The 72089-nt window shown below is 36.6% G+C and overlaps 2 protein-coding genes across 2 annotated transcripts; both read right to left on the bottom strand.

Moving 5' to 3' along the window:
* Positions 1–1071: 1071 nt before the first annotated feature.
* Positions 1072–50472, bottom strand: LOC145984533 (uncharacterized). The gene is made up of 5 exons (XM_083118186.1): positions 50398–50472; positions 45926–46030; positions 31074–31167; positions 23688–24077; positions 1072–2682 (listed from the first exon to the last, which is right to left on the bottom strand). The coding sequence occupies exons 2-4, from the start codon at positions 46022–46024 to the stop codon at positions 23701–23703; spliced, it is 570 nt and encodes a 189-aa protein (XP_082974312.1). The 5' UTR covers positions 46025–46030; positions 50398–50472; the 3' UTR covers positions 1072–2682; positions 23688–23700.
* LOC145983699 (uncharacterized) lies at positions 14885–15415 on the bottom strand. Its single transcript, XM_083116754.1, has one exon. It carries the CDS (start codon positions 15413–15415, stop codon positions 14885–14887), a length of 531 nt encoding a protein of 176 aa, XP_082972880.1.
* Positions 50473–72089: the final 21617 nt, after the last annotated feature.

Here is a 72089-nt window from a genome sequence, read left to right on the forward strand (position 1 = left end):
AAATCCAACCTGGTAATTTGTATTTGCACTTGTTACATGCATCAACATAGTGAAAACATGCACGGTTTCATGTTGGCTGTCCAAATTATTACATGCATACACCACAGTTTTGGTGGGCAAGAATTTTGGAAAAGAGTGCACATTATATATGAATAAATATGATATATTTCTGAATATGCATTTGGGGAAGGGGGAGGAATACCCTTCATCACTGACAAACTTTCATAGCTGCGAGCATGAAGGTGAACATTTTTATTAATGTTGCACTCATTTCAGGGCCTCCCTCAAAATGCTGTAATGCAGTTGCCTTGTAAAAGTGGGGTCAGTGTTCAATTCCCAGTGCAGATACATTGCACAGTTCTATAAATTTCACTTTAAACTGCAGGTATAGTACCGATTAGCCTGTGACAGCATAAAGCAGATTAAAAAGAAACTTGGCTTGTTTCAATTTTATGAATCCTCAAGAAAACAATTTTGTATGCTGTGTCCCATGTGACATTTATTCATTTCATGTCTCAAAGATGCAATGTAGCATAAAAACATCATGGTTGTAGAAATGGTACTGAAGTTAACCCTTCATCATAGAGTTACGCAGACTATGAAGATTTCAGTATCTAGGTGTTCCATTTCTTTTGCACGGTTGTACATTTATTTTCTGAGTTTCCACATTGCTAGTGAGCAAATAAAAAGAACATTTTTTCATGTATACATGATCCATTGAATAACATATTTGGTACTCACAAAGAAACATTCAGGCACTTTGTCAACTGCTCAACAAAGAATGCGGCGAGAATAAAAAAAACACATTTTCATTCACAAAAAATTTATTGATATTTTCAATAAAACAATATATGAATACATGAATATTCAATGAATATATGACATGTAATAATATGTCATAGGCTGATATTTAAAGAACACTACATAAATATGTTTTCATAAAAATTCTATTCTGAAGGCACTGTAATTGAGGTATTCACCGCTAGATAAGTGGATTTCAATTGAGCAAAAGAAACTAACCTGAGTTATGGAACTGCCACATTTATTTTCAATAATACCTCATGACACAGAAAAAAAAATGATAGGAAAACAAATAAAAGATAAAAATAAGTAGTTAAAGTTTACATGAAAAATACAACTTATAATGCACACAATACAGAGAAACTCAAAATATACTTTTACACTAAATAATTATGTAGCTTTCACATGATTACATGATGGTTTCATTCATGGATGAATCATCACAACTTAATTTACATTGTGTGCCACATCAATGTATATATTTATGACTGATATAATGAAATTCCATGATTTCAATACTGACTCAACCAGAAAAAAAAATCAACACTCAGTCGTTTCAACTTCACACAGATTATCACATAGGTTTTGATTGTTTAATTCAAATATTACAGAGTAAAAATTCTTCACAAATTGGTGATAATATATGGTTATAATTAGGGCTAAGCCAATACCGATACATCAGTATTGGTATCAGAAAGTATCAGTTGGAATTTAATCATCAATACTGGCTGATATTTTGCAGAGTCTGGAATGTTTCACGGACTCCAGAAATGCAGTGCAAAACTTTCATGGAAATTTCTTGAAATTATGCAAATATGCTTGCTCCATTTGCAACAATGCTGTGGGACTAAAAAGATTGTGATGTACAACCATAAATATTTTAAGGCATAACTCTGGCAGATTAATATGATATAGTATCAATGAAAGATTTGTATATTCAAATTGATAAATATTCTTAACTACTTTGAATTACTACAAATTTCAAGTATCGGTATTGGTATCAGCTAAGCCCAAATTATAGCAAAAGCTATGAAAAACATCAGGTGAAAATGTCACATTGTGGAACATGCAAAAAAAAAAAAAGTATGTTTATAATCTTAAAAAGAAAGAAGAAATAACTGGTTGTAAAGGCTAGATTTGTGTAAACAATCTCAAATACACATATCAAAGAAATAGTTTCTATTTTAAATTTCAGTTACATAACATACAAGTTGCAGAGGAGCAAATATAATGAAAAGGTTATTGACACAGAACCATAAAAGACAGTGGAACCTAAATTATGTGTTTTTCTATGGAGCCAGGGAGGCAAAATTTAAAATGTGAGAAAATGTAAAATCTGAGAAAATTTCATAACAGTTCATGCCATCATGAAGATGGAATGTATAATGTGGGAAAAATGTAAAATCCTGGAAAGAAATATTGAATTTCTATTGTTCTGTAACATTAAAGTGACATTATTCTGTAACATTAAAGTGACTTTATTATTAAATTTATTATTTGAAACAGGTGATAACAAAACTAAAATATTAAAGAATTACAACAATATTGACAAACACTATATTCATATTATAGAAAAAGTATTAAAGAAATAAAAAAAAACATGTTGAAGTAACTAATATTAAACTTTAGTTGTTTGAGATCAAATGATGTCAAGTTATTATAAACTGACACAATTGCACAAAAAATGAAAAGCACTGGACAATATCAGCTATGCTGTGCTACAGACATAACTTTTCAGGGGTTTCTAAAATTTTAATTAAGTAACAACACATGTTGATCCCAGTTGCAGAGAAATATATCACAGATTTTTCTTGCAGCTTTATAATATCATTCACTGCTGGTTTTGTGTGGCACATTCTTAAGCCAGTACATTGTTCTCTCCTAAAAAAAAAGGAAAATCTTTATTAAGGTTCAATTAATGTTAAAATATACAAACCAAGTTTCCCTTTTTCATTTAACATCAGAGCCACATTCAGATCTAAAACGCTTTTCCCTCCCATTACACATTTTAATCACAAAATTTCTTTAAGTATCTTTAAGTGTATCAGACTCAGTCACAAAATGTGACTTTTACAATTTACAAAAAGTTCAAATAGCTGTCAGCCCTGTGGTGAGACATGCAGAAGAACATGCCTATGTATGTCTGAACAAGTTTCAGCTATTGCATATACAATATCCAGTTGACACTAGTTGCTGTGTTTTCTTTCATTTAATTTACTTTGCTTTTCTGCCACTTTATGCATACCACAAAGATGAGGATGAGTGATGATATAATGGAATTGATGAGGGAACACTCACAAAGAACACCCATGTCCAGTCTAGGCTTCGAACCCCGAACTCCCAGCATCATAGTATGCAGTGCTAACCCCTCCACCATGGAGGTTGGTGAATGACCACAGAAATATGAGACAATGTGGCTTTGGATAGATGATTAATCATACAATTAATGACAGAGGAAGAGGTACACAGTAAGGCAGATTTAAAAAATTCAACATTTATGTGAATCATGATGGATGAAAAGAAACCGCAGAAGTTTAAAATTACAACTGATTTTTCTGCAAGTGAGCATGTGCTCAAAACTTCTTGGCTGTGAAATCACTCATCAAACTATCAAACTGCACAAGCCACTCTGTTCACCTCCCTTAACCCTTAAGACGTCAGGGCCGATTTTCCCAGTTTTGCATAAACTCTAGGAGCATTTTCAAGCAGGAAATTTGAAATTTGCCAAGATTTGAATATTATTATTTTATCTTGGAACTACAACTGATAGAGTTACAAATGATATCTCGTTCCTTTTTAGTAAAGAGTACACTATAACCCTATAATAAAGAAATAAAAAAAATCCTTTATTAATTACAAAAAAAGAAGAAGTAAAAAAATCTGAATTTTTCTCCCACATTTGAACATCATTGTGTCCCCACGTAGGCAATTCCAGAACGTGAGGGTTCAAAACAGTACCTGCCTATTTCCCAAAATGTATTCCATTATCGATGCAAGAATTATGCACATGCTGCTGATACTTTCAGAGAAAGAGATACCTTCTTCGGTGGGAAATTTAAAATTCGGCAAGATTGTTAATAAAAATGTACCTTGGTAACTGCAAACGCTAGAGTTACGAATTATAGCATATCGTACCCAAGGTATTGGGTAAGAAGTGTCAAGTCTTAACATAGCACAGAAAAAAGGAATGCTGAATAAGTAATCAGGCAAAGGTCAGGTGATTGACTGGAAGGCGTATGTGGCATGAGACTTGGAGGGGAGAGAGAATGGACAGTTGGCGAGTGGATGGGATAGAGCAAGGAAGTTGGGAGGGACCATTATTGGACAGTGGTGCATGAGGAGAGTGAAATCTGACTGGAAGGACAGATGTGTGTCAATTACCATTATTGAGAGGACAAACTATGGAATAACCTTCATCTATTTGTGAGGCAAGTATTATCCTCTTCTTATCAATATCCATATCGGTTCAGTCATGGAGAGTACAGAAGCTCAATTACTGTACGTGTCAATTCTTGTGCCATAACTTTGGATGTAACCTCTTGCATACATTATACTTTAGGCTAAGTGAGTGATAACCATCTGAAAGATGATGAATAACTACACCAGCCAATACAATCTAAAGGTTCTTGGTTCGATCCCAAATGCAGCATGGGAGTTGCGTTATGATAGCTTGTTCTTCTCAGCACTGTGAAATCAAAGCCTATGGTCGAAAACCCGATTTGCATTTACCAAATAGAAGATTTTTTTTTTTCCACAAAATTTTGAACTCTTGTCAGGCTGCCACATGGGCAAGAGGATTCAAGTAGAAGACAAAAGATTTAAAAAAATATTCCTTACACAATTTGAACATTTTCGCACATCAACGTAGGCAATGCCAGGATATGAGGGTTAAAAAAGATACTTGCATATTGCCTGATATGTATTACATTCTCATGGCAAGAATTGTACACTGGCTGCTGATATTGTTTGGAGAAAAATATCCTAATGTAAAAGCCATGCTCGTGTTCAGTGGGAAATTATAATTTCCTCAAGGTCTACAAATTATATATATATATATATATATATATATATTGAGTTGAAAGTGCCTATCACATCCACCCGTGCCATACCCGACGTCACGTTACAATATATAAATATATCCTGGTATCGTTACGGCAACCACTACACTTTGCGATCGTTATTCTTAGAACTCTAGTTTTATATGAACCCAAGACTAGTAGTCTTAATATGAACCATCCAATCTTATTTTTCTCTGTCTTCAGTAAAATTTCGGTGATGTAACAGAAGTTAGAGGAAATGTTTGTGTGTGCCTCTATGTGACACGCTGTTTCATGGGTGTCGCCAGAAATATTTGCAGGGGGGGTCAGGCAAATGATAAAAATTGAATAGTATATTTACCATGGTTATAAATGTTATTATACAATAATAAATATTATAAACTAACAAAAATAAATTTTATTCAAAATAATAATAATAATTATTATTATTATTATTTCAAATAAAATTTATTTTTGTTATTATATAAATGTGGAGACTCGATCCACCAAACAAGTGAATACCAGCACAACTACTTTCCATTATTTATTTTGCATTTTATGCAGTTAGTATCTGAAATGCTTTTTGATATTAACGTTTGCACATCTCTTTCAAGAACAGGCTTTAAATGTTATGGGGAATTTTTTTCATGAAGTTTGTTGTGTGACCTCAAACCTACAACTGTAATTATAAGAATTTTGAAAACTGTGGAAACATTTGTTCCTTGGATGGAATGGTAGAATATAACCTTGTTCCTGTTTTTTCACTCAATGTTTTCAATCCAATGCATTTTTACTTAGATTATTCTGTTGAAATACTAACTAAATGAACTTTATTTCTGTTCTCAACAATAAATAAATAAAGTTTGTTAAACTTTAGGGTTTCTTGTATTTTCAAAAGAAGGATGTCTGTTTCTAGAGGCGCTCCACCGACACGTTTCAATTGCCATGCGCTGTTTGCATGTTTGATTGTCTATTTTTTTTTTCAATGATTCTATTCATATTGCTTTCAGCAGCTATAAACTGATACTTTATGCTAAAAGTTGCAATAGCTTTACATGTGAGGTTTTTTTTTTTTTTATATTTGAAAGGTCGTATATCACGACATCCATCTCCAACATGACTGCTGCATTGCATTTTTAATAAAATAAGAAACCAATCAGTAGGCTTGTATTAGTAGTATCTGATTAAGTGAAAAATTTTAAAAATCCAAAAATATGAGATGCATTTTTTTAAAAGAATCTGATTCAAAATAATAAATTTTACCAGCAGCCGCAGACTGAGTCACAATTGGAATTAATGTACATCCGTTTTACACATACCACTTATGAGGAAGACTTAGAATTGAATTATGCAAACACTGGAATTGTTTCCTATCTGCAGGATATATATATTATTGTACCTATAAGTACCAAGCATACATATTGAGCATGTACTCTTCGCAACATCTTAATTGACCGCCCTGAAAAAATTCAAAGTCTTGAATTCATAAATTTGGTAACATAGCGCCTCAGAGTCCACAAATACTATCCAGCTTAACAACAGTTTTTCTTTCTAAACTAAAACGCTGTTGTGAATTTCTTTCATTCTTTCACATTCCATCAAGTTAGAATTCCTAAACCAGTAATATAGTACACAATTAAACAAAAATCGTAAATTGGAAATAGAAATGTTGATTTTTTTAAGACTATTTGTTCTGAAATAGAAAATAGCGTAATTTATGTGCAGTTGGAAACACTGAACTCTTCTCCACCACCTGGAGAGAATTGAAATCACATATAAATGCAATGAAGCAAATTTCTCTCGATTTTAGGCAAAATTACAGTAAAGATGAATTGCACAATACTGGACGATTCTACAAAGTGCGTCCTTTCCCTGATCTGTGGCGAAACATGGTTCGGAACTCCGGCAAAATGTTATTTCAACTTAGATCAACTTGTTTTACAGGCTTTCACGTTAGCAATCCCTTGGAGCAGTTGGTTAAGCGGTCATCTCGTTTTTCTTTTTCGGCAAGAATGAAACATCGTAGGTTCAAATCTCACCCACTCCTGATTCTTTTTTCTTTATTGTTATTTACGTAGTACAAAGTGTTGTAATAATGTAATATAAGATGACATTAAATCACTGTAAATATTTATGTGATGCATACCTCTGAAATGTTTCTACTCATCTGCTTGATTTTTCAGTGATTGGCAGGATTTTTGGCAAAGACCTTCCTTTTCATTTAGCTGTCAAAAGCTATGTTAACACACATTAAGAATTAATATATCATAAATACATGTTCTTAAACAGCATGTTGTAATCAAGGTGTCCCCGTTTTAATATCAGGTGGAGGCTCATTGCACAGTGGTTCGGATCCCACTTTAAACTGTAGATCCAGTCCCGATTAGCTTTACTGTGCATAAAGTTCACTTAAAACACCAAATCAACCAATACATCTCCTCTCAGAGTGGGCCTTCTACGATACTGTAGTCGGCCAGCATCCAAAAATACAGTTCTGCTTCGCGTACACCAGAGTATAATTTCATTTAATATTGTGACTAATTTTACTTTAAAACCACAGACTAAAGCGATAATAGTGTCCAGAAAAAGAACCTCAAAGTAGTCTTCACACAAAGTATTTTAATCCATTGCCAAACATTTCAGTTAAGAATGATATTATGCTTTTCCATTGACCGTATTTTCGATTCATAGTGAATTTGTTAAAAGGACCAAGTCAAGAAACCTAAATATGTAAGTTTTACTAGTAAATGCATTTAAAATGCAAGAAACAACAGGGGAGGAGAAAAATAAACCTCAAAAATATAAGTAAAAAATGCAACAAAAACTGTTAAGAATACTGACAAATAAACTAAACAAAAAAGGCTGAAAAATGCAAAAGAATTGTAAAATAGAAAGAGTTTTCAGGTTCTAACTGAAGGGAAAATGACATGATATCAGGTTTGGCATTGTTTTTAAGGGTCAGAAAAGAAGTTGATTTTTCCTCAACTTCCGGACCCTAATTACTAATTATGACCATTGAAAAAGTTGGAGGGAGGGAGTCTGCTTACTTAAATTTTTCTTGATGAGGGATCGTATCGTCCCATATCTCCACTTTCTAATACAGAAAAAAATCAAGTTCATATTTCGAAAATGACTTGCAGTTTTCCACCACGAAAATATGTTTTCATAGTTTGAAGTTCGTTAGTATTATCTTGCAGGGTTTCAATTCTTTTATTTTCACACATATTTTATATTTCATACGTTGAATATCCCTTTCCTCTCTCTTTTCATACAGTCTTTGGAAAAAAGCTGAAGTTTCTTGGCAACCAGGTTCTGGTTCAAATTACTCCTTTTCGCTCTCCTGTTCCTACTTTAAACAAATAACAAAAGACTTCGTAACTAAACAATTCAAAACACCAATAGACATGTTCATCATCTTTCCCTTTCATCGTTTCTCGATTTTTTCTGGATTCCTTTCCTCATGAAATTTGCCATGAGGAAATTATAGAAATGACATTATGTGTGAATTTGTTTCTTCAAACTGGTAGCTAATCATAACATGACCTACCTGGAGGAAAGGTAGCATGCTTGATTCTCACAAGGGAGGTTGTAGGTTTGATTCTACACCTAGGCAGGATTTTTATCAGGAGTTTATCGTTGGATGTAAAGTTTATCCACCATGCTAAGAAGTTAACATTGGTCTCTGTAATTCACGAGGTGAAAGGAAATAGTAAGAGAAACTTGTTTCGATGATAGTAGGAAGTCACATGCCACGTGGAATGCGCAGAATCAAGTTACGTAGAGCTAAGTCTGTAATGGTGGTATCGAATATTGCAAAGTTAGTGGGGAAAGTTTGTTATATCTGATACTCGTAATTTCTGTTCAAAGAAGACAAACATTTTAGATACAAAGGCAGTGACGAATTAACAATCATTATGAGGTTTTAATTTTTTTGTTTTTCACTCACTATATAAATACTTATTAGTATTTTCTTATCGAATCGGCCTCTGTCGCAATAACCATTTACTTATGTTAATTGGCGATTTACTATTATTTTTAGACGCATGGTAAGATGGTGGTGAGGGAATTGACAACAGTCATTATGAAGGAACGGACATAAAATTACCAATCTTAGCAATTTGAACTCATTAAACGGTCTCCTTCATTACAGTAATGCACTACATCACTACTTAACATAACTGTATATGTTTGTTTTAGTATATCGAAATCAAATAATCAATATTTTAGGTGTCAGAAAAGAACAAACAATACATAACTTAAATAACATTACATATTGCATCCTGAATACATATATGTGATTTGTGAATTAATCATGATGTGTGTGTTAACACAACATATGAACAATAACTAAAAAAAAAGTTTTAACTTTAAAAACTGGAAATCTCCAACTTCTAAGGGGAAAAATGAGCAGAAGGGACATCCCTCAAGTGTGCATCGGGTTCATTTTTTAAATATTCTAATATCAACGGTCTCTGTTAAAAAAAAAGAAGAAAAAATGAGGAGAGGGTGGATTTGAACCTGTGACCTTTCACGCTTGATGAGAAATAAGGAAAAGCAGGGTGTAACCAACTGCTCTACGTTAACTTTATGATGTAATACCCTTATAAACATGTTGACGTTTATGAAGACTCCCACCTTCCTGTGTTCCAAGCACATTTTCTCGACAAGTCTTGAAAAATATTATTTTTTGAGAACTGTTCGATATTGTAATAGCTTGATACTGCAAGCTATTGTAAATAAAATGTCGCATCAACTCCTCACAAATTTGCTTCTTTGTGCACAAACATGATAGCGATATCCTCCAGGTGGAGATAAACTGTATTCAGTGTTTCAAACCCCTCTAATTTCAAGTTGAGCAAGCAGAATCGTAAAAATTCCTCAAGGTTCTTTTTCTACTTTATTATTTCTGTTTGATTGTGTATTATAATAGCGGTCTATAGTTTCTAAGTTCATGGAAAGTGCGAAATTGAAAACCTCTCACTGCAGCGTTTTTCGTCTAGTGGAAGGACCAACTCAAAGTTGGCTACTCTCACTTGGAGCCGAAGTGCAATGTTGCTAAGGTTACGAATTCGGGACTTAGAATTCTTTCGGGGTGGTCAAATAAGATGTTGCGAAGTGTACACTATTTTTTCATGTTTCTAAAGAAATAAGTTAACCTATTTAGCCTACTCAATGAACCTCTGTATATTTTTATAAATGTTACTGTTTTATGATGCGCTTTCATTGGTTTATTTTCAGTTTCCTATTTTAGCAATTTGAAATATTAATTTTGAGAAAAGGTTACTATTGTCACAAATGTGATTTTATTCTTGTAATTTTGCATTGCCTTTCTCTCACTTTTGGCTAATCACAACAACGATGATATAGTGAAACTGATTATTTGACACTCACAAAGAACACTCATGCCCAGGCCGGGATTTAATCTCTGGACCGCTGGCATCGTAGCCTGCTCTCTGCGATGGAGGTAGACTATTATTTTTACATGGTAAAAGGCATTGCAAATATCAGGTTTTGGCCTGAGAAATGCTTCAAGAACATAAGTGAAATTCTTGCTTCCGCATAACTTCTTATGCTTGTCTTTAGTTACAAGTGGAAATGAGCAAGCACTGTGTACAATTAAAAATATTTAAATTGGAAAAGATGACGATATACGTTTCATCAACATAACAAATTATTTACACAGTGTAACTTGTTCAATCAAGGTTTTTGATATTGCTTTAATAAACATTATTCGATTAAATATACCTATACCAAAAACAATATATGCTGCCTATGTGCATATATATGTTTTACATATTGTTTGTTTCTTGTAAAATGTAAATGTTACCTATCAATTATGACAAGTCATTACATTAATTATACATATATCCCAACAATCCTTTGCAGTGTTCATGGAAGTGTGCACATTACTGTACTTATTCAACTATACACTGGCTTAAAATTTAATCATCAAACTATGAGACAACAAGTGACTTTTTTCAGAATATCCTATTTATTACCCTTTGTTCACTTCACTTTCGCACACAAATATAAACAAAGAATACTGGGGGTAACTCTATGCAATACTTAGTATATTGCAAAGATTATTTCTGAACATTCCGAGTAGTTTGGAATTAGTGAAAATCAACCATACATTGTGTTGTTTCCAGAAGAGAAGATGAAAAATGTTTTTACTTTCCTTCTGTTATTTTCATCAATCAATCCCTGAATTACTTACATAACTGAAAGTTGAATAATAACTGAAGTGTACTTGTATGCACTGCTTATGGTTATTTTGGTTGGCATCTTACATCAAATTACTAGTTGTCAGCTTGCAATCAAGGGAGCAGTCCTAAGTTCAATATGCGGTGGAGGCACTTACTGGTTCGAATCTCATTTTAACGTGTAATTCCAGTCCCGATTACCCTCTATGTATGTGCATAAAGAGGACTTATACAAACTTTGGGTACTTGAAATTTCATGGATAAAAATTTTCAATTTCCTCAACCAACTTAAAAGTATTTTACAAGTGGCAAATGCTTTAAAATTAATGTCTTATTAGGAAGGTTTCAAACACACAGGCCACAAACACACCAGATCGTGTTTCCTTCAAACGAAGCAAATAAAAGGGGGATTCTCGTGCCCTCAATCAACATGGCAACTGATGATGAAGCATTCGATGTATCTGTATGTGCAAATTATTTTATACATTTTGGTGACATAAGAACCTCTTGTATTTAAGCGTGAGCAGAGTTTTAATTTCCTCGCCATGACTGCTAGCGCCACTCCCCTGCACCATCTCTTGTGTCGTGTACAGCCAAGAACATCACAAACCAGCTTCCACAGAAATTATTACATTATCGTAACGACCGGTGAAAAAAAATGTTGAATTTTGGGTTCGGGGACATTTTTTCGATCACCCTGCAAGGCTACCAGATTTAGTTGAGACAGTCCATTTTTAAATCCTTGTACTGACGTTTTATTAACTGCATTTGTAAAGCTAAATTGTTTCGGTTTATTGTCTAACTCATATTTATATATGTTCTTTATTTTAATAATTATTTCTAATACATATCATTTACATAATAAATAGATTATCTTCTAAATATAAAGTTATCATGGCTGTTCAATGGTGTTGTATTACAAGTAAATTAAAGGCAATTTGAAAACATTATTACTTTGCGGAATGCATACGACTATTACTTCTGTGAGCACACTACTGTTCACAGTTGCTGCACGCATCTTATAAATGACAACAAAACGTGCGTGGCTTTTTAATTTTAACAACGTTGAAATCAGGACATGTTCTATAATTTTACAAGATTAAGCATACTTAGTATTCGTTGGGGTTAGTAGAGAAGATACAAAGCACAAACTACAAGCAGAGTCTGCTTCTAGCAAAAACCTATATAAAATCGGTGCTGTCAAACAATAATGTTAAATCACACACTGCCGGTGTGCTGAAGACAATGGTGGTTTTGCATGTGCGCAGATTGTTTGTTGCAAACCTCTTCTAGCAAGATCAAATTTCAGGGGCCCTTGTTGTTTTGTCGCAAAGATTTGCAACGTAACTAGAGTCAAATGTTTTGTCTGGTGTGCGGCTGCCATAATAGCCTCATGTTAACCTACCCTGTGAAGTTTTGCAACAAAAAATACTCATCGCATCGTGCAATGGCATATGCAGGATATTTTCTTTTCGGGAGGGGATGGAATTGTAAAAGTGGAAAATACATAATTAGTTTCTAGGTGGACAGTATATACTACATTTTACTCTTAAAAATGGCAATCGGCGATCACTTTAAAGGGGAATTGCATTTACTACTCTGTTTCTTTCCCTAATTATTCACTGCTTTTATTTTCAAATATTGATTTTCTCAAAATTAATGGAGGGTTGTAGCCCCAACAGACCCCTCTCTGCATTTGCCATGGCGTCATGTCAGATTGTATCTGGTGTGCGGCTGGCCTTATCAAACAAAGTCTCTGTTCATTCTGCATAACGTTTTCCTCGACTGAAAGATGGGCATTTTGACAAAACAAAAAAAAAAGTAATAAACATTTTCTTAGAATTGAAACGATTATTTGCAATGTTGCTATTCGTTTCCTGAAGTAAGTTTTGGTCTCTCTCGCATGTTTCAATAGAATCGTGGAAGGTGATGAAGGTAACAAATATAGTTTACGTTTTGTAGAAAGCGATGTGAGCACAATACATTCTCCAAAGTTGCTAAGATGATCAACTTTAGATGATTTTCTTTTAGATGAAAACAGCCACGGCATTAATTTACGGTAAGAATCTCCACATCTGTTTGGTGACTCAGGAGAAATGGAAAAAAGTTGTCAGGACAATAGACTCCAAATCAAACAATGGACTTGTAGAATATGAAATGCGCATGACAGTTGTGACACCCTGTAAATTCCTACTACTACTATCATTATTATGCGATGAGACAAGTAGAAGTATAAATTACTAAATGAAAATTTGTTTACTGGGATTTTAGAAACGAGAAACAAATGAAAATTAAATTAATATATTTGGAAGAAGATAATATATTGAAGCTTAAGAGGAAATTATTTATTTATTACATGTAGAACAGAGGGAAATGATTTGAAATGTGAAGTAAGTTCATGTGTGAAATTCATAGTGCCAACTGATTTATTATCAGATAATAAAAACTAAATTAAAATTAATTACACATCAATGTAATCTGAATCTTTGCCACTTCTGTTGCTACATCTACAAATGTAACTTTGCCATTACTATGCTTCTGAGATGTATGTCTTGTGAGATTAATACAGAGAGCGTAAAACAAATCTCAACATGTTTCATGACCTCTTCCATATCATCTTGATTTCTGCAAAGGCAACATAAAATAGCCTGAAACATAACACCTTGAGTTTCTGATGTAAATATATTTTATGGTGTAACAATTAGACGAAGTTTGTAATCTCAGCATGAATTGTATTCAAATCAATGTGCAAGAGTCAACCATACACATTATATCCGAGAACACTTTGGCAAAGTGGGTAGGTCACAAATCCACTAGCCGATTATTGTATTTTAATGAACATAAACAAAAATTTCCAAGATATGACTATCGATGTTGTGCTACTTAATGTTGTAAATGGTAGCATTCATTTCCTAAAGAATTTGCAATAACAATTTCGACTTTTTTTCTACAAAATTAAACAAGTTATTGACTTGAGAGCCTTCTGGTTCCTTAAGTATTAAATACTTGTTTGTTCTATGGCCCTCTTAGATGGAATGTTCTGCTAACTCTGATTTTTCTGGATGAAAATTCTTGATGTAGCTGGTATGTTCTTTGCAGAGTTGTTCGATTGTCCTCCCTGTTTGTCCAATGTAGACTTTAACGCAGATACAGATGATACGGTAAACTCTGGGTGTCTTCTGTCATAGATCGTCTTTAGGATTTCAAAGTCAGCTTCTGACTTTCTGTGATAGTTTATGAATCATCATAATGTTGTGCTTTGAAAGAATGTGGCTGATGACTGGGGAGGTTACCAGTGTATGGGATGATGGCTATCTCTCTTCTCTTCTCTTCTTGGTTGTCTGGGGGTTCTGGGTTTGTTGGTTGGTTGTTCTTGTTGTGCATTACTCACTCTAGTGTCTTGCGTCGTCGCCTTGTATTCAAGGGGTCCCGGGTTCGATACCCGGTGGAGGCACATGGCACAGTGGTTCGGATCCCACTTTAAACCGTAGGTCCAGTCCCGATTAGCCTTACTGTGCATAAAGTGGACTTAAAACACAAACTCAAAACCAAACACTCTAGTGTCTTGATGATGCCTTCACTGCATCAATTCTGTCTGAAACTTGTGCGCAAGTGTCTTATTTCCTCATGAAGGTGTTCTGTGTCACTGATGGAGATGAAACAACGTAGAGAGTATGGTTGACCACTGCGCTGGATGGTGAAAACTGTTGTGGTTAAGGTATAGGTCAGTGTGAGTAGGCTTCCTGTGTATGCTGTATCCTAAGGTCCAATCCAGTTTGCATGTGACGAGGTTGTCCAGGAACGGAAGGTCTCTGTTTCCATGGTGAATTTGAGGTTCGGGTGCTAGTTATCGAGACGATCCAGGATCGTCTGTAGTGCTGCTTCACTGTGTGGCCAGATGACAAAGGTGTCGTCTACATATCTGTAAAATTCGGTAGGTTTCTGTGAAGCTGAATTGAGTGCCTCATGTTCGAAGTTCTCCATGAAGAAATTGACTTTTGCAGGCAAAATCAGGGATCTAATTGCCACCGTGTCAGTCTGTTCAAAGTACCTGCTCTTGTAGCTGAAGTAGGCTGAAGTCGGGGTATGTTTGAAGAAGCTGATGATGTCTGGTGTGAAGTGTTGCTCTAACAGTTTCAAGGAATCATGAAGATGCACTCTGGTGAAGAGCGATACTACGTCAAAGGTAACTAGAAGGTCGCCCAGAGAAGTTCTGATATTCTGCAGGGTCTTGAAGTCTGACGAGTTCTTGAATATGGTGTTGGCACTTGCCATCTGAGGTTGAAGTTGAGCCATTAGGAATTTGTCCAGTCTGCAGGTAGGACATCCAATGGCACTGACAATAGGTCTCAATGGTACAGCAGCTTTGTGCATTTTGGGAAGGCTATACAGTTTTGGAGGTACTGTTCCACTGGGTGTTAACCTGTCCTGGGTTTCTTTTGGCAGTGTCAACACAATGCTCCAACCACCTATACCCCCTCACCCCAGTTACACACTATTCTTATTTTAAGTTCAGGTAAAATGTGAATTGTCAGTTTGGACAATTTAAAAAAGGACTGATCAATGCTTAGTTTTGTTGAGAAAGTCAATTATCCCCAAACATGCCATTCATTTTTTAACTTTCCTGATTGCATCATTTACATATGAAAGAGAGACAGAATATACAAGTGTTTTCAGAAAGTGAAGATACAAAGACTATAATGTATTCATGGAATTTTTCTTTATGTATATATTTTTTATTTATTTAGAAAGCTTTTAAAACAGAAAAAAAGTGTTCCACATACATACAGTATGTGCAGAAGAGTTAATAAAGAGGAGGAAATAAACCTTCTTCAGTGAGATGTTAGAGCAAATATTATATATATCATGAGAAATGCACACTTGAGTGTCACATACACAACACTTTCCAGATGCAAAAAAATGTGATAAATATCATGCCATTCTTGTTATGGTTGCAGACATTTCAGTTATGGGAACTAAATATACACTGATGATGCAGTTGATATCCTTAGTCTTGTACAGTGTCTCTCCAAAGTTTTAGGACAACGACATTTTAAACTAGGCAACCCAATTTACACAAGCCGTTGGTGGGTTGCGTGCAGAGTCAGGCTCAATTTCAGGGTTGCCACATGCATAATAGATATTTATAAAATACGCGAAAGAAATATAAACAAGTATTATTGTATAAAATTATTAAAAATATCACTATTATATCGCAAATGACAAAATTCTTTCTGAAAGAAAAAAATAGGTTTTCTAGTATTTAATCGCTGATGAGTCTACAGTAAGGTAAGAGGTGAGAGGAAACGAAAGGTTACAAAGGAGAGGAGAAAGAGAAAGCGAAAGGAGAAGAGGAAAAGTAGAGGAGAGAAGAAAGATAGGATAGACGAGGAGAGGAGATGTAGTGAGGAGAATGGAAAAAGATTCGAGGGGAGATGAGGAAAAAAGAACAAAGAAGAGGAAAACGAGTGGAGAGGAGAGGAGAGGAGGAGACTAGAAGAGGGAAGTGGAGAGTAGAGTAAAGGAGAGAAAAAGAGAAGAACTAACAAAGAGAGAATAGTGCAGTGGAGTCGGAAATCTAAGACAGGAAAGGAGATAAGAGGAGTGGAGAAGAGTGGGATGGAGATAAGATGGGAGAAAAGTAGGGAAGGCGATATGAGATAAAAGCAGAACGGAAAGAGGGGAGAGAAGACGGAGAAGGAACTGGAAAGAAGAGGTAGTTGCAGAAAATATCGTCTGAGCGTCAAGAATGGATGCATTGGTCAAATTATCGACATGAAACATTCAATAACATTTTGAAATATATTGGACAATATATTAGATCGGTGCGAAATACCTTTTGGCTGAGTTCAGAGCGAATTAAAATCTTCCATGTAAGATCTTTGATTTTACCTGCCATTACACCACTAAAAAAATGAACGTAATTTTTAATATTTATAAGAATTATTCAATTTTTCTCCACTTCTCGGTTCGTTGAAATGGAGATTTTGTAATTCAACATTTCCCCTACCCCCATTTTTAATTCCAAACTGAATCATTCCGTTTCACACGGCGTGGACAATGAACACAATGGGATATGTCTAAAACTTACGAAAATTTTCTGCCACCGGAAGGGTTTGAACCTACGACCATCAGATTGACAATCCTGAATGGTAGCCACTACCCTACAAGCTTCAGCTCCTTAAACCAGGTAGAAGAACCACTACACCATGCCTTTACCTTCGAATCAAACAACATTTTTTTTAAAGTATTCTGTCCCTCCAATATTGTAAATGTCGTTTGGTATACGTGTAGTTGAACTTTTACTTTAATTTTGATTTGTTTCTTGTAGTATAACCAATATCTTCGAGAAATAATTTTCGAAGTGATTAAAAACGAGAATATTGGTAGTTGTGAAAATGCGAGTTATTTCTTCTACCTTATTATTGTGATTAGACATTACGTACTAATGGAAAATATCTAGAGGCTTGAACATTACAGGACGATGTTCTTTTCCTGTGATACTGTAACAGACAAAATGCTTGTTTACTGATGCAAGTCTTGTGTCCAGAACAGTCTTATGAAATGTATTTGCTGTTGCGTAAGATAACACGAAATAATTACACCGTGTGCGAACTACCAAATCTGTGCAACGTTATACGTAAACAGTAAACAGGCGGAAAATGTTATTCATAAAATAACTTCACATTTGACAGTGTTAGTCAAGAGAGACTCGTGGGACACTGTGCTAAGGTGCTGGACTAAATCCTCCTAATTTTTCTTCCTCGAAGAACAACAATTTCTAAGGAAGAGCAACATGATGATCTTTCTTATTTCTTTTAAATGCTTACACTTTCCTTTAATTGGGTTAAAAATAAATAAGAATATGGCTTGCATTTCTGTCATTGACGTAGACCAGAGAGACAGACAGACAGACAGACAGACATTACAAAATAGTTCAAATACTGCGAGCGCCATTAAAAAGTTATGATAATTCTATGTTGCGTACTTAGAATTATTCATACAATAAAGAACATGTCTAATTGTAAGTTAACAAAAAAACAATAATAAAGAGACATTTTCGCATCACGATTGCAGTTCGAAAAAGTCGGGACAGGGATTGAAAATAACGCACTGTCCTGACTAAATCGGTGAATCGGACGTCTGGTAGCCTTGCATCAATGATTATAAAACTAAAACCACCCAACATTGCAGCTTGAAGACTTTTGCGCAAGAAACAGATTCATTTATACGAAAGCAAAATTGAAATTTTTACACATTTCAAAAATCGAAGATGTTATTTTCGTACTTATTTATTTATATGTACACATTTAAATATTTAAGGGTTCGAGGGAGAAGCATGGCCCACATGGCCCCTCCCCTAGGTACTGACCTTACGTAGACAGTGGAAGAGAAATTTTGGAGAACCTTTCTATTAAATTTAGTATTTACATTCACCTTATGCTCAGATAGGTTAAACCGTTTATTGACAATCGTGAACTTTTCGTTTAATAGATAATATTTGGTTTTAAACGACGGGAGAACATTGGTCGAATTTCCTTTCTTGCTCGTTTGAGAGAATATGTACTTCTACAATAGCAATCGCGTTCGGAAACCGTGAAAAATATGACTTTCGTTTTCAAAGGCAGACAAGCTTGGTAGTCTAGCTTGCTCGCGATCGAAGTGACTCACTCACGCTATTCAAGGCCGCTTCTTATCGCAAAACAGTGCGTCCATGCACAGTGTCTGCACCGAGCACGTTACAAGTGACCAGAGTCGAATTTTAAAGAGAATCTGAAGAATGGTAGATTTCATCAGAGGCAGCTAGGAAGGCACCAGCTCAACATGCAATAGTTTAAGTGATAATTCCTGACAAACAAAAAACCGTATTGAATAATTATTGGGATAGTAATAAGTGTATCCGCTCCTTTTTAACAATGTAAGCTCGAAGACAATCTGTATTCCATTTATTTATATTGGCAACTTGGTCAACCGGAGGTTATTTTATCGCCTTCGATAATCGAATTGTCTGATCGATTATTTTTTGTTTACCCAGGAACGTGCCCCATAGGAGATTTCCGAGACCGGGTTACGCTACTCACTCGTAGCTCCCCAATTTCTTCACGATGGTGGGTTGCCACCGGTCCCATACACAGGCCGAGAACCTAGAGAGTGAGCATAGGCGGACTCGAATCCATGCCGTCCTGCAGTCGGAGGTCACGGAGGAGGACTTTTCTTATTTTACCTTTGGCTAATCGCGACGATGAGGATGAATAATGAATAGAAAAATAAAGAAGGTCACGCACAAAGTAGAGGACGATCTTCAACCTCTTAGGTGACGAGTTCAAGCCCTAAATATGAGGATTTCAACTTTAGACGACCTCGATTTCAAAATTATAAACAAAATGCCTACTTACACTAAACTTCTCATCAAGGCCAAAATAGTTTGTAACTATGAAACTACCCCTGAATACAAATTGACATTTTTTTTCCATGTGAGTAAGAATTAAATGTGTGGCATACAGACATAGATGATACCTTTTGAGAAACAATTAACTGTACCCTGTCCCAGCATCTCCGGTGCAAAGCCGCGCATAGCGGAAGAGAAGTGGAGAGAGGGGATCGAGTGGACAGAGCGAATCAGTGCATGCTGCTGGGCAGGCTGGTAACTGCAGTGGCTTTCCTCCCTCCACGCAATCCCATTCCTCTCACGTGTTCATCGCTGCTCAGATACTTGTTTTCGTTCACCTGCTCCAGAGATAAGTGGGACAGAGTGTAGTTCGCATACATGTAGCAAGTAAAGAAACTTATCCCAGAATGAAAATTCCACATAGTTTTAAAACGTTTGTTTAAGCAATGAATAACTGGAAACGGAACACACATAATTCCCTTGCTAAAATCTAGTGGTCGAAAATTAATTTCAAGACATTTCATATCTATTCACCATATTCCAAGTTATAAGGAACTATTTCGTACATGTTCATGAAACCCTTATAAAATTACAAATAAAATATATTCACAAGCTTAGATATACTAATACGAAGAAAGAAATTCAGAGTTAAATTTCAAATGCATGTGTATAAAGTAATTCTAGAAGTACAGAGCTATATCTGAGTATTTAACTTCTTTTTTGCAGATAACGTTTACAATATTGAGGCGACAGAATAATTAGGAACAGCAGCTCCAAGAAAACAAAGGGCGTAGTGTATTGGTTAGTTTTGAAAGCATTACGATCCCACGTTCGATCCTCCATACTAGACGTTCCTTGAAAAAGAATGCCTTCCATTAAACAAGTGCATGGTAACATTATTTGTAATAGCAGTATATAGTGGCTACATTGGTCTGCATATGGAATTTATAAAAAAAAATAAACAAATAAATGAATTGACACACGTTCAACGGGATATTTTTATATATAAAATCATGAATTATGATACTCTAACGATAATTGTGTACTGCTTCAAAGACATTGACAAATATTAATGAAATCACTATTTATATGTGTGACAATTCAGGACACGCTAATTTTACCCCTTTTCCCACTTGAGTTCAATGCAAGGATGTGTAAAAATTTCAATTTTGCTCTTGTATAAATGAATCTGTTTCCTGCGCAAAAGTCTTCAAGCTGCAATATTGGGTGGTTTTAGTTTTATGATCATTGATGCAAGGCTACCAGACGTCCGATTCACCGATTTAGTCAGGACAGTGCATTATTTTCAATCCCTGTCCCGACTTTTTCGAACTGCAATCGTGATGCGAAAATGTCTCTTTATTATTGTTTTTTTGTTAACTCACAATTAGACATGTTCTTTATTGTATGAATAATTCTAAGTACGCAACATAGAATTATCATGACTTTTTAATGGCGCTCGCAGTATTTGAACTATTTTGTAATATCTGTCTGTCTTTCTCTCTGGTCTATGTCAATGACAGAAATGCAAGCAATATTCTTATTTATTTTTAACCCAATTAAAGGAAAGTGTAAGCATTTAAAAGAAATAAGAAAGATCATCATGTTGCTCTTCCTTAGAAATTGTTGTTCTTCGAGGAAGAAAAATTAGGAGGATTTAGTCCAGCACCTTAGCACAGTGTCCCACGAGTCTCAATTGACTAACACTGTCAAATGTGAAGTTATTTTATGAATAACATTTTCCGCCTGTTTACTGTTTACGTATAACGTTGCACAGATTTGGTAGTTCGCACACGGTGTAATTATTTCGTGTTATCTTACGCAACAGCAAATACATTTCATAAGACTGTTCTGGACACAAGACTTGCATCAGTAAACAAGCATTTTGTCTGTTACAGTATCACAGGAAAAGAACATCGTCCTGTAATGTTCAAGCCTCTAGATATTTTCCATTAGTACGTAATGTCTAATCACAATAATAAGGTAGAAGAAAAAACTCGCATTTTCACAACTACCAATATTCTCGTTTTTAATCACTTCGAAAATTATTTCTCGAAGATATCGGTTATACAAGAAAGCAAATCAAAATTAAAGTAAAAGTTCAACTACACGTATACCAAACTACATTTACAATATTGGAGGGACAGAATACTTTTAAAAAAATGTTGTTTGATTCGAAGGTAAAGGCGTGGTGTAGTGGTTCTTCTACCTGGTTTAAGGAACTGAAGCTTGTAGGGTAGTGGCTACCGTTCAGGATTGTCAATCTGATGGTCGTAGGTTCAAACCCTTCCGGTGGCAGAAAATTTTCGTAAGTTTTAGACATATCCCATTGTGTTCATTGTCCACGCCGTGTGAAACGGAATGATTCAGTTTGGAATTAACGATGGGGGTAGGGGGAATATTGAATTACAAAATCTCCATTTCAACGAACCGAGAAGTGGAGAAAAATTGAATAATTCTTATAAATATTAAAAATTACGTTCATTTTTTTAGTGGTGTAATCGCAGGTAAAATTAAAGATCTTACATGGAAGATTTTAATTCCTTCTGAACTCAGCCAAAAGGTATTTCGCACCGATCTAATATATTCTCCAATATATTTCAAAATGTTATTGAATGTTTCATGTCGATAATTTGACCAATGCATCCATTCTTGACGCTCAGACGATATTTTCTGCAACTACCTCTTCTTTCCAGTTCCTTCTCCGTCTTCTCTCGCTTTTTATCTCCATCCCACTCTTCTCCACTCCTCTTATCTCCTTTCCTGTCTTAGATTTCCGACTCCACTGCACTATTCTCTCTTTGTTAGTTCTTCTCTTTTTCTCTCCTTTACTCTACTCTCCACTTCCCTCTTCTCGCCTCCTCCTCTCCTCTCCACTAGTTTTCCTCTTCTTTGTTCTTTTTTCCTCATCTCCCCTCGAATCTTTTTCCATTCTCCTCACTACATCTCCTCTCCTCGTCTATCCTATCTTTCTTCTCTCCTCTACTTTTCCTCTTCTCCTTTCGCTTTCTCTTTCTCCTCTCCTTTGTAACCTTTCGTTTCCTCTCACCTCTTACCTTACTGTAGACTCATCAGCGATTAAATACTAGAAAACCTATTTTTTTCTTTCAGAAAGAATTTTGTCATTTGCGATATAATAGTGATATTTTTAATAATTTTATACAATAATACTTGTTTATATTTCTTTCGCGTATTTTATAAATATCTATTATGCATGTGGCAACCCTGAAATTGAGCCTGACTCTGCACGCAACCCACCAACGGCTTGTGTAAATTGGGTTGCCTAGTTTAAAATGTCGTTGTCCTAAAACTTTTGAGAGACACTGTACATGCATGTAATTAACAAAGCTTTTTGTGGTACTTGTTAGTTAACATATAAAACCAAAAAAGAGAAGTCAAAAAGTTGCAAGCTCTAATGTGTGGCTCACGAATATGGATCATGAATATTCCATATATGAGAGGTATGGTAAGAACAGAAGACTGTTATAAATTGTAATACAATTTTGTAAGGATAATTATTATAGTTTTTTAAACTATTTATCACAGGCACAGCACTTACTGTTGTGAGTAGTTGTTAGAACTCATTTAATATACAAATAAACATACAGTTTTAAAAGAAATTCCTGTACTTATATAACTACTACAGCTTAACCAAAAACATACAACAAAAACGTAACTACTATAACTGTTTCATATCATGTATGAATACCCAAAGTTATGTTCTGGCCAATGACTGTTTAGACTTCTTGTATTCTCTTACATATAAACACTATTAGTCACATGTTACATGTGTGTGTTAGGCATAAATTAAGTTTATGAGAGTAAAATTCTAAGCAAGTTAGAGACCGATTTTAAAAAAAATCCTTGTGACCAATAACTACATAATAGTTCCCCCTATTAGTTCAGGGAATGGTGGCTTCCACAAAAGTAACAGTGGTAACGTGTGACCAAATGATATTCAATGTACCTTGAAAAAGAGAATGTGTAATTTTTGAAAATGTTTGAGAGCTCCAGACTGCAAGGACATTTTTAATTTGTCTTGCTGTATCCATATTGGGGACAATGTGTACATTTAGCCATTTTTACCATTTGTATGAATGCCTGTATAATGATAGATCTCGTAAGCGAGGGCAAAAAAGAATACTTTCCCTTTTTCTTGCCAGGAAAGATGAATCTTTCATGGCATATCCTCTTTGTTAAATCCTGTTAACTCTAAAATGAATGTACAAGTTAGAAAAATTAATTAGAAATACCTACTGCTGTAGTGTCTTCAGTTATTCAGATTTTTCTTCACTTCTGTCGAATCTGAACAAGCACAATCTTCTGTTGATAACCCTCGTGCATTTGGCTCACTGGAAGTAATTGCTTCACTACACGTAGCTGAAAAAGCACTGCTTGTGGAAGGTGCAACTTGCGTACAATTACTTTGTATTTCCTCATGAGAATTGCACCCAGGTGTAGTGATGGAGGGGCTGGTCAGCTCAGGCACTGCTTCCACAACAACTGTCTTAGTTGGTTCATTGTTTTCTCTTCCGAGAAGATGATCCCATATTCTCTTCACATCCATCTCTAAACTGAAACTATCATCTTCAGTCGAATTGCTGCCTGCAGTCCTAGCTGGTTGGTGTCCTTGCATTGTGAGGGACTCTGAAAGCAAAAATAAAATATGCATTCTAACTTGATGCCAGGCAGGTAAGTACAAGGGTTATTTCAAAAGTTCTAAGAATGACAAAGGAAAAAACATAGTAACCTGTTGAATTTTATTTTATTTTTCCTCATAGTCACCCTTGAGAGCAATGCACTTCCTCTAGCAATGTTCCAGCACAATGACACTAGCACAATTGCATTTTTTTAAAACATATCCTGAGTGTTTTTTTTAGATAAAACCTGAAAAAAAAAAAACAGGCAATACTGGGTTTTATTGGGTTTTCTCATGTTTAAAAATATATAATTTAAAAATTAAATACAGTTTTCCCTGGTAATTAATGTATCATAACATTCAATTTGTATGGACTGAATCAAAACCTATTTAATATTTCTGTTAACCTATTCTGTTCTAAAATATTTGTCCAACAGTTTGATTCTACTCTTCCTGTAAGGTGTAATAGTTAATGCTGTTTTTTCTTTGTGATCAGTTCTAAGGGGTTGCATTCCCTGAGGCACTGTATTTTGGAGTATCCAACAATCAGACTGCAAGCAGGGTGGGGGTGGGGCTACAAAATATGTAATGACTTACTTGACTCAATTCCTTTAGTTCCTACTGGAATATAGGGCATCCAAGAAGCATCTCCACCTCACTCTGTTGCACCTCCTCTTCATTTCTTTCCAACTTTTCCCCGGTTGTCTTCCTTCTTCTTCTTCTTCAATAGTATGTCTCTGTGAGCTCTTGGGTCTTCCCCTATTTCTAGCACCTTGAGGGTTCCAATCAAGTGCTTGTTTCTCGATTGCATTGTCTGCTTTCCTTAGTGTGTGTCCTATCCAGTTCCATTTTCTTCTTTTAATTTGGTTTTTAATCTGATCTTCTGATGCTCGTGTCCAAAGTTCTTCATTTGTGATTACTTCTGACCAATGTACATTTAATATTCTCCTGAGACATCTGTTAATGAAAACTTGTAATCTGTTTGTGACTTTCCAGGATTCTGCTCCATACGGCAATACTGATATTACATTGCTTCTAAAAATCTTTAACTTTGTTTCTGTAGTTATAATCCTACTCTTCCATACTGAATAAAGTTGCACAAAGGCTCCATTAGCTTTTTTGATGCATTGTTTTACATCATGTTCAGCCCATCCATTTGTTGCAAATACACTTCCTAAGTAGGTAAAATTGTCTACATCTTCTAAGATTGCATGCAACCATTGGTGGTGGAGCTTGCATGTTCTGATGATTCGCTAGGCTATACCGGCAGTAGCATGGCTACTGGCAGGGTCTCCCATGTCGGGCAGGCTAGTGAGGAGAAGCCAGACTAAGAAGCAACCTAACGGTCAACGGCTCCAAAGGCAGAAGAAGATGGATGAACATCGCAACGGCAGAGGAGGTGGACGAACCTAGAGGAGTAACACCTCTTTAAAAAACCATGGTTCAGCTGGCTCTGGCTGATAGTACCATGTAAGGGTCCCTTGCCAGGGTTATGACGAACTTGTCAATGGCAGATGTGGTGGAGACTGTGTCCTTCGGTATGACGCAGATGGCAGAAGAGGCAATCCACTCTCTTGGGATTAATAGAGAGAGAACCACTGCCTTGTGGTGAAGAGGGATCTTCAAAGGCTAAGGGAGAAAACCCCTGCAGAAAATCGGCCTGCTTGGTCAAGGCAGCAGCCCTATCACCAAAATTGGGTTGTTACGTGTCTGAATGAGTGAAGCAAACGATAAACATATGGGGAAATAGTTGGTGAAAACAACGATAGATGGCAGCACAAGCGGAAAAACCGAAAGTAAATTATTAATGAATGAGGAGGAACTAGAAAGTGATTAAAACCAAATAAAACACATATAAGGGAATGAGTAGTGATTAAATGGTTTTAAATAAAGGATAAAAAACAAAGGAATAAAGGAAACTCAATGATCAACATAATCCTCATACATTGTATGTATAGAAGATTAAAGAAGTTAAGCAGTAGATTCTAAATTTTGTCTTCCTTCTGGCAAGAAGGTAGCTTCTTGCTAGAGTTTTCTTTGCTTCCATTGGTGGCACTATATCCACATTTGTCGCCCCAAAGCACGACGGTTGTGATATATACATTTGTCACACTGGGCAAATGGTAGTGCTTGGTATAACCGCGATCCTTGGTTGTCCCTTTGGTCGTTATCTTGGTGGCGCTATATCCATATTTGTCAGCCCAAAGCATATCGAGTAGCAATAGAAATGACAAGGAGAAATAAAGAAGAAAGAAGAAGATGATCTTTCCCTAAAAGAAGAAAGAAGAAGATGCTCTTTCAATATCAAAGGAAAGAACAAGGTAATCTTTCCATAAAAAAGAAGATAATCTTTACATAAAGGAAAGAAGAAGATAATCTTTCCATAGAAGAAGAAAGAAGATGAGATTTCAATAATACATGAAAGAAGATAATCTTTCCATAAAAGAAGAAAGACAAAGATGATCTTCCCATAACAGAAGAAAGAAGATGATCTTTCCATAAAAGATGGAAGAAAATTTTGTACTAAGAATCCATGCATATAGTCTTTGTATTGTAGAAGTCTCAGAGAATATATTTCCTTATTTATATCCATTGGTATATATCTCCGCTGTTTGATTCACAGTACAAGAAAATAACCCATAACCCTAGGGTGACACCAAAAGACAGGTGGCAGGGTGCTGTGGGTGCTGCACACCTTAAACTCCATTATTAAAGAAACATCCACGAAGAATAGCTGGACTGACTGAAAGGAAAAACGAAAATTGGGTGTTGGAATGTGAGAACTTTAAGAGAAAGTGGTAGGCTCCGGCAAGCAGTAGCCTAAATGCAAACCTGTGGGTTGGACATATTGGAGATCATTGAAATGAGGTGGAAAAGATTTAGAGAGATACGAACTAACGATGGATTTACATTCTTATACTCCGGAAGAGAAGAAGAGGAACAACATAGAGATGGTGTAGGTATTCTGCTGAGTAAGACAGCAAAGAAAAGCTTATTTTATTGGAGTGGAACCATGTTTCTGAAAGAATTATAACTGCAAATTCAAAACAAAGGTGAGGAACATTAGAATAGTACAGTGCTATGCTCCAACAGAAGTTTCAGACATCACAGAAAAAATGGAATTCTATTCAAAATTGCACCAAGTACTAGTACAAAATAAAATAGACACCTGCATCCTGATGGGAGACATACACACTAAAATTGGATCAGATAATGAAGGAGTAGAGCATATTATGGGTAGACATGGACTGGGGAAAATGAACGAAAATGGCCAGCTACTTGTTCACGTTTGTGCAGAAAATGATCTCATCATAGATGGAACGGTTTTTCCCCACAAAGATATCCATAAAGTGACATGGGTATCACCTGATCATGTGACAGAAAATCAAATTGACCATGTTTGCATTACCCGTAAATGGAGCAGATCCCTTCTGGATGTAAGAAATAAAAGAGGAGCCAATATTGGTAGCGACCATCACCACTTGGTAATTGCAGTCTTTAAACTTTGTATAATGGTAGCATGTAAAAAGGTTTCAAAAATAGGAAAGAAATTTGATGTGAAAAAGTAAAATGATAAAGACACAAAAAAAGATTCGTATTTGAACTGAGAAACAAGTTTGAAAGTCTGCAAATGGAGCAAGATGAAGATACAGAAAGAGAGAGGAGGATACAATAGAGAGAAAATGGCAGAAGACCAAGACAAATTTGATAGAAATAAGCAGTGATCAGAATGCTACATTTTAAAAGTAGCTTCGCTACAACTACAGCTACTCTTCCAAAATGTAGCTTCGCTACAGCTACAACTACATTTACCAAAAAGTAGCTCGCTACGCTACTCCTGTTCGCTACTCGCTATTTTGCTACTTTTCCGCTACCTTTGCATAAAAAAAACTAACAACCACATGTATATTCCAAAGAAGACCCTAGTATGATAGTTGTACTTACTGGAAAATAGATTCTGTTATTTATTATCATGATTCCAGTCATTCGGTAATTTTGATAGCAGTGTTACTTCAGTTGCTTATTTTCAATATAGTGTTTCAGAATAACGTATCAATGTAAGTAGCAGATCAATTCAAATTTGATATATGAGTATTGCAATTAGGATGAAACCAAATTAATGATTAAAACTATACACAAATAAAATTTGGTAGAATTATTTACCTACATTTACATATTTTCCTTGAGAATAAATATTTAGTTAAGTCACATAGTGGTTCAAAACCAGTCTCGATTTGCTTATCTGTGCATAAAGCGGACTCCAAATAAAAACTAGGAAAGACGCCTGAAGGATGGGATCCTCCTGCTCCTCCATTCCCCATGCAGCTCATCGTCATTCATCATTCTTCCTCATTCTCACATTAGCCAAAAGTGGCAGAAAGCGACTCTAGATAAGATTGATTGACTTTTTGTTTTAAAGTCCACTTTATGCACAGAAAGGCTAATCGGAACCGGACCTACAGTTTAAAGTGGGATCCGAACCACTATGTGCCTCCACCGGGTATCGAACCCAGGACCTCTTGACTGTAGATAAGAGAATTACTAAATAAAACATTGATCTTCATTGTCATTAGCAAAAGTAACAGAAAATCTAAAGGGAAATATATTGAGAAAACTAATGTGTAAAACCGAGAGTTCTGTTAACATACTGAGCCATTGATTGCTGGCACTATTGCTGTCATTCTAGTGGAAAATGGATTGCTCCTATTTGCACTGAAAATTGTGTTTTACACAGTAATTAATGACATTTTGCTCCATCTTATACTAGGGATATCCACAATATATCTTCTAGGGTGGCGCAAACGAAGTTTTTTTTTTCCAGGGGTGCCACAAATGAGGAATTTCCCCAAAATATCAACAAAGTAGATGTTAGCTGAAATATATTCATATATGTCAGTTAGTTATCTGGATATTAGAATTATTAAGATACTAATGAAATAAATTACGCGGATACCTATACTGCGATATCCAGATATTTATAATCTACATTATCCGTATTTCCATGTAATAGACTTTGTCTTTATGAACCTCCTGCAAAAGTAAGCATTATTGCCACATTCAAAATTTACCTCAAAATGCTGAGAAGAAATGTAGCTGTAGCGAAATTTTCACTACAACTACTGGAATTTTGTAGCTTCGCTACCGCTAGAACTACAATTTTCAAAATGTAGCACTGCTACAGCTACAAATTTTGTAGCTAGCTACAGTAGCGCCACTACAAGTAAAGCGCTACTTTTGACCACTGGAAATAAATGAAAACGTTTTACGATATAGCAAAAGTAATCAGAAAGACTGGATATCAATGAACACATGAGATAAAATTAAAGCTAGAAAAATGAAGAAAGAAGAATTAAATTCTGTAAAAACAAGAACCCAAAAGAGCTCTCTACAAAAACAGTATAAAGTTTTTGACAGAGAGGTGCTCAATATGATAAATGCAATTGGATAGAACAACAAGCAAGAGTAGCTGAGGAAGCAGCACATAAGGGTGATTTAAAACAGTTTATCAAACAACACGCTTACTGTCAAGGTGACAATTTAAGAAAAATATACCAGTCAAGGATAAGAATGGCAGGCTGTTAACGGATAAACAAGAGCAAATGAAGAGATGGAAAGAGCACTTCGAAGAGGTATTAAATAGGAACATCAGAGATAATGACAGAATGAGAGAAATAGAGAGTGAGGCTGAAGAAACTGAAGATGGAGCAGAAATGAAAATTTCAGACCTTCCTCCTTCCATTCAGGAAATCAAATTAGCACTTAAACAACAAAAGAATGTGAAGTCATCTGGAATAGACCAAATCCCAACAGAGATTTTGAAGGTAAATGTGAACTTGATGGCAGAAATACTATACGAAATGTTAATGGCAGTTTGGGAAAAAGAGAAAATGCCAGAAGATTGGAAAATAGGTCTTATAATAAAAATTTTAAAAAAGGCGATACGGCAAACTGTAACAACTGGAGAAGAATCATGCAGTTGTCTGTCCCAAGTAAAATACTAACTAGGGTTATACTAAATTGCATTCAAGATAAAATAGAAGCCAAGATTAGGAGAGAGCAAGCAGGATTTTCTTCCTGCACAGACCAAATATGTACAGTAAGGATTATCATCGAGCAATGCATAGAATGGAATACTAGATTATGTACCATCTTTGTAGATTTTGAGAAAGCCTTTCATTTCATAGCAAGGAAAAGAATGTGGCAATATTACGGCAGTTTGGAATATAAAAATAACATGATAAGGATAATCCAGGAGTCATATCAACAATACAAGAGCCAAGTTATTCATGAAGGAGAAGTTACAGAACCCTTTGAAACAGAAACTGGAGTGAGGCAGGGATGTATTCTGTCACCTCATATCTTTCTTCTGGTAATAGATACAGTAATGAGAGAAACCGTAAATGAAAAAAGAAGAGGAATACAATGGGGCCTTATGGATTGATTAGAAGACCTAGATTTTGCTGATGATGTTTGTCTGTTGTCAGAAACTTATAGAGATGCAAAAACTAAATTGGAAGATCTGGTTGCAGAAGCTAAAAAAATTCGGACTGACATTAAATAAATCAAAGACTAAAACAATGCGATTAAATGCAAGGACTCAAGATCATATTCAACTACAAAATATGTAATAACCAGTGCTTTTTTTCTGGTAGTGCACAACGATACTCCGTGCTGGCACCTTATTATAGGTGAGGATAAAACTAATAACATTTTATTTTAACAAGAGAAATGAGTGTGTGTGATGTTAGCTCTCGAAAGCTAAGAAGCCTATCCGGAAGTCACCTGGCTGATTGCCCAAGAAAAGCTCTTCAATAATAGCCGCCAGGGAAGCTTCAAGAATTATTTCATCTAAATCTAGTTATAATTGAGAATTTATGATCTTCACGTCTGTGTATCCCTACAGGATTTCATTTATAGTGTTTTGGTTATCTATAAACTACAATAAAAAACACACGTCAGTTATAAGATTGCATCAAAATTACATAGTTTTGAGTATAGCTCACCAATATCTCTAGAAAGACTTTCCATTGTCTGTTGCACTTGACTCGCAGATTTGTCCGAAGATGTTGACTCGGGTGCTTCTGCCAGGTAATCACACTAAAAGAATTAAAAAATCCAGCATTAAAGGCAGGCCTACCTGTGAAATAAGTAAAATAGTAAATTTTGGTAAAGTATTTAGTTAAACATGTAGCATAGGGCTGAGCCAATACTGATACATTGGTATCAGCTGATACCAGTATTATTAGTACTAGAAAGTATTAGTTGGAGTTAAATCACCAATAATGGCAGATATTTTTCTGGAGTCCGCAAAATGCTGCATGACACTTTCACAGAGTCTAAATATTTCATTATTTTTACAACATTGTGGAAATAAAGGAATTTTTCTTATTAACCCTTAAGTGTAGATGGCAAATGTATGCACCATCTACAATGTGCTGTTCCAGTGTGAAAGGGGTATGTATATATACGCTTTGTGTTTGCTTTGACTAGATTCAACTGCTGGTGGCATCCACATTGAGAACATAACAATCATAAACTAGTACTCACTTTATCCACAAAACTGTTTTTTCTTCTTTGTTCTATTAATTTCAGTGGCCAGTGCCACCAACCATCTTCGTTGGTGGCAGTGGCCACTGAAATTAATATAACAAACAAAAATCAGTTTCGCAGATAAAGTGAGTACTAGTTTCTCCATATTTATATACTACCACGTCTTTTCTCCCAATTATGAATGACAATCATGTTAGGTGAAATTATGCTAGCTGTATTAAAAACCAAAACAGTGGCAGAAGAAGGAGAAGAATGTAAGTTAGACATAAGAAAAGTTGTCTGTTCTTGTGCAGTATAGTTCGTGCACAGTAGAAAACTGAAATATGGCTCAACAATGAAATTTGTGTGACGTAGGTATTGAGTTACATGTCTTTTTAAATTTAATTTTTGTTTTAAGTCTACTGTATGTGCATATAGGCTAATCGGGACTGGACCTATAGTTTGAAGTGGGATCCGAACCACTGTCCAATGTGACACCACAGGGTATCGAACCCAGGACCCCTTGATTGCAAGGCGATGATGTTACCACTATGCCACAGGTGAAGCCAGAGTTGCACTTGTTGCTGATCTCTGAAAGTAGTGGCAGTGAATCTGAATAGGAATATAAAGAAGGAGGGATTGATAAAGTGGATTTTTGCTATATATAAAAAAGAAAAGCATTTCTCAGTAGTGACTTGTTCACAAAATTCCACACTTAAGGGGATAAATGATTCTCTCTGTGCAATTATTAATATTTTAAAGTAAAAGTATGGCTCTCACAATTTCTTCCTTTGTCATTTCTGATTCTAAAATTACCCACATTGCCATAAGGATTAGAATGTAGTTACAATTTTAATGTAGGTAACAACATAAATAACCCATGGTGCAACACTACCAACTGCCACCCTCACTCCCACCTGACCCTACTTACTCACTCACCTGAGGTGGGAGATCATGCAACCAGTGTGGTCAGCATGACGAACCCCCAGTCATTGTTGTAGGTTTCCATGACTGGGCTACGCTACTCATTCATAGCTCCCCAATTTCCTTACAATGGTGGGTGGCCACCGATCTCATTCACATGCTGAAATCTCAAGAGAAAAGTTGTTACACTTTCCCCAGGAGACTCAAACCTGCGTGCATCCCATAGCTGGAGCCCAAAGCATGATGCCTTAGACTGCATTGCCATGGTGCAAGACTTTAAATGTACGTACTTACAATTAATTTTTCCATTATTTAAAAAGCATTTGATACTTACTTTAAAAAAAAATCAGTCATCAGAAATAACCAATACAATCTAAATAATCAGTAAATAAAGTACAAGTAAGGGATTACTATGTTTAATACCTTAATGAATAGCTTCAGAATGTTAGAATTTAGGAATCACAAGAAAAGCATTAAAAAAAATCCACTTTGCACATAGAGACAATCTGGATAAGACTCTACAGCATTGTTTCTCAACCTATAGGGAACAACCCACTGTTGGGTCCTGAGGGGGCATTTTTTCATTCGTAAAGTGGCTTGAGAGGTGATTTGGGTACACTACTTTATTCACCAAGAGGCACTGGCTCCTAAAACTATGCCGAGTGGTTTCAAAACTATTTTCAACCTTGCAGTTAAAAACGTAAACTTTATAAAAGCTTGTCCGTTAAATGCAAAACCTTTTCTGTGCCATGCAATGAAATGGGCAATGAATATAAGTACCTTCTGCTTCACACAGAAGTGCATTGGCTCTCATGAGGTAAAGTCATTGTAAGACTTTTCGAACTTAGGCAAGAAGTCATGCTATTTTTGAGTGATTGTAAGAATGAGTATGCAAAAGTTTTCAGATGAGAATTTTTTGGCTACATTACCTTACAACGCCAACATATTCAAACTGAATGAACTCAATCGATCAATTCAAGGTCAAACTATCACTGCGTTCCAAGCTTATGGTGCAGTCAAGGCATTCTAAGGCAAAAATCAGTTTGTGGTCAGAGTATGTACAAAATGGTAACTTTTCTGCCATCCAGACCTTAGAATCTTTTGTAAGTGAGAATGATCTTTCCATTTGTGATTTTTGCTATTCTGTATTATCTCATCTCTCTGCTCTCGGTAACGAGACTGAAAATTACTTTCCAGAAAGTTACAGTGAATTCAATTGGATTCAAGACCCACCCTTGTATTTTGAAAGTTCAAACATGTTGTCAGTAAAACTAAGAGAACAACTGTGTGATATCTGTGATTCTGGCATTAAAACTAGGGTAGTTCATTCACACAGTGTTGACCTGTGACAGTAGTCTTATGAAGAACCAGATAAATGTAAGACTGAAAAGCTCTCAATTTGGTATCTTTCTATGCAAAAAAAAAAGTCTAGTGAATGTAGCAAATATTTACATGTATCTATGATTTTACATAATTACATTATGTAATTTTAGCTTTCACAATTTCTGCATAAAATAATGAAAATATTTTTCCAATGCCAAAAGTAGTTACAAAATAATTAATTTTGGTATCTAAAACAATAGCAAATTTCTTCCAGATTGTTTCATTTTTGTGCATGGCAGAGATTAAGGTATGCACAGATGTTACAATGTGAGCATGTCCAGATTTAACTGGGGCAACAAAAGTTCCAACTACATCACAGCACTCCCTCTCACCCCCCCCCCCCCCCTGAAGTTGGTTAACACACTGGATTCACAGTAAATTCATACATCTGTAATACAATTGATCCCCACCACTGGCAAAATCACCTGAAGACAAAAGAAGTGGTGGTCTCAAGACATAGTGTTCCAACAGGTGTAAGTAGTAAAAGCAATAGGCAAAGGATAACGTCCAGCTGATATTACATGTTAATAAGGAACTATTGTCACTAATATTCAGAATTGTCATGGCCTGTAGAGGAGAACATACCAATGTAGACATGTTAAACTTCTGCCTTGTAATAAGCCATTTCTCTGGCTGTACAGAAATGAAGAAGGTTGAATGTATCTTATGGTTTGAAGAAATTTCAACTTAAGTGTAACTTGCAACACACCACCACCTAGATGGCACATGTGAAAACTAGTGTTTTTTATTCCATATACAGAAGCAACAGCCATAAATAAATTGATGCCAGGCACAGTACAATCTCCAACTTTACTTTCCGCAAAGAAAATAAAATTTAGACCTGTTCCAAGTCAAACATCTTCAAAAGTCAACTCTTCCAGGTTTTACAGATCCGTTACTTCTCTCTTCCTGTAGGGACCATGTTTCTGTGGTTTTGATGCTATTTTAAATTGTAGGTCCTTTCCGAAAACAAACTTTTGGCTTGCTAGCTGGGACCATAAACCCACTGTACCCCCTTGAGAATTAAGTTGATTTTTTTTTTAATCGACAGATTTTGATGTTTCACGTAATATAAAATTGGTTACAGTGCTTGGAACACACAAATAGCTGAGATATTTGATCCCAAAATATGGCCTGTGTAAGAAAAAACCTGCCATCTTGGAGTACTCTCACCACTTTTTATTAGTAAAAACTCCTTGTATACATACTCAAATAGTGAAAGAACACATGCAGAAGATAACACCATTAAACTTCACTCCTAACTTAACAAAAACGTGCAAAATTGCTATCAGCCGCAAACCTAACATTTATAACAATAATTTCACTTCTATTTTGGTTCCGTAAGCTTTCAGGCCTTCATGTTTCATTTACTTTATTTTAGAATACATTTATGAAATTAAGGAGCATCTGCTGCTTTTGTGATGTGTCATGTTGGGTGCTATATTCACTTGCGCAAAATCCTTGGGCAGTTCTGCTTCAGGTCACGTTCCGATTGTTTTATGATTTTTTTTAAAATTCTCCTAGCAGGAAGACTAATTATCATAGAATTTTGGCAATCATTGTCACATGAAATTTGAACCTTCCTTAAATTAATGAGTACTGTTTGGATTTCGAAAGAGAGAACTTAAAAATTACCTTACGCAAGCATGAGCGATTCCCATGGACAATGTATTTTCTGTTGTAAAGCGACTGTAAGTATTGTAGACTACTATCAGATTAAAAAGTTTGAAAACCTGAAAATTAATAATTGTGTTTAAAACCTTTCTGCCTGCACCCTACTAAAATTTCATAACAATCCGACAACCCGTTCTTGATTTCAAAGATATTGATTGTTTGTAAAACTAAAAAAGGCCCATATTTTTGTTCTCATGACGATAAAAAATAGAAGGAATACTAAAAAATGGCTAGCATAGATTAACTCAGAATTAAATAAGCTAAATTTTGAAGTAATGCGTTTTATGTAGGTCTACTGGTTAATTTTTAATTGGAGTTGAAACTCTAGTATGTATAATTTTTAATCCGATAGTTGTGGGACTTAAAGTTGAAGTAAATCAGAACCTTACTAGAATGCATTTAGGGACTTTATTTTAACCTTTAGGTCTAACCGCTGTGTTATTTTGTTTCCATTTTTCTACCTTACCCCTTCGAATGAAAAGTGGACTCTTCCATGTACCTTTCTGTTGAGACGCAATCTACACCAGTTCAAAGTCTTGCATTGTCGTCTTTGATTTCAGTATTGTTTCCGGTGAGCGGTCTGTCAGACGTGCCATAGTATTTATATGAGTTTTTTTACCCCGTATACTCAGTTTATATTACGCATGCTGTTGTGTGTGATGTCTTTCAATCTATATGTAAACATGGCTGAGAAAGCAAGACCTTCTGGATGTGTTTTACAACCTTCGGATCCTAATTATTGATTTGATTGATTGATTTAGTTTATTTTACTTCGCGTTTTGTGCCTCTAGGCTAATTTGCGAAGATGGGGATGAGTGATGAATGGACATTCACAAACAACCAAGCCCGACCGGGATTCGAACCCGGGACCCTTGGCGTCGCAGCGCGATGTGCTAACCACTCGGCCACAGGGTCGGGCAGGATCCTAATTATGAAAGGAAATCTAAAGGACTTATTGATGAAGTTCTAAATGACAGTGCTAATGATTCTGACTTTGAATTCATTAGAGAATTGGAGAAAACCCTGATGACATAGAAGTACGGGGTCTTCTGTTCACAGAACTAAGACTGTGTGATTCAAAATCAAGGTAGTGCATTTATTACTTTTCAAAAATCTAAAATTATATCTTTGATATTCATCTTTCCAAATGTGATTTTGATGCGAGATAATTTATGTCAAATATTCTGTAAGTCAGACAACCTTGAATTTTTAATAGTAGTTAACATACTGTTTGTTTATGTTATAGTTGAATTGTACTGACAAGAAGGAGAATATATATATGTTACTCTCGATTTGTAATATTATGAGAAAATAAAAAGCAATAGTAATGGTATTTCAAAGGTAATGGAATTGAGTAAGAATAAGTTTTAGTATTTTCTTATCATTTACTATCTTGTTATTAAATTGTCTGTATTGTTTATACTATTATTATTTTTTTAGATTTTATATATACCATAATAAACTAACTTCACTTAACATGACATAACCTCTAAAATAAATAACATTTTATCTCCGACCACTCCATAGTAGTTGCGTAACTATTGACGTCCATACTACCTAAGTATTAATGCTAAGAGAACCAAACCTGGCCTGTCTAACCTAAATACAAAAGCATATATTGAACAAAATCTTAAGTAATCGCTAAAACTCCGCAGTACACTTCGCAACTTCTTATTTGACCGCCCTGAAAAATTTCAAAGTCCGGAATTCGTAAATTTGGCAGCATAGCGCTTCAGAGCCAACTAAGAGTAGCCAACTTTGCAACATTTCTTCTTCCTGAATGAAAACGCTCGTGAATTTTTTTTTCATTCTTTCACATTCCATAAAGTAAAGATACCCTAAAGCACTAATAAAATACATGAGTAGACAAAAAAAATGTTAAGTAGAAATACGAATGTTGAAAATATTTCAAGATTCCTCGCTCTGAATTTGAAAAGAGGTAAATTTATGTGCATTTTGAAACACTGAACAAGTTCTCATCCACTTGGAAAGAATTGCCGTCACATTTGAATGCAAGGAGGCAAATTCATGATGATTTTATACGAAATTTTTATGAAAGATACCTTGCACAACACCAAACGATTCTGCAAAGTGTGTCTTTTCCTTGGTTATTGGCGAAAAATGGTTCGAAACTCCGGCACAAGGTTTCTTCAACTGAGATCAACGTGCTTTACTGAGGTTTTCGTTAGAAATCTCCTGGAGTAGTTGGTTAGATGACAACACTTTTCATTTTTTACTGTTTTCGTCAAGATCGAAACATCGTAGGTTCAAATCCCACCCCTTCCTGATTATGTTTTCTTTTTTATTTACCGAATACGAAGTGTTGTAATAACGTAATATAAGATTATATGATATTACTGTAAATATTTATGCGATGCATACTCAGTGGCGGCGATTGAGTTCCAAAACTGATGGGGCAAGGTGTCAAAACTGGGGGTTTCCCTTGGGAGATAAGGTTTAGCATAGTGGGAGGGCAACTGTTCCTCTACCCCCCCCCCCCCCCGTCTAATCGTTGCCACTGTGCATGCCTCAAGTAATATTTCTACTAATGTTCTTAAACTTTCAGTGATTGGCAGGATGTAGGAAAAACTTATCCTTTCATTCAGCTGTCATAAGTTATGTTAACACATACGCGTATTTTAAGAACTTATATGTCATTAATATCTGTTCTTAAACAGGATGTTGTAATCAAGGGGTCCCGGGCTCAACACCCGGTGGAGGCACGTTGCTTCGGATTCTAGTTTAAAATATAGATCCAGTACCGAATAGTCTGTCTGTGCAGCAAGTAGACTTAAAACAACAATAGAGAAACATATACAAATCAGCGGCGTATACTCTGGGTCATCTAGGTAATAGCAGATGACCCGGCTGTATTTCTTTTTTAAAAAAAAAATGTATATATATACACATTTCTTCCCAATTTTCTTCCAAACCAATTTCGATGCATACATTTCCTTGCTTCCAGCGCGCGAATACTTCCAATCGTTTGCCGCCGAATGTCCGGGAACCTTTCTCCAGCCGGTGGAATGTCTACAGGGAATCTCACCCTGACGTCATTCCTCCCGCTTCCCTTGCAACCCTTGGCGAGGAGGGAGGAGAAAGGAAAGAGGGGGAGGAAACATTGCTTTTCAGGCGCGGTGATTCCGTGCCCAGGGTAAGCTCCTTCTTGTGAGAGTCCACCGGTCGCACTCTCAACCTTCAGAGCCTCTCCATTCCCTCCGCTGAATAGGGAAAACATACCCGGTAGAGTGCGAAGAACAGGAAAACTGAATAACATGGGCAAACCAATTCTACGTTAATTTTCACTTTACATTTGCTTCTGTCTTGCTGATTTCTGTTACTTGAACATAAATTTATCAAAAGGGAAAAACTTAAATATTGAAGATGAAGCAAACTGAATTAAAATTCAAAGCTTAAGAAATTAAAGCACCTATTTGCTGACTCCCCCCAATCCTTGTATTTACAAAAATAGTGATTGTTTCTCCTCTCTAATCTTCAAAAGCAGCGAGAATACTTCTTTCACGGAACTGAATATTTTTTAAAGGGAAAGATATGAAAAATAAATTATATATATTAGTTAATTTAAGTTGCTATATTCCGCCTGTTTAGATTAATAGTGATGAAGATGAACGAATTAAACATAAACGAAAAAAACACATCAGGCACGTAACCAGGTGGAGGACTCGGGGGGGCTGAAACCCCCCCCTCCCCGAAATCCTACAAATATCTAATTTAAAAAGTGTATAGTGATAATTAATTTTACTTCATTAGCAGGATTAAACACTTTGCATAATACGTTGTAATAATCTGAGATTCATCTTCAGGACTTCTAACCCCACTGTTTCAACTTTATGTGGCGGCTGCTAATAAGGGATGATCCCCATCCCGAAATAAAATTCTGGCTCTGACCTGCAATGATTCGAACTTTTAAAAACCTGTCATTTCGAGCTCGGAAAGGGATTTTTTTTTATCATTCATAGGGAATTTCTTTCTGAGCCAGGAGCACAACAACAGAAGTTTGGCGCGTGAAACTGAATGCGTGTAGTCGTTGGCTTCGTGTTTATTATTTATTAAGGTGTTAGTGTTTGTCGTGATAGTGCTGTGTTAAAGGGTAATGGATGTGATACAAGATTTGCTGGTGAAACCTTTTGGAACAAGATCTTTTCAGGAGAAGTTGCAAATTGTTAATACAGGTAGGCCAGTGTCATCGCTTGAACTTATTTCTACACACAAAGACAAAAATCGGGAATATGTGAGGCATTTTCGCAAGCAAATTATGACAAAACACCATGGTTGACAGGAAGTATAAGTGTTAATAAGCTTTGCATTTTTGTTGGCCGTGCTTACTTTTCGGGGCTGAAAAGAATGTATGGACGCGTGGCTGATACTGTAATCTTTGCAACACTTGTGTCAAACATGAAAAATCCAAAAGTCACATAACTTCCTTTGTTAAGCTGCAATCTTTCGCAAAGACACGTATTGACGTGAACTGGACAAACAGCGTGCTTTGGATGTGGTACGGCACAAGTGATCGGGTCCTGGAGTAAGTTGAATTTTGCACTTAAATTAATATTGCGGGTTTTTATTTCACTAGTGCACGTCTTTCATTTTATATTTCACAGGCTGTTTTTTATAGCTTTATAATACTGTCTTGTTTTATTATTTGAAATTCTACACGTATAGTAAACTGCAATAACGAGAATTAATTGATTGTGATCGTAGCAATAAGACAAATATTCCGACACAATATTCCTAAATCCAATATGGAGCTTGACATAAATTGCACGGAAACTTTTGGAGTTTGAGGATCAAAAGGTCGGAGATTACCCACTCGTTAGAACCAGCATACACCACTGATACAAATAGAATGTTCTCTGCTTGGAAGTTACGAGTGAGTAGCGTAACCCGGTCATAAAAATCTTCTATAACGGCTGAGGGCTCGACGTGCTGACCCCACGTCACCTCATACCAGTTGAAGAACTCACACCTCTAGGTAGAATTGTGGGAAGGAGACTGGCAGTCGGGAGATAGGCCAAGGCCCTATATGCTCGTCAATACTCGTCAGAAATTCAATCAAATTCATTCAGCTGTGCGTCATAAGTTGTGTTAACACACATTATGAGTCAATAATAATAAGTTAAGAAATTGACAAGACGTTTCTGTACTGAAGGTAACTAGAGGTTGTTTTCTTGTAACGTCGTTACTGTGTCCAGCTCGGCATTGTGATTAAAATTACTCTATCTGCATGTTCACTTTCCTCTTACATAAGTTTTCCTTTCGCGAAAACATCGTTCCATAGTTTCCAGTTTCTCAATATATTTTTCTATGAAGTGTTGAATATAATTCTAGCCTGCTTTCCACAAGCTACACAACTTCTTCCTCTCTCTCTCTCTCTCTCTCTCTCTCTCTCTCTCTCTCTCACTCAGAGGTGCAATGTAACATAATTTAAGAAGGCCATTGTTGCACAAACGATAAACGAACATGTGTTAAATTCGGTAAGATCAGCAGGTAAGGGAAGCTCGATTTTAGCTGCAAATCAGTGCCTTCGTTACAGGAAAATCCCCAACAAAGCAAGGAAATAACTAATGAATGGTTATGCTTTAATATCTTTAGGGTTAAAAATAGGTGATCTAAATCTTTAAAAGAAAACCGTTTTCCAGATAGAATAGGTGTATGCATGAATAGAAAACAAAAATTAAGATATTGTATTAGCTGTGGAGTTCATTCTGTTGTAGCTTTGTGGCACATCCGGTAAAGGCACCCATTTCCAGTTCCACTTGTGTCTTTGATTAGGGTTCGAGCCTCACTTCATCTGGATATTTTTATTTATATTGAGGCCTGTAAGACAATAATATATGAAAGGTTCCAAATTATTTCTTACACGAGTGTATTTTTTTTTTTAATTTGTTAGTCCTGAAAAGGACTGTTTGGGAAAATTGAACATTTATTTAATATCTTGTCCAGTAGCCACCTGCATCTATGACATGTCTCAGGCGTCGAGGAACGGATTGCACAAGATGTCGAATATACCTGTGCGAAGTGCACACTTCATTCCAGGCATTGTTGACGTGGTCAAATAGTTCATCACTTCTGCGAGGTGGTGGATCGGGCCAGCTTTCTTTCAAACATCGAACGACCTCGGCCCACATATTTTCAATTGGGTTGATGTCGCATCCCATGGGTGGCCAGTCAATTAGATGTATGTCGTTTCGTTCAGAAAACCAACGCTGAACGATGGCTGAATCATGGATGGAGGAGTGGTCTTGCTGGAAGTCAATATTTCCCTCGGGATACAAAGCTCGCAAGCCAGGAACCATAACATGCTCCAAAATGTGCACATACTGAATCCCGTTGAGACGTCCTTCTATGCGGTGTAGGTCACCTCCGCCACCGAGAGATATCCAACCCCAGACAGGCATGCTCACGCGTCCACGCCGACGTGAGTTAGCAAAAAAATGGGGATCAAATCGTTGTCCTTGACGCCGGTAGACCAGAACCGGACCATCATTTGCAGTAGAAAATACTTTCTCGTCTGAGAAGATTACTCTATCCCAAATCCTATCAATATTTTCTTCAGCAAATGCTAGCCTATCAGTTCTGTGTGCATCCGTCAAGACCTCCTTCTTTACTGCCCTTCGTGCCCGTAAACCAGAAGCAGCCAGCCTCCGCCGAACTGTCTGTGGGCAACCAGGAAAATCGGCCCTTGCCTTGAGTTGAGTGGCTGACTGGAATGGATTGGCTTCACACTCCGCTATCAGCCGATCGTCTTGCACTGGTGTCGAAACACGGCCCCAGCTCTCGCGTCTTTTCCGTGATGCCTCACCAGTTTCTTCGTATCGAGCTCCTTGCTGTCCGTGCTGGAACGCCATACTGCTCGCCAGCTAAACCAGGTGACAATCCAGCTCCCTCGATCAAACCGATCACTCTTTCTCTTGTGGATTTGTTGTAGTGCTCCATTCTTCGCGAGGTTGAAGAAATAAATGTTGCATGCCTCTGTTTAGAGCGTAGTTCAAAGGAAATAAGGTCTTCTATTGGTATAGTTAATCACGTGATGCTGCAGTTGGTTCAAAGACGACTTCCAATTACATTCAGCCATGAAAAGTTTCGTACGAATTCATACCAGAAAAGGATGTCAAGAATAATAAAATAAATTTAACCATTATTTACAATTACATTACTTTCATTTAACAAATAAATATAGAATAATTATGACAAATGTGCTACAACGAGTGCTCTTTACATCCATGTGTAAAAGTATTTGGTATTACTAAACACGCACACACGTTCGGAACATCTGTAGCGTAGTTGTAACGTTTCAGACAAGCATACATCTTCTTACGTTCATCTTTTCTCTTTGAGGTATTGGTTCAAACCCGGCTCAGCTTTCACGTTTTTTTTTATGTAATACTTAGTAAAGTTTTTGTCACAATTTTTTCGTCCACAAAAAAAAACAATAAAAACAATAATTAAACGATCTTCTCCCCAAAACAATAATTGCAACATCATATTTATTCACATAATAAATCTATTCCACTCATAAAATTGATTCCTTCGGGTCTTAATGCAACATCACCGAAACATTCAAGTTTCAATGTTCATGTTGGAAATTGAACAATAAACAGTTTTGGGGACACATTGCTTTATATAAAACCTCATGTTATTATAGAAATATACACAAGACGTCGAATGAAAGTATGCGTAAGGAATACTCTTGAAACTCTAGAGTTGTAATCATGCGATTTGTTTTTCATAGAGTAATCTGTTATATTCAAGGTTAATTATTTCAAATTTTTTGTATTCAGTAAATATCGTACTTCTGTGTTCACTTGAACAGAAAAGAAATTGAGCGGCTAGGATTTGAACCTGTGATCTTTCATTTTAGATAAAAAAAATACACGTCTTACCAACTGTTCTACAAGGAAATAGACAAAAAGTTTCCTAACATGGTTGCGGCAACAACCACCTGCCAGTGCTCCAAACATTTCTTTGCCACAGATTGTGGATAAGTTCCTCTCTACACAAATGCAGTGTATTTTAGCTCAAATTTTGCCTAAACTCATGCGAACTTTGATGAAGAGGATTTACCGGGATATCAACGAGGTTATTTCTGGATAGGCTTCCGAGGTTTCGAGAGCTCTTTTATCTTCAGGGATTGAAGGGATGACGGATAACGTGCTTGTTACTGGCAAGCGTGGTCGTAACTGCGATTCCTCATGCTGCCGAATTTTATTTTCGGAAGGAGTATGGCATCGGACGTAAAATATATATATATACTGTTCTTGGATGATCTCTCTGTGTATATCAGGAGGTGGCAGTAATGATGAAGCGTTTAGAATTTTCGGAAACCATTTCAATTATATTACTGAATCACGTGCCACGTGGAATGGCAGAATCAAGTAACGTATAAGCAAGTCTGAGGGTGGCTGTTTTGAATATTGCGAATTTGGTGGAAAGTTCGTTAGATATACTTTCTGTTGAAATAACAGTATTATTTTGTTGAAATTAGACAAGTATTTTGGATGTAAAGCAGTGCCGAATTAATGATCATTCTCAAGTTTTGCATTTATTAGATGTCACGTAATATATAAATAGTTATTAGTAGATTTTTATCGCATCGGCCTCGGTCGCAAAAGGTATTTACTTACGTTTATTGGGGATTTATTATTAGATTTAGATGCATTGGAAGATCGAAGTGAGGGGAACAAGAACAGTCATTACTAAATAAACGACATCACATAACCAATCTTAGCGAATTGAATACATTAAACTCTCCCGTTCGTTACAAAAATTCAATACATCAATGTAGTGGATTATTTCCTATTATAATTGTGTGTGTTTGTGTGTTAGTATTTTGAAATAATTAATATTTTAGTTGTGGAGTGAAGAGCGTACACAATACTTATCTTAAATTCCATTACTTGATTGATGATTTGGTTTAATTTACTTCGCCTTTGTGACGTTTTTGGTTCATCGCGAAGATGAGAATGGGTGATGGGATGATGAAATTGATGAAGGAACACTTACAAAGAACACCCATGCCTGACCAGGATTCGAACCCAGGATTAAATACCATTACCTACAGCATCCTGAATGCATATATATTATATGTAAATTAGTCATAATGTGTGTTAACTCAGCTTATGACGAATAGCTAAAATACAAAAAGTTTTAACCTTAAATCCTGGCAAGCAACTGAATAAGCATTAACCTTCTTAGGGAGAAAATGTGCAGAAGAGACATCCCTTGAAGTGTGCATCGGATATTTTACAGTGTTGAAATATCAATTGTCTCTGTTTAGCACACACACACAAAAAAAAAAAAAAAAAAAAAAAAAATAGAGGGTGGGATTTGAACCCGCGACCTTTCAAGTATGTTGAAAAATATGGATACCAGCGTCTAACCAACTGCTCTACGTTAACTTAATGACAATATTCCCTTACAAACACGTAGATGTTTATGATAAAATCGATCTTCCTGTGTTCCAGCATGTTTTCTCCACAAGTCGTGAAATAAATGATTTCTTTTAGATCTGTTCGATATTGTGCAGGGCATTGTAAATAAAATGTCGCATAAACTCCTCAGAAATTTGCCTCTTTCTACTCAAACTTGATGGCGATTTACTCCAGGAGGAGAAAACCCCTGTTCAGTGTTTCAAACCTATGTGATATCAAGTCGAGCACGCAGAATTGTTACAATTTCGCACGATTCTCATTCTTATTCTTATTTCAATTTACTATTTCAGTTTCAGTGTGTATTATATTAGCGATTGATAGTTTATAAGTTCATGGAATGTGCGAAATTGGAATCCTTTCACCGCAGCGTTTTTCGTCTAGTTGAATGACGAACTCAAAGTTGGCTACTCTCAGCTGGCGCTGAAGTGCAATGTTGCTAAGTTTACGATTTTCGGACTTAGAATTCTTTCGGGGCGGTCAAATAAGAAGTTGAGAAGTGTACAAAGTTAACAGAAGTAAATCTAAATCGAACCATATTAAAATTTCATTCGTAGGATGATGAAATCGAAATATAACAAAAAGAACTTTGACCCTGTTTCACCCTAAGGTAACAGACCTACTTTACTTCACAATAACACATTTCCGTGAGCAATGGGAAAGGTCCAAAAACAATGCAGTCTTTATAAACTATCCAAAATATTTCACTTTCTTGAGGGAGTATAGAAAGCCAAGGATACCTATCAACGTTACACGAACACAAGCTTGCCATTCACTTAGTAAACAACTGTAAACTTTGAAGCAATATTGCTCATTATAATTTTGGGCTGCATAAGTCAAGGTTATTTCATATTCTTCAAATCTCAAAAAAATAAATTCCCATTATAAATCCTTACCTCATGATCATCACACAAATACACTGACTCAGTGTAATTGATACTGTACTTCCGCAACCAGCCGTTCTTGCCCTTTGCCGCACAATCTGGGCAACGCATTGTTGTCTGAAAGTAACAGAAAAAACAAATTAGTAAATCTATTGCTTTATAGTACAGTCACGGACATTTCTGTTTTGTAAACATTTTGTTATTGCAAGTCATACTGTAAATGTTGGAATATTTTCATATCACAATGGACTGTTCAGAAAAATAACTTTTTATGGATTCCGTGAAAGATTAGTACTGGTATGGGATAATTTCAGTGTTTCCAAATACTTTTTACAAAAATAACTTTTACAAACATTTGGCACCTCTGAGATATACAATCATGAAAGAAAAAAAAAACATTTTTTATAAAACTGAAAATGTGTCAATCTTATATTAATTGTTAACATGTTCTAGTAAGGTATATTATTTACTGCTAATATTTTGTGGGTAACAATTCCGAATGTTTAATGATTTTTTGGGTACTAATTTACTATTCCACAAACAGATTTCTTCATTTTTACACAAGAAACTACTTACGGTAATACATTCCTGTAGCAAGTCTAACATCTGGAAGGTGTTTTCTGTGAATGTATCATAGCGGAAATTCATTATTTTTGTTGAAAAGTAATTCTCCGACGCACAATAGCCTTTAGCGCGTACACCTCCGTAGATTATAGTGTGTCATGCTTGTGTTTTGTCGATTGCAGGGTTTCCAACCACACCAGTTTTCCGAAAAGATGATGTGTCGTGGATGTGTGGTTAAACTCATACCGGGTGTGGAAGATCCACTGGTTTTTGTAATTGGGTACTTGAAAAAATGGGTAGCCCCACAAACTATTATTGGATAGCCCCAAAAACCATTCACGCATAACCCCACGAACCATTTCTGGCAAGGTTAGGTTAGGTTAAGCAAGCATAGTTAAAATTTTGTTCGTAAAATAATGCAAAGCTAAAAAAAAAAATCCACTTGAGTATTTTTTGGGTTACGAAGGTTGAAAACACTGCATCGACAAAACAAGCACGATGCGTGATGATCTACAAAGGTGTACGCACCATACTGTTTCTTACGCAAATGAAACAACGCAAATAAAGAAGTACTCGTAATGTGAAAAATTGAAATGTGAATACACCTTCAAGAATGTTTCGGAAAGCAGATAGGTAAGTACGAATGTTAAAAGTGACGAAACGAAGAAGTTACATGTGTTTGTGGAATAGTAAAGTTTTACCATTTTTTCTAAGTTTTATGGCAATTGCATAAAATGTGGAAATGATTGTGGGAGAAGGTTAGAAGCTTGGAGCTACATGCTATGAACATAAATTAGATATTGAATGAAATAAATATCCAGTTGGATTTGGTGCATTTTTCTTTAATCCGATACTAAAATAGGCTCCGGGCCAATATCTTACACCCTCGATTTCGCAAACATTTAAAATATTTATCAAATAAATAAGTTTCTTGTAACAAAGGGTGTTTCTAAATAGCACGGAAGGTATTTTTTTTGTACATTTAAGGCTACGAAACTTACTTTTTTGATATTGAAGTTCCTTACGTTCGCAGTGTCTATAGTTTTTCAGGGCTTCCATAATGGATGCTTGTGGGATGGGATAATTTGCAACTTCCTTATTTGTATGATGGTATGGTAGGATCTCACATATTGCACAACACTTGAGCAACCTTGTGTTGTGACGTCAGACAAGGAATGCATACGAGGTTACATTAGGTGTCATTAGCATAAATACAATGGAAAATTATTATTTAGGCTAAGAGAACTAAACCTAGCTAGCCTAACCGGAGCGAATTTACAATATAGAGATATTCTCCAATTTTGTTAATATTTCGCATACTCACTAATTTAGGCCTCACAACCACGAATCTGAAATTAAAATTTGGGGGGGTCACATCTAGAAATCGGAAAACAAGGGGGTCCATGATCTCAACCAACAATGTAGAATTGCTCATTATTTATAGCAAGATCTATTGTTTCACAACGAAATACATATTCCAGATATACTACAACCACAAGTTTTAATTATGTTTGCCTAACCCAACTGCAACTAACCTAACCTTACTGTGAATGGTGCATGACCTATGCGTGCATGGTTCTACAATGCCAAATTTTAACTATGTTTACCTAACCTAACCTTCCTGTGAATGGTGCGTGGGACTATTTGCCAATGGTGGGTGACCTACGCATGCATGGTTCTACGACCCCAAATTTTAACTATGTCTGTCTAACCTAACCTAACCTTCCTGTGAATGGTGTGTGGGGCTATTTGCCAATGGTGCGTGACCTATACATCCATGGTTCTACACTTTTGTAGCACGTAAATGGTGAAGAGACATTTTTAATCAAAGGAACTAAATCACAGTTTTAAAACTTACCTCTAATTAAAATCCACATTCCACATGCTCTTATCAATACACGTACGGTTTCTGTACAATTTCAAAGTATGCCCATGTGGACACATGTAACTACCCTCCTTTGGCAGAACACCAAATTCCATCAATTTGTTAACCAAACCATGACCATGCTCTTCTACACTCCACTTATATAACTAGAGCACATTAACAATCTTTTCATTCCTCTCCGTCATTCATAGGCATCTAGCCTAAAATTAAAAATCTTTCTCCCGTGACATCAGAACACAAAGTTCCTCAAGTGTTGTGAATTAAGTGAGACCTGGTATGGGTCGGGGAGGGTAGTATTCTGTGGAAAAGGACAACAAAGACTTTTGACATACATACTATTTTGGACTTTCAAATTAACTTCAACCTGCATTTCAGCCTGCACTTGGGATGAAGAGGCACGTTACTTTTTGAGGTTTAATTTCAGGCTTATTTCTTCGGTACCTATATGTGTTAGTGCGAAAAATAGTATTGGGGCAGGTGGATTTGAAATTATGCTAATACGTCGCAAACCATTGACGTTAGCCCCACAAACCATTGACGTTAGCCCCAAAAACCATTGACGTTAGCCCCAAAAACCATTGACGTTAGCCCCAAAAACCATTGACGTTAGCCCCAAAAACCATTGACGTTAGCCCCAAAAACCATTGACGTTAGCCCCAAAAACGGTAACACTTTACTATGACGGAGACGGATTTCTACAAATTTAAAGGAGAAAGTACTTACGCAAATCATTTTCTGTAGCATTGTTGATGTTCGGGAATGTAGTTTTGATCCATTTTAATGCGAATGCATGTGGTTTTCTACGAAAATCTATTTCCGACGCGCTATTGCTGCTGCCGCCATTTGCTTTCTGCACGAGAGCACAATACGCTCTCGTATTGTCCGTATATGCTAAATTGAACGAAAGGAGTTTTAATGGAACCTAACCTAGTAGGCATACCTCGTCCCCGTGATGGTTCGTGGGGCTATCGTGAATTTTTGGGTTATCCGTGGATGGTTTGTGGGAAATAAGGAACAACAGTAAGTACTCGTTAATGTAAGAAATAGACATTATTTTAGTTAGAAATTCATTATTTCACCTAAAGAAATGTTCCGCAATGCAGAATAGTACGTTAGCAATGTAAAAAATTGCAAAATAAATCATTGATAGGTGGCTCCGGTATAGTAAAGTAGTACCCCAAAAACCATTCACGTTAGCCCCAAAAACCATTTTCCGTAAGGTTAGGTTAGGTTAGGTTAGGCAAGCATAGTTAAAAAAAAATTAAAAATACTAGACACGTGGTTCTAGTGAAAACACGGCGAGGCTGAAACACTGGCTACGGGGTTGCATCATCTTAGCACACGGAACATTGCACTCTCATGCAGAAAGCAAATGGCGGGAGCAGAAACAGGATGTCGGACAGAGATTTTCGCAGAAAACACGCATTCACATTAAAATGGATCAAATCTATATTCAGGAACTTCCACAACGCTAAAGAAAATGATTTCCGTAAGTACTTTCTCCTGTAAATTTGAAGGAATCCGTTTCCCTCATACGATAATGTTACCAAATTGACAAAACGAAGAAGTTATAGGTGTCCGGGGAATATCAGATTTTTACCCTCAACTTCAAACGGCTTTACAGTCGTAAATACTTGTTTCCGCGCTCCAAAATTTTATTATGCACAATTAGCAGCACATAATCTTAATAAAAGAAAAAAAATCACCTGCGAAATCGAGGGTGTAAGATTTCGACACGGACCCCATACAACTACAGTATTGAAAGAAAGAAAAACCAACTGTCATCAGGATTCACATGGCTCTCCCAGTAAAGCAACGGATGTTTTACATGCATGGGTTATACAGTTTACATTCTGTTCAAGTTACAAAATACAACACAGTTATCAAGAGAAAAATGATTTGTGATGTTACGTCAAGCTGTCCATGGGACACAATATTATTTAATTTGCTTCACTTTTACATCATTAGCAATGCATTTGCAAGACAAAATAAAATAGTTCAATTCATTGCTTTGTGTTTTTATCTTTAAACTTACGATGTTTCTCTTAGACAAGAAATTATATCCTGCTGGACGACGCAGCTTAAACAAAAACACTTCTTCCAGTTTTCTACAACAGACGATTCTTTAACGGCGTGTCTTCTCACACTAAAGTTCTACTCAACCCCCGCCACTCTATGTTTAACATGTCACAAACTGTACCCAAATTGCACAGAAACTTAATTACCAAAACTACTAATATAAACATATAATATAGATAAATAATTTTTCACACAGCAAAATATACATATAAGTTTTACACAGGTTTGAAATTTTGTGCTTTTAATATTTCAAATGACGTATTAAATGAAAAGGCGGAGCTTAGAGTTCATCTTGTGTGTGAATAGCCACTTCTTTCCTTTTTGTCTTTCGGTGATCAATGTTGCAACGAGTCGAAGCTTTTGTAAAATAAAACACTAAGTTATTGGGAGCATGGATTTTTGCCACCAGATGATTTACCACAGATTTAAAGAAAGGATCAGTGGCGACTCGTGATTTTTTTTTAAATGTAAGAAGAAGTTATGGTCAACTGAGAAAGATTTTGAAAAATACGTTCAATTACAGTCGCACAAATAGCTCGTACTATCCATTGCATTTCGAATGTGTTAGGATTTATTATTAATTAATTTTTCGGGAAATTGCAGTTTTAAGTTCAATTATGCATATAATATTCGAGTTTTGGACTTGCGTTACTTATTATTCACTACACAAAATTCTGTAGAATGGCTCAACAAACGAAATGGGTTCAGCATAGAACTTGAAACGGTTTGTTTACCCCAACTTTCTATCGATTCAGTGGCGCAGGAACGGGGGGGGTACAGGGGCACATTCTACCCCCCAAATTTTTGAAGGGGTACTGTACCCCCTGAATCCGTAAAATGGCAAAATTTGTGTTTTTTTAAAAAAAAGAACAAAACAAACTTTTTTTTTGTTTAAAACAGGTTTTATTTGTTTTAAATATAGTTTTAAACATGAGTTTAAAAAAACAGGTTTTAAACAAAAGAAAGTCAACCTTTCCCCAGTAAATTATGGTTCAAGTCGTTAAAAAAAATTGTGCGCTACACAATTGTTTGGGTCTGGACGGAAAATTCTTTAAATCCCGACATTCGGGACGGGGAAAATTTTCGGGCTGGGATATGTTCGAAATTTCCCAAACCTCTTGGAATCTCGAATTCTACACGCAATTTCCATCTTAAGTGCTTCTTTTGCACTTCTGGTACAAAACTAACAATTTCCCATAAGTGCCAGACATTTACAATGCAGAAAACGTCGAGAATTGACGACTTTTTAAAATGACCATTCGGTATTTCCCGACTGCTTTGGATCCCGAAAAGTCGGGAAGTCATTCCCGAAGTCGTAATCGGGACAGGAATTTTTGCCCCAGGCCCGTAGCCAGGAATTCTTTGTAGGGGGGGGGGGCGAAGTCACACCTAGAGGGGGCAATTTCTTAATATATTGCGTCGCATTGGCAGATATAGCAGGGTACACAGAGGCACTTGCCCCCTCCCCCCAAAAGAGATAAATGGATGATATCTTGAAACTGCAACGAACAACAAAAACTTCGAGCAACATCAAATTACAATATTTCGATAACGATCTTTCCAGATTGCCAAAGAATCAGTGGCGTGCCCAAGGGGGGACTAGTGAGGGTTATACCCCACTTTTGGTCCAATATTTAAAAAAAAAATAACGTCAACGGCAGGAAAATATGGCAAAATGAGGAATGACTACTTAAAATTGTAGACACAACCCCTCCCTTTCGAAAATCCTGGGCACGCCACTGCAAAGAATATAAAGTTTAACATAAATAAGCTAATAGGGACTGTGTCTACTTGATATTTACAGGTCGATAATGTTAATAGATGATTAATATGTACCAACAGATTTGGGCCTCTCTGCAAAACTGATTAAGAGAGCCCTTTATAAATCATGCTTCATAATGATTCCCTCTAGTTTCCAGTATGCAAGATTTTTACTCACAAAGGTATCCAACAACACCATTGAATCCAACAACACCATTGTATTGTGTTATGCAAGAAAAATCGAATTAATTAAATAATAATGGTTACATATTATCTACACTTTGATGAATTGTGTAAAAATTTGTAATACATTTTTTGTACTTGCTAAAACATTAAAGCATGGGTTCCTTAGTCCACCACGGACTCTATTTCCTTCAAAGGGGAGACTCTTGCATCACTACAGAGAATGTTTGCCTACTGGCTACGTTAGCCATTTTGCAAAATATTGTGTGAATTGTATTATATGAAGGGCTCGGTGCAAGAAGGAGCTAACCCTCAAAAAGTTGTTTTCGAGATATTAGCATTTGAAAGTTTGAAAAAATCCATAAATCTGAGTTTTGTTTGTATTATTGTATAGTTGATTTCAAAAGCATGTCTGAAGTTTCCAGTTTACATGGACACATTCAAATGTGGTACAATTATTGCAAAGATGATTAAATTAATTTTTTTTCAGTTCATTGTTTCCCATTGTTGGTTAGATCCTTATTGCATCACAATCTTTGGTGTCAGTTCTGTGGAATAACATAACCTATGCATTTATTGCTGCCAGATCTAAGATATTGTAAAACACATGTACCGGCCATTTACGTGATGAAGCACGGACTGAATATTTGCGTGCCATTTGATCAACAACATCAACAACGCATTTAGTTTTGTTGTAATACTTGATTGTTTCTGAGAGTTTCTTCTGGCTTTGCAAATCTACTTCTACATCTGAATGCACGGAGCTTAGGAGTAGAACATTTTTGTTTGATTTAGTTTGGTATGCACACAATGTAATGTCCCCCTTTTTTAGCAAACATGTTTCACACACTTCTGTTCTAATGTTCACAATTTCATTAGGAATCTCCTTTCTATTTTTCTTCATAGTGCCAATTAGGCTTGTCTTCTTCTCCTTTAGCTTTTCAGCGAGTTTTAACGATGCGAAATAATTGTCAGTATTTACATTTCTACCCGGATTTAGATAAGGTGAAGTAATTCTCAATACAACATTTTCAGCTACAGTAACATTATCATTCCTTGAGTCATCTTTCCCAAGGTACGGAAAGGCATTGCACATATATTTGGAATGTACGTCTACTAGCATCCAAAATTTTTGGCATGTACTGTGTAAATCTACACCTCGCTTTCGAAGGAAACAATTGTTCGTCAACTGTCAGATTTTCCCCTGGAGTGTCCCCTGAGGACACATTGGGCCCGTTCCGAAAGTCGCACGAGTTTAACGCGTTAAACGAGTTATGGTAACTGGCCGTTCCATAAGTGCTTCCGTGCGTTTCGTGAGTTTCATTATGCTGTCCCAAAAGTCGCATTCCGTGCGTTTCGTGCAAGAACGAGATACACCAAACGCACGGGCCAGGATGCTGGTTTGTTCCGTGAAAATCGTCTGCTCTTTGCAGACAAAGCGCGTGCTGATGGATTCAAACTGCACTAGTTCGGAAAATGTATTATAATTTTAACAGATAGCGATATGAAGCAACATGCACAAGATAAGTATGCCTTGACCGTTCTTAGAATGTGATTAAAATGAGTAACAGTGGCCATAATAAGAGTTTATTTTTGCCATAAGGACATTCCTTCCGTTGACGCCATGCGGAAACTTTCTCTAAACAAAACGCTGCGCCTGCGCTTTCGCCTAGAGTGTCCCATAAGTCCGTAAAATAACTGGTTTCACCAGATTCACGAGCCCAGTTATTTTCGTTGAATGCGTTCGTTTCGTTAAGACTTTCGGAACGCACCCATTGTCTAGAAAACATGCTTACAAACTGTAGTGTTCAAACGAAACTGAGTCTTCACTTTCTCCTTATCAGCTTCGACAATACGCCAACATAAAAGAGAAAGGAAGAATAGGGGTGGAAACTATAAGTAACGTTCCAATCGAGAAGCGGTTTTCCATTGAAATACATTAGCGGTCAAAATGACCGGCAACGGCGCTTCTAGGTAGAAACAAATATTTCCATTAGTATTATATTTTTTCTAAATAACGCATAGCAGTAATAATGTACTGCAAATTTTAGGAAAAGTCACAAAATTTCAACGCACGAAGAAAAAGGTTTCTGTACAAAGCAGAAAATGAAATTTGAAAAACTGTCAAAATGACCGGCTTGGCGCTTCTAGTGTTAAGGAGATGAAAATTGTTTAAAATGTGTATGGAATGATGGAATCAGATTGCTTCTCAAGACAATTACGCTGCAGACGAATGCTGCTTTGCGTAAAGGGGGGGGGGGGTACACTTTTCTAAAGAAGTGGTCGTGTCGATTAAAAGATACAAATATTCATCAGAAGAGTATATGACTGACCCCATTTCCTTTTGAATATTTAAACTTGAATTTTCTGAAACTAAATACTTACACGAACGAGACGAGACACGACAGACCAACTCGGGGGCTACAATGTACTCCTGTACCTCACCCATATTTTTCATAAATTTGTATAAGAGGGTGTTGGGAAAACTATACTTAAACCTATACATTAAGATATTTATTTTTTAAAAAATAAGAGTGCCGACTAGCCTATCTGAGAATGAGGTGAATTTGGAAGAAGTTTTCATAACTTCTGAGTGGAAACCGAAAGAAAAATAAGCACCAACAAGAACGAGAAGGACTTCACCACACAGAAGACGAGATAAGGCTGTGACAATTCTCGACGCATCGCATCGCGATATCATTCTTAGGTGAAATGAAATTTTTCCTAGACATTTAAACAGGATGCAACTTGCGATTTTATCAGAGGGGGATACTTATTTTTACCTATGTATTAGGTATACTTATAATTGTACATTAATTGCTTAAAATCTAATTGTGATATCGAATACAACACAAACAACGCCATTTTATGTTAAACTCTTAAAGTTAAATTGTAAGAAAATTACAATAGTCAGATGAAAGCACGAGATAAATGAGACTCACTGCAGGTTCTATTGGTAGATTTTGGATTGGATTCCCAAGGTCTTTGAGTGAGATGGGAATGTTTGATAAATTGATTTGGTTTATTTTACTTCGCATTACTGCCACTTTTGGCTAATCGCGAAGATGGGGATGAGTGATGATATGATGAAATTGATGGACACTCAAAAATAACACCCATGGGCAGGCCAGGATTCGAACCTGGGACCTCAGGCGTCATAGCGCGCTATGCTAACCCCTCTTTTTTTTTTTTTTAAAGGAAATACCCCTTACACGGAGGTATCCCCCACCATTCACTCTTTCTCACTTTTACACTCTTCAATTCTTACATTTTCTTTGTTTCTTATCAACTGGACGAACACAAATACCCATGCCTTACCCGGAACTCGAACCCAGAACCCCTGGCGTTGTAGCGCGCTGTGCTAACCACTCCGCCACGGAGTCCGGCGAGGTGTGAATGTGTTTTGGATTTTCTTTGTAGATGCGAAAATATTTAACTGTGACGTGCACATGCTTTTGTTTACATTAAAGTTTACATTTTCACATAAACGAGAAATTGACATACCCTAAAACACACGCATGTATCTGCATTTAATACCACTACATACGAAAATAAACCTTGGCCGGCTCTTCACATTGTCCACCAAAAATTGAAAAGAAAGAATAAACTTTTGAGCGTATGGCTTTTCTTGCTTCTTCTGAGAGCTGAAGTTATTTCGGTTTTGTAAATGTATCGAATGATATTAGTTTCAGTACTTGAAGAGCGTCATTAGGTACAGCTAATTATATTACAAATAAATGATTTGTCAAATTTTTCACAAAAATTTCAAAGTTAGAATTCTTACGAGTTGATTGGGAACCATCTGAACTCAATTTCTTTTATTGTTTAATATAACGCCCTATAGATGTTTGAGAAAATACCAAATGCATGGCTTCTAAAAGGCATTGGATGTGATACACATCTGCCATAAATTGTTTAAAGATATTTTTATGCGTAGCTATGGGACTCTTAAAATTAGAATGAACTGAACTGAAGTGGAACTCTATATAATGTAGTTTCTATATCCAGTGGGTGGGAGATGATTATTTCTGGTTGGGGTGGTTCAAGATCCCCCTCACTCCTGATTTTCCGTTCCGTGAAATCCAAATAAGCCCAGAATGAGGTCCAGAGCTTAGCCTTGTGTGTTTCAGAATTGTTCTGATTTTTAAATCTGAATATTTATACAAATTTTGCATTAAATAACAGGACATTCGTGTGTGCTGTTCTAACAGAGTATTTCTCATATCTTCACATTATACCTAGGTATCAAGGACGTTTTTGTGGGGGTCCATGGGGTCCGGACCCCTCCCCCGAAAGACTTATCAAGTAGTAAAACTAAAATTAACAAAATATAATTGTTTAGCATTTGTTATAAACAATTTCCATCAATGCCAATACCATACTTGAACAGCGTAACAATTAAAAGTTAGGGTGCGGCAGAACTATCTCCCGGATTTCGTTTGTGAATAACAAAGCAACGATAGATGTTATGCAAAACTTTATTGCATAGTTGGAAAGAACAAGGTTTACCATTTTGTTGCACATTTGCAAAGAACAAAATGTTCCAATTTTGTCAAAATTGCCACAAGCCACCATTTTGTGTGACATAGTTGACTGTTTTAAAATGATATCGTCCAAATGCCGATCTGCACAGTGTACGCATTTCTGAAGTCTCGCCCTGAAGTTCTGCATTACCCTTCTAGACATGTCTGGTCGGTACTGCAGCTCTTTCCTGTCTGATACCATTTTCAGATCATTGGCTGTCCTCGGCCTTCCTTGGTAAACTTTAGTCTTCAGGTACTCCTACAGGAACAAGTCGTAGGTTGCCAGCTCCAGGGAACGATTTGGCCATGGAAGGTCACTTCGAAGTGAGATCAGACGCCCTGGAAACAATTCACGTAGCACGTTCACGCGTGCTTTGGCACCATCCTGTGGGAACCACACAGCCAATTTGCCACGTTCGTTCGATTGCGGCTGCAGGAAGTTGCGTAACATCCATACATAACGGTCAGACGTTACAGTAACTGCGTGCCGTCTTCCTAAAAAAGTAGGGGCGTTCATGTAGTTGTCTCGGTACATATGGGAAACAAAATGGTAATCCTTGTTCTTTCCAACTGAAATAAAATTTTGCATATCATCTATGGTTGCTTTGTTATTCACGAATGAAATCCGGGAGTTATTTCTGCTACACCCTGAATACTAGATGGTTATCCTAATTATTATTGCGACACGAGATTGGAGCCCCAAATGTATTTCTAGATACGCACCTGTGAAGTAGTATGTGTGTGTGTGTATATGTATATACACATATACATATAAAGGGTATAAAGGTATAAAGGGTGATTCATAAAGTGCGCAGTTTTTGAAAATGGAATAACTCAGCCAAAATTGCATGAAAGTTGACATTTTTATTTTTATTATTTTACACATTCACTACGATTTAATAATTGAAAAGTGAAAAATGATGTCTGGCATATGTCCATATGGCATATTTCTTAGTTTCGCATGATCGGTTGCTTTGATCTCTTGCGTTAACTGAACCTTGTAAGGGTGCATATGAAGGTGTTCTTTCAGTATTCCAGTATTCGTTGCACTGAGGATACCGATATTCCCAACTGTTGTGAACGACGGCGAAGTGACTTCGCGGAGCTAACATTCACACTGTCTTGCACTACTGCAATGTTTTCATCTGTGCGACGACTACGTTTTCACCCAAGCGAATTTATGGTTGCAACTGACACGGATATCTCGAATTTCTTCACCAACCTCCTAACTGTTGTTGGGGTGAGGGGGGGGGGGCATTGTTAAGTCCGAAGATCGCGCGAAAATTACTAACTGTCTGTGCATAAGACTCCCCTTCCCTGTTCTGTAATGTGTTTTCAAGATAACGACGCGTTGCTCGATAGTGAACCGCTCCATGGCAACTAAACTGAACAAATGCCAACAAATTGCTCAAGTAATAATCGGAGTGATCATAGATTACGAAAATGATAAGAACAGTGTTGCCAACCTTCAAACAAAGAAATGACAAGCGATTTAAAAACTGCTCACTTTATGAAATACACTTTATATACGGGAGGCTGAATTTTGTACCCCCCCCCCCCCCCAAATTAAAAACGTTCCTGCGCCAATGTATCGATTTACTGCCGTAAAATCTCCTCAGGAACAAAATCGACAGGATAAAGAAAAGATAGAGAATGGATCGTCGCATGGTTGTAAAAAAAGCGTGTCGCTGTGTATCCATACTCCCTTTCATTTGAAACAAGTTCGCTGGTGAAGTATAAATAAGATTGGGAGGTAATTGTTTTTCTATTTCCTGAAAACCTATTTCTTTGAATTCAATGTCCCTCTCCCATGGACTCGCGTTTGCAGATTATGCTACATTTGACCATTATGCGAAAAGCAGGATGCTAGGGGGCAATGAAGATCAAACTGTGCTACGTTTAGTACCATTTTGAGGTACTTTCGATGTTTCCTCGCTGGATTTTTAATAAAACCCACGCCACCTCCCCCTTGCCCCTTTTCCACTCCTCTCCTCACCCATCTGTCTGTAGGATGACCGCCGATGTTCCTCAGCGAGCGGCAGTCAAGCTTGTGTGTCCATCGTCTTTGGGCTGCGGCTTGAGACAAGAACGAGAATTGCCCTCCGAAACAGAGACGAGACTCAACGAGGCATTTACAAATAAACACGAGACAGACATTTACAACTCTCAACGAGAACGAAACCAAGACTGCCATGTCTCGTCTCGATAGGATCCCTAGTGATGAAGTTGTGAAGCAATTAATGCGTTCGGGGAAAGAGAGGAGGCAGCTTTTTTCTCAGTACAAAATTCAAAATATATTTCAGTATGTGATATAATGTTATATACATTATTTCCTTGTAATAATTACACATAAACTTAGCTTTGAAATGTACTGTGCAACTGATGTAATCTTCTCAGTGTATTTTCTCTTATCTGCACAAAAATATTTTATCATGATTTGCGTAACAGAAATGGAACAGACTGAAATTGCTTTATGGAAAATAAAGTAAAAATATGCGTTATAAGTAAAGTGAAGAATGTGAAAATTCTTATAATTATTATTTCGGTTTATGGTAAATTTCGATAAATTTAAGTTTAAAATATATTTTTGAAAACTTGGTCAGTAACCAATTTTACAAGCAATAGTTTTCTCCTGACTTAATGAAAACACGAACGCAGGAGAACTCTTATCTTTCACGTGAGCAGCAGGGATATTTAATAGAAGAATGACCATTATAAAGCATAGCTTTCCCTTCCATTACCGCTCCTTCTTCCATTATTTAACTCTACACAGATTTGCAAACTGATGTACACGTTGGCTCTCCTTGGGCTACCCCCAGTAAACTGGACGCTCGGAGCAGACGACAAACGAGTTCTCTCTGTGTAGTGACGTATTAATATGGCGGGGCGTGTTTATCAGCGCAGCGCAACGCTAGCCTCGCAACTTTGGAAGTCTGGTTTTCCCCTTAAACTGAACGCAGAGAAACGCGAAAAATTGCAGGGGTCATTTTCTCAGGGTGTACTTTTTAAAATTGCTTTAAAGGAATTGAGTGGAAATGTCCATTGACAGTAGCTAACCTAGTCAATGGACCTAGCCAAAGCAAACTATTGTAGGTGGCAGCAACCCTGTTGTGTCCCCACGCTTCTGATGGGCAGTTGTTCTCCCATTAACCCTAGCAGGACCAAGGTGTGGCATAAAGTACCACTTTTGAAGTTTTTGTGTTGGTAATCGAAACTGCCTTGAGCAATTGAATTAAAAGTCCCGTTTATTGTCAATTCAGATGTGTATTTTCATATTTGCTAAAATTCAAGAAAATTTTTTATCCATTTTAATTTTTAAACTGAAGTTGATTGAGCCACATGTAGCAGATAGAGCAAAGAACATTGAGGGATTGAATGCAAATACAGGTACGGCAATGGAAAACGTTCTTCAAAGGAAAATTAGGTCAACGGTTGACAATCCCATAGATATATCTACTTATGCAACTGCTTCGAGAAAAGGAAATAGGTGTTACATTTGCATTTCCAATGGAGAAAGAAGAAAAACTCTCACGAACTACAATTTCATGCAATGACTGTGGTAAATGTGTCTGTGGAAGACACTGCATGAAAGTTCAGATCTGTGACAACTGTGTAATTTCTAATAATAGTGAGTAATGATGAGGAACTGTAATTTACTGACAATGTAGAACTGAAATGTGTTATAATGTTATAATGTGTTATTCTATTATTGTTAATAATAAATATGCAGATGTACATTTCCAAATAAAAAATACTTACCATACATAAAAATATACAAAATATGACTTACTTATCTTTCAAAATAAAATAAAAATACTTAACAAACATTAAAAATATACAAACTATGACTTATATTAAACAAAACATACTAGTAGTGCAAAATAACTAACAAATGTAGCGGAATAGTAAAGTGGCACAAAATGCCACCCTTCGTGCAGCATGTAACAGATCAAACCTTGGTCCTGCTAGGGTTAATTACATGGGGAATTTGATGTTGAACGTGCTGCGATTACATTAAATTGAAAGTTTAATTTCATCTTAACATCAGAAATTATGTCGGAACATGATAGATGAATAATCAGTGCCGTGAAACTAAGAAATTTAATAATACGATCGTCAACAACAGGAAAGATATGGAAACTTAAAAAATCCTTAAAATTTGCACAGCATCTGTTTACGTCACTTGCAATTTTCACAATTTAAGAGCTTTATTCTTGTGAATCTGGTAAAGAATAATACATAATAGTTCCACGTGACTGTACTTTTATTTTTATAGTTGTTATTAATAACCGACTCATTTTTTTACGTGATATCATTTTTCCTAATGGCTAGCAAATACGGTTCTCTGTTTTATACACACATTTATCGAGAAGAATAGTTATTACAAAAAATATATTATGTTTCATATCTCGCAATCTCGACCGCTTTCATATTTACAGGAATTATAATTTTAAAATTGTTTTAACCAACGAAAAAAAGGACGAAAATACGAGGGGGGAAATGTCTGTTCAATACGAAGAAAACTTATGTTAATATAAAATTAACGGATAGGGCAGAGTGTCATGGTATATTATAATAAATATATAATGCGCTTACGCACATAATACATTTGTCTTTATAGTTTGGAGAGCTTTTCTGAACCGTACTTCCGCCGTTGAATCTCACATACTCGCAACAAGAAAAAACAAAGCGTAGTGTAAAAATTAAAATTTTTGTATTATCGACCCACGGCAGCTAGGGACGACCCAAATTACGTCTCGTTTAGTGATCTTTGTTCATAAACATACTATATTTAGCCCGTCGGAGGTACCCTACCCAGTGGCGCAGGAACGGGAGGGTACAGGGGTACATTGTACCCCCGTAAATTTTTGAAGGGAGGTACTGTACCCCCCTAAATCCGTAAATCGAGTTGTACCCCCTGTACCCCCCTTTGGTAATTTGACAGCAGACGGAAGGTGCTACTGTTTACCTATTATCAATTCGCCCAATAAAAATTGTATTATTGTTTATACATTTTAAGCATTATAGTCCTTACCACAGAAATTCAAAACATTTAATTGTAAACTTATTATACTACATTGTGCTTGCTACTAGTTAGTTCATTGACCTAAGTTATTGGAAACCTCTTTAAGGAGATGAAAATTGTTTAAAATATGTGTGGAACGATGGAATCAGATTGACTCTCGGACAATTACGCTGCAGACGATTGCTGCTTTGCGTAAGGGGGGGTACACATTTCTAAAGCAGTGGTCGCGTCGATTCGAAGATAAGATACAAATCTTCATCAGAAGAGTATATGACTGACCCCATTTTCTTTTGAATATTTATAATGGAATTTTCCGAAACGGAACACTTACATGAACGAGACGAGACACGACAGACCAACTGGGGGGGTGTTACAATGCAGTCCTGTACCTCACCCATATTTTTCATAAATTTGTAAGATGGTGTTGGGAAAACTATACTTAAATCTATATATTAAGATATATTTTTTTAAAAAAAATAGTGCCGATAGCCTATCTGAGAATGAGTTAAATTTGGAATACGTTTTCATAACTTCAAGAGTGGAAACCGAAAGAAAAATAAGCACAAACAAGAACGAGAAGGACCTCACCACACAGGATACAAGATGAGGCTGTGACAATTCTCGACTCATCGCATCGCGATACCATTCCTAGGTGAAATGAAATGTTTCCTAGACATTTAAACAGAGTGCAATTTGCGATTTTATCAGAGGGGGGACTATTTTTTACCTATGTATTAGGTATACTTATAATTGGACATAAATTGCTTAAAATCTAATTGTGATATCGAATGCAACACAAACACAATGCCATTTTATGTTAAACTCTAAAGTCAAATTGTAAGAAAATTACATTAGTCAGATGAATGCACGAGATAAATGAGACTCACTGCAGCTTCTATTGGTAGATTTTGGATTGGATTTACAAGGTCTCTGGGAGTAAGATGGGAATATTTGATTGATTGATTTGGTTTATTTTACTTCGCATTTCTGCCACTTTTGGCTAATCGCGAAGATGAGGATGAGTGATGATGATATGATGAAATTGATGGACACTCAAAAATAACACCTATGGGCAGGCCAGGATTCGAACCTGGGACCTCAGGCGTCATAGCGCGCTATGCTAACCCCTCCGCCACGGGGTACGGCGAGGTGGGAATGTGTTTTGGATTTTCTTTGTAGATGCGAAAATCTTTAACTGTGACGCGCACATGCTTCTGCTTACATTAAAGTTTACATTTTCACATAAACGAGAAATTGACATGTCATCCTAAAACACACGCATGTATCTGCATTTAATACCACTACATACGAAAATAAACCTTGGCCGGCTCTTCACATTGTCCACCAAAAATTGAAAAGAAAGAATAAACTTTTGAGCGTATGGCTTTCCTTGCTACTTCTGAGAGCTGAAGGATTTCGGTTTTGTAAATGAACTGAATGATATTACTTTCAGTACTTGAAGAGCGTCATTAGGTACAGCTAATTATATTGCAAATAAATGATTTGTCATATTATTCACAAATATTTCAAAGTTAGACTTCTTACGAGTTGATTGGGAACCATCTGAACTCATTTTTTTATTTTTTAATACAACACCCTATAGATGTCTGAGAAAATACCAAATACATGGCTTCTAAAAAGCATTGGATATGGTACACACCTGCCATAAATTGTTTAAATAAATTTTTATGCGTAGCTATGGGACTTTTAAAATTAGAAAGAACGGAGCTGAAGTGGAACTCTATATAATGTAGTTTCTATATCCAGTGGGTGGGAGATGATTATTCCTGGTTGGGGTGGCTCAAGATCCCCCTCATTCCTGATTTTCTGTTCCGTGAAATCCAAATAAGCCCAGAATGAGGTCCAGAGCTTAGCCTTATATGTTTCAGAATTGTTATCTGATTTTAAAATCTGTTTTTTTTTTTTTGTTTTTTTTAAACTTAAATTCTAACAAAAACAATGAAAAATATTTATGCACATTTTGCATTAAATAACAGGACATTCGTGTGTGCTGTTCTAAAAGAGAATATTTCTCATAGCTTCACATTATACCTAGGTATCAAGGACGTTTTTGTGGGAGTCCAGGGTGTCCGGACCCCTTCCCCCCAAATGACTTACCAAGTAGTAAAAGTAATTTATCAAAATATAATTGTTTAGCATTTGTTATACTCAATTTTCATCAATGCTAATACCATGCTTGAACAGCGTAACAATTACAAGTTAGGGTGCGGCAGAAATATCTCCCGGATTTCATTTGTGAATAACAAAGCAACGATAGATGTTATGCAAAACTTTATTGCACAGTTGGAAAGAACAAGGTTTACCATTTTATTGCACATTTGCAAAGAACAAAATGGTCCAATTATTTTTTACAAAATTGCCACAAGTCACCATTTTGGGTGACATAGTTGACCTTGTTTTAAAATGATATCGTCCAAATGCCGATCTGCACGGTGTACGCATTTCTGAAGTCTCGCCCTGAAGTTCTGCATTACCCTCCTAGTCATGTCTGGTCGGTATTGCCGCTCTTTCCTGTCTGATACCATCTTTCAGATCATTGGCTGTCCTCGGCCTTCCTTGGTAAATTTTAGCCTGCAGGTACTCCCACAGAAAGAAGTCGTAGGGTGCGAGCTCGGGGGAACGAGTTGGCCATGGAAGGTGACTTAAAAGTGAGATCAGACGCTCTGGAAATATTTCACGTAGCACGTTCAACGATACGCGTGCTGTGGCACCATCCTGTTGGAACCACACAGCCAATTTGCCACGTTCGTTCGATTGCGGCTGCAGGAAGTTGCGTAACATCCATACATCACGGTCAGACGTTACATTAACTGCGTGCCGTCTTCCTCAAAAAAGTAGGGGCGTTCATGTAGTTGTCTCGGTACATATGGGAAACAAAATTGTAATCCTTGTTCTTTCTAACTGAAATAAAATTTTGCATAACATCTATCGTTGCTTCGTTATTCACGAATGAAATCCGGGAGTTATTTCTGCTGCACCCTGTATACTCGATGGTTTTATCCGCTGAACTTATTGGAAGGCAAGGAATTTGGCTCATACGGCTTTGAAGGATTCCAAAGATTTATGCACACTACTAATGATAATATCCATAAAATATTAATCAGGAACTTTACTTTTCGTTAATTGGATCTAACTCCTTTTTTGTTATTCAATAAATATTCAATTCTTTTTCTATCTGACATTAAATTCCTTGCCAGGGCAGTTGTTTTTGTGCAAATCTTGGCGATCTTAACTACACGTAAGCTAGATAATGAATACTTGCTGTTATATTTCTATTATTTTACTATCTTTTACCTATTCATGTAATAATAACAATACAATATTAATTAATGTACATATTTAATTAATTAATATATTAATTTAATTAAATATAATTATCCTAATTATTATTGCGACACTTGATTGGACATATATATATATATATATATGGGAGGCTGAATTTTGTACCCCCCCAAATGAAAAACGTTCCTGCGCCACTGACCCTACCCTTGCGCTTTAATATATTAATTCTTAGGTTCAGGAGAATGTATTTTTCGGTAACTTATGAATTGCTACATAATCGTACAGGTTTGCTAAACACATTTTTGTTATCGATTTACACGAGATATTCTTAAGTTCGTTGAAAATAACATCTTAATAGCCATCTTAACGCGCTGCAATGTAAAGCTTAGGGCAACCAGTTGACAACGAAATTCCGTCTCTAGCGGAAAAGTTTGGCAATGAACAGCCCCATTGTACGTACATTGAGCTCATAATTTTATAACGCGCATTATTATTAAACTTCTATAAAGTAGAGAACTGGAAGCAAGTATAAATGAACTGTAGGAAGTTCCTCACTTCCTACATGGAGGAAAGGATACAGTTACTTTACAAGTTTGGACCTGCTGCAGGTCCAGTAGCAAAGCGTGGTGTCGCTGGAAGGGTAGGCACAGGCGTGTGAGTTCGTGTTGTTATGGGTGCGACTTTTTTAAAATATAAGATATATATAACCTTTTAAGTTATTTTTGAAAATGTAACAACATATTCTTGCATCTACCAACGAACCTGAATAGTAACTCTTGATGTGTGCTAACTCGTAAATCGTATTTCTTGATTATATTGTAAATTGATGCTTTAGATGTCATTCGAGTGGTGCCTCCCTGATGGCGCAGTGGTAGCGTCGTCGCCTTGTATTCAAGGGGTCCTGAGTTCGATACCCGGTAGAGGCACATACATGGGCGTCCGCAGGATTTTTTCCAGGGAGGGGCAAGGAAGGTAATTTTTTTCCAGGGGGGGGGGCCAACATGGCATATTTTCCCCAATAATAGTGTTCATCCTTCAAAAAACATTGCTTAAATTTGAATTTATCATGTTCGTGCAATAATTAACACACATTATTGTGGCTGAAATTAAATTATACGTGTGAAATATGTAATTTTTGGTTGACTTTAATTTTCCAGGGGGGGGGCCACGGCCCCCCCTTGCCCCCCCTTCCGGACGCCCATGGGCACATAGTGGTTCGGATCCCACTTTAAACTGTAGGTCCAATCCCGATTAGCCTTTCTGTGCATAAAGTGGACTTAAAATACCAAATCAATCAATCAATCATTCGAGTGGCAGTCCTCATTGTCCCGTGTAACGCTTGTGTAGGGCGGTGCTAACTGACCCGAATTAGTCTAATAATAATATAATGGAAGTGCGTGGTAAAGTTACCCTTGTCAGCACCTACACCTAGACAAGAGATACAAAACACAAACTAACGCGACGTTCCTGCTACGTGATTGTTCCCAAACACTAATCAGACAACAGAAAGGTCGCGTCAGGTTCCATTATTCACTGGAATCCAAGAGAACGGGCGTAATCCTAAAGATTCCGTTCTTTTTCCTTTTCTTATACAAATAGGGGGAATAAGGTAGTGGCTATATTCATAGATGTCAATTATATTATAATTGGGCACTTATCCTAATACATCAAAAAGACCGTTAAAGTTGTGTAAACACAAAGGTACACTTGCATAAGTAGACATATAACATAAACCAAACAAACTGATGCGTGTCAATCTCCTCAAGGCGTCGCAAAGAAAAAAGGACTAATCGCGACGTTTCAACATTTACCGTTGATTAATTGACACAATCCAAAAGGAAAGGGGAACAATCGTTAATATGAGGCACCATTCTCTTTACCTATGTAACTGTCTAATCGAATACGTTCAAAAATGGCTATCCAAATAGGGAAAATTTTAATCAAACAAGAACAAACCGATTATTTTATATCTTTAACAATTTCTGTTTGATTTATTTCTCAACAACAAGTATAAAAAAAATCCTTCTGGATTTAACATTAACAGTTGAGTCACTCAAAGAGGACAAAATTCAGAACAGGTGCAAAATAGCATGCCACGCTATTTGCGTGAAAACTTACAGTTCTAACAATTTACAGTTAATATTTCGTAATGGTATGATTTCATACGCATGGGTATTGATACTACTATATTGGTATTTAGGTAAGTTTTAATTCAGGTTGGTAATGCGAGGGTTGCGCGACGTTCGAATTAAAAAAAAAAAAAGGGGGGAATGTAATTAAGCGCAAGATTCTGACAAGCTCCCCAACGATTCATAAGCAGCACTCTAAATATGAAGAGGACTTTTCATCATATGATAGCTCGCATAGTCAAAAAGGAGTCGCGTTTGAGTATCCCATATTACAATCATTATTCCACGTGGGTAACGTTCGTATGTCCGACACTTTATGCAGCCTACGTTTAAGTCAATTCCCTTTGGGGGCAATTAGGCTTGGTTACTGTTCATGCAATCAACACACGACACTCGCTTATCACCACAAAAAGGGGGGAATGGGACGTCAAATGAGAGTTCGCAGATAAAAGTTCTGAAGCAAGCAAACTACAGGATTTCATGATAGTAGTGTCCGATTTACCTTGTTTACGTTCCTTTGGTGTCTCCTCCTAAATCATTCTCTCTCGTCCGTTCGGGTACCCATTTGCTACAGCCGAGAATTCCCACTTGAGTCCGGAACCGTAGCTGGTAAGAAAAGGTCTTCCGTCTCGATATGGCCCTGGTGGGCACTCAAAGGAACTGGCACTTCTAGGCGAAGGTTTCCTCAGGATGGGTCGTTCGTGAACGAGTCGTTCAAAAGTAACTACTCTCTCTTGTGAGCGGTGAACGACTCGTTCACCAGAATTGAACGACACGTTCAAAGAGTCGTATGTGTGCCACGACTCCTCCGCCCGCCAAGCAACTATTATTCCATTATTCCCTCTCCTTTCCACGAATTTTGCGAGGAAGGCGCATGCGCAAGTGTATACTCGCCTGGCGGCCGGAATTTTTTAAAGAAAGCAAGTCGATTCTGCGGGCAGCAAATGGGGATTGGAGAGGAGAGGGAGGGGGGTCCTCTCTGTTCCTTTTCCCTACCCCTAGTTGAGTAAAGCTGGCTCGTGCCGTGTACGATGAGAGGGGAAGGAGCATGCTCGCGAGTCGACTCTTTCCTTCGTTCAAAGAGTCGTGGCACACTTTAGCGACTCTTTGAACGAAGGAAAGAGTCGACTCGCGAGCTCGCGACTCGCGAGTGTTGTTTGCAGAGAGAGAGAGCGCGCAACCTCAGCCCATGACGGGCAGCGAAGAACAGCCAACAAATTTGTCCTGTAGTTTCAAGTTCGGCCAAACCATTAGCGCTAAAATTACAAGAAATTAAATGTTAGTAAAAAATATTAGGGGAGTCTTGTAAAGATTTTGGGAAGGTGTTAGGCACAGACCTCTTGATTACAATATTCCGATTAGCCTATTTTGAGTTGTTATTGTTTAAGTCCACTTTATGTGCAGATAGGATAGTCGGGACTGGACCTACAGTTTAAAGTGGGATCCGAACCTCCACTTTGTATTGAACACGGTACCCCTTGATTACCGGCGACGTTATAACTACGCCATCGGGGAGACCCGATTAGCCTATTGGAGCATAAAAGTGGACTTATAACAATTTTTGCCAAGCAAACCATTTTAATACATGACAGCGTTAACCACTATGCTATTAAAGTGAATCAGAAAAGGGAGGCAGTAATTTATAATTTGCAACCCAAAATACTTAGTGTGGAAAGCGATTGTTACTTTTAATTATTTTCTAAAGCGCCGGCCTCCAAGGTGGAGTGGTTAGTACACCTCATTACTCATCCTGATCTTCGCGATTACCCAAAAAAAGTGACAGAAAGGCGAAGTAAAATAAACCAAATCAATCAACCAATCATTATTTTCTAAAGCAAGATCAAAGACAATAAACACCTTTTGTTTTCTGTTACTCCAAATCCAAAAATGACGTAATACAAGCAGCAAGCACAAGTTCAAATGATAAACCTTTAGTGAAAATAACAAACATGTATTAAAACAAAAATTATAACTTACAATTTTTTATATTCAGTTAAGAATTACCTAATAGAACAAACCACATGATAATGAATTAATTATAAGTGGACTCGTGAAATGAAGGTCTTTTTATATTTGAATACTACATTATGTTCTGTTTTTCTGATTTTTTAATAAAGAATCTGAGAGACAAACACACGCTCACACACGCAGTTATACATAATTTCTTATAATCCGATCTATAATAGATATTCAATTTGTTATAACATTAATTTAATATATTTTGTGTAATACAAGGAACAAATTTGAAATTATGCGGGGAACGGTGGGGATTTCCCCTCTAACGATCATATCATGCAATTTCCCTCTCTTTCTCTCTGTATGCATGTGTACATACATATACTTATATATTATACACGTGAGATTAGAAGATTAAAATTTAAATCACATTGAAATGATAACGTTATTAGAGACGAATCACAAATTTACACCAATAGAAACACAGCATTATATACAAAATAAAAGTAAAACACAAATGAAAAGCAAAGATAAATATGAAAATTTAGTGCGCAAAATCATTGCAAAACAAAAATGCAATCAATAAAATTAATATTGACAAAACTAACTCAAGTATTCTATAATGTATGCCGGCGTGGTTAGCACATCAAGGGTCTCGAGAAATATAGTTTAAGGGATGTAAGGGATGATCCTTCCACGTAGTACACCCAATTGTCAACCTCAGTTCCACATAGTTCACCCTGGACTGCATTTTGCAGACTAACGAGGCTCTGGCGTCTATACCTACGGCCAGTATAATTTTCGTAGGAATGTGTGTGTGTGTTGTCCTGTGTTTTGTCCTTATGTGTGCAGAGTGCCTTTACAGCCTCAGCTTTTAACCGGTCAGATTATTTTAATATTTTAGTTACTACAGGACATTACAGTTATGTTATTTTAGTTCTGGTAAGGGGCTGGATCCCGTATAAAGTGAAGGGTGCAAAATAGCCTAAGTGACGCACACAAAATTTTAAATTCATATTCAATCATAGCCTTTAGTATAAAACAGAGATGTGATGGGGAGGGCCGGCCCCCGTGGCGGAGTGGTTAGCACATCGCGGCACGAGGGCAGGGAATCCTGAGGCCGATATTCGGTGGAAACACATAGCGGCTCGGGATACCACTTTTGCCCAGGCTTTGCTCTTCTGCCACTTTGGCTAATCGCGAACATGAAAATCAGTGATGATATAATGAAATTGATGAAGTGACACTCAGTTCCGAGATTCCTCTTAGCGCACTGTTCTAACCACTCCTCCACAGAGGCGACTGAAATTGTTGGAAGTGAATCAGTTTGACAAGTAGCAGGACATTACTAAATCGCAATGAAAACAGGGCCAACCCTTCCAAAGTTGGTGAGATGATGAGAGACACTCTGTGTAAAATGTACTGTCCGAGAATCTCGTCTCATTGGAGTAACGATACCGATTTATGCTTTGAAATCGATAAACGAACAAGACCTGACAGGTGTTTTTGACTTGAAATCAAATCACGAACAAGATATGCATTCTCATTCACGAGTTGAAACGATGTGCCAAGTCATCTTGTCTCACCACGATACTCGATCGAGTTGCTCTTCCGCTTCGTGCACATGTAAACCTTTTAATTTACACGTTCAATTTTATTTCTCCAAGAAAACAAATCTGTTAACATGAGAATGAACATAAGAAATAAGCTACTAGTTATTTTCCCATTAAGGAACAAACAAATTTTAAAATGCTATAATTTCTTATAAATTAGCATGCAGTAATTATATTTTATAATTTATTAATTCAGTTTTAATATTTTAACTGCCTAACACGCTTTGTTGTATTTTATGCATCTTTTATACCTAATTACTTAGTATTGACAGCGAGGATGAATGAATTTTACGTACAGATAAGCTAATCGGGACTGGATCTACAGTTTAAAGTGGGATCCACCAGGTATCGTTACAAGGCAACGGCGGAGGATGGATGGTGATTAGAGTAATTGGCAAGAGGTTAAATACAGATTACCACTCATCTCTGGGCTGGGGTTCGAACCCGGAACTTTCGGTGTCAATAGGCTTACTTTGAGGAGGGCGACACCACTTATCTGTCACTCCAAGATTATTTCAAGCTGACCAACATAGAAACCAAGAAACAAAGAACATGCACCATGGAGTATGTTTTATTTATGTTATTCAGCCATCCTTTCATTCCTTGTTAAATCCTGGTAAGGAAATCGCTTCCTGTCTCGGATTCGATCCTCGGTGGAGGCACCTTGCCCAGTGATTTAGACCCCCAGTTTAAAATGTAGCTTCAATCCCGAGCATAAAGTGAACTTTAAACATTGTCTGACAAAATCGTTTTCATATGACGTGAAATATTTCATTAACATTAACGTGTAAATATTTTACTAATGAAAACAGCATTAAAGAATAAATATAGAAGTTTAATCATAAATCTCATCGTACATGATACTGCAAAAAAGCTTTTATTGAATGACTGCAGAATTAGGAATAACTACGTAAGATGGACATGGGTCATGTTCACGAGTGATATAAACAGCTGTTGGCCATCTGCGGTGAGCCTACGTGTTAAGGTGTTTTACTAGTAGAAAGCAACATTAAAAAAAATACATACGTATAATTTGGCCCGCTTTATAGAAATTCGATCATACATTATGATATTGGCAGAAACTTATATTGAATGACTGTAGAACAACAAAAACATGGATATGGTATGGACATGGATAATGTTCAAGAGCAATA

This window comes from Lepisma saccharinum, chromosome 2 (genome assembly GCF_977018435.1).
Source record: "Lepisma saccharinum chromosome 2, izLepSacc3.1, whole genome shotgun sequence".
NCBI lineage: Eukaryota > Metazoa > Arthropoda > Insecta > Zygentoma > Lepismatidae > Lepisma > Lepisma saccharinum.

Bases quoted from the DNA above. Each gene is read 5' to 3' on its own strand.
- LOC145983699 (XM_083116754.1), bottom strand. From the start codon at position 15,415: ATGCACAAAGCTGCTGTACCATTGAGACCTATTGTCAGTGCCATTGGA.
- LOC145984533 (XM_083118186.1), bottom strand. From the start codon at position 46,024: ATGCGTTGCCCAGATTGTGCGGCAAAGGGCAAGAACGGCTGGTTGCGG. The intron at 31,168-45,925 runs GTAAGGATTTAT...TAATTCTTTTAG, and splicing joins ATTTGTGTGATGATCATGAG to TGTGATTACCTGGCAGAAGC. The intron at 24,078-31,073 runs GTGAGCTATACT...TTTTGCTTTCAG, and splicing joins AAGTCTTTCTAGAGATATTG to AGTCCCTCACAATGCAAGGA.